Consider the following 72,089-nt stretch of genomic DNA (forward strand, 5'->3'; position numbering starts at 1 on the left):
TAGTTTGAAACAATTGATTATATGATAACACTTTCAATGGTATTATTCTTTTATTATTAATTAGGCAGTAATCCATACAGTATACAATGGCAATATATTAAGACTAGATTTATTTGTTTATAAAATCATTGTCATACAATTTTTAAATTAATGTAGGTTTTGGTACATTTGATAGTTGACAATTTGTTTTGCTTCATTTTACTAGTTGACTATTTTTGGAAATGTAAACTTAGTATTTTTTGTAACATTCTGTAACCAGCTGATAGCATTTGTCGTCTGCTCAGTGTGTTGTAAACTGTGTGTCACATATGTATTTCAATCGAGATACAAGTATCTATTGTAATTACTAGCACAATTTTGATTGTAGTGTTTTTATTTAACTAAACAAACATTTTTTCATAGTAAAATGAATTTTTAAATTGTTTTTTGATAAGAACGATACAGTATAATTAATTTTTTAAACTTTTTTATTTGCCAATTTTGAAAGGGTGATCCCTTTTTAGATGAAACTTGTTTGTTCTTTTTCAGAAAACTAGGCTTAAAAATAATGATATTTCATTCAACATAAACTATTATAAGATCTTGTTCAGGTTTTTATCTGAACCCATTCAAAAGATATGATGGTGGTTCCATATGTTTCAACACATATATGATACATGCGTACATATAAGATTTTCAACAGAATTCACATAGGTAATTCCCTTAACGGGGGTGAAGAGTTGCTGATGGCATCAAAGAGTACCATGTTTATACGTCTAACTTTAACATTGTTCTTATTAGTGAGCGCTGGATGCACGAAATAGAAGCCCCTTTGTGTGTTCCAATAGGTTTTAAATTAGCTACATCTTTTTGCGGAGAGAATGCTTATGGGGGTGCTTCTATTCTTGTAAATAATCATATTCCTTTTGAGGTTGATATATCTCATTTGACCCATTTAGGCTCCCTTGAAGCTGTGTGTCAATATTTATAATGTAATTTTTATGCCATATTTCGTCTGTTATACAGGGTCGGCAAAAAGAACTGATGGTTTTACAATAAAAATAACACAACAACCAAAAGTGATACAAGATGTGTTACTACTTATTATAGTAGGGTGTTCATGGAAATTAATGAAAATAACACCAAACCAATCAAATTGATCAGTTGATCAAGATCTGAAGATAAATTACTTTAAATTATGTCCTTCTTTGACCTTGCACTCTTCCAGTCTTGCACTGAAGCTGTCAAACACCTTCTATAACATTGCAGGAGAAATGTCTTAAATGTTTGCGACTTCCTAGTTTATAGCCACTTTCAATTTGTCCAGGGTGTGGGGTTTGTTTGGGTAAACTTTTCCTTTCAGAACAAAAAAACAATCACAAATACTAAGGACTGGGGAGAGCTGGGCCATGCGATGTACCCAAAAACGCGAGATGATTTGGCCATTAAACTTGCCTCTTGAAACGTCTAAGGAACTGTGCTGAAAGCAGGAATTGCCACTTAAAAAAAAAAACGCATCAATAACAAACGCTCGGTGCTCAGCCGACCACTGCTCCATAGTTAGTAAGATGTCTGCGTGTGGGCTCTAGAATGTGCCTAATCCCACCATCACCTACTTGTTGAACCATTATTTATTAAAATATGGTTACAGACTGTGTATATACAGCTTTAACCCTTCAAGGCGGGAGTATTTAAATGCAAGCCGGACCCTGCTGCGGGACTATTTTTCCAGATCGCGCCATATTTTCGCAAGCTTTTACAAAAACCTTTTTTTCTCGGGCTGTAGACACTTTATCAACACAATTGTTTTATTGAATTACAAAAAGAAAAATTAAATGCAATAACACTCCCGAAAATAACCTCACACTAACCAAACAAAGATATATATATATACCCAACACGTTGCTGCACATTTCACAATAACCTAAATTATAAATGTAAGTTATACACACTCCTACGTGATTCTAAAGTTACAACACTGATTGGGATAACTATAAAATGTAGCTTGCCAATATATTATTCAACAAAATAATATTAAAAACACAAGACAACAATCACAGAACGCATTGCATAGCAACAAGTTGCACCGGCGCGCGAACGAACTAAGTACGCACAATGTCAAGGTCAGATGCTCAGTTTTGTAAACAATACAGCTGTCTCTGTCGCACTCATTTTCGACTGCAAACAGCTGCAAAAGATCGACCAACTCATAGACAACGTATTCCATATAGCCCGAGTCCGATATAGTTCACCAAAATAACGACAGGTTTCACCACATGACGGAATGTCGTCATGACGTTAAATACACGTCAAACCGCAGCTGACTACACTTTTGGGATGACGTTTTATACACGTCAAACCAGCTTGAAGGGTTAACGCTATAAATACCTGTCACTGTGTTATGTGCAGAAGCTCTTAGTAAGTCGACTGGGTTGACTGTCCTGTATTAATTGTAAAATTTCACAGTACTCAATTTATATTCATATATTGGCTTATAATCATTAACTTCAAGTTTAAGGATTTAAGGATCTTGATTAAAGACACAAATACTGTGTTTTGACAAAACACTTTTATTTTATACAAAGAACATTGTAACAAAAACGAAGTTTTAAGTTATTTATAACTATTTTCCAAAATCAGACGGTGGTATTATGCATGGAAACACTCACTTATGAGTGTTACCTGCAGTTAAACCAAGAACGACAAAACTTATATATAACAAGTTGACAATGTAAAGATGGAGGTCTGACTTGGCCCAAAGTTTTCAATACTAGTATTTAAGAGTATAAATATAATAGATACGATAAAATACATTAATGATGAATAATAATATAGTAGTTATGAATTCTTATTCATAAAATGTAGCAATTACATCGCAACACCATTCAATGCTCATGGCTTTTTTCATTGTAGAAACTTGTGATAAAAACTAAAAAAAGTACACATATTACTAAGTTTAACAATAAGCATTGCAATAATTTTTATATTCTTTTTATGCTTTATATATATGCAATACCATGTTTTGCTTACAATATTTAATTCAAATCAAGTTGTGATGTTGTACAAAACAACCAAACATACAAGATCACTAACCACTGTAAGACTGTGGTTATGCAGATTTTTCCAACCAATAGATGATGTAATAAAGGCATGCGAGTAACCTACGTAACGTGTGTGTTTAACTGCTATATTCAGTTAGATACTACATCAATGACATTTTAAAATTATATGTATTATTTGATCAAATAGGTGAAAAAGCTTTTTATAAAACAAGTGACATTCAAATGATGAGGTAGGAAATTTGGACACATTATATTTAATTTTAAACAGTGAAAGAAAACTTCTTGTTCAAATCCTTCTCTTAAAATTTTCTCAATGAGAGAAACCACCCACCTATTGATTCCACCATCTATTCCACCATCTATTGATTGGAACTAATCACTTAATGTAGTACAGACGTTACAATGAACACAAACAAGAATACACTTAATCCATAACACGGTAAAAGATACAAGTAAAACAGGATTAGCAGTCAATATATCAGACAAAAGGTATAGTCTCTTCTTGAGAGATAGCATACATAAGTTATTGCATTTTCCTTCTTCACAGTTGGTGTTTGCAATTGTTCATGGTACATGAACTTAAGTACAAGTTTAAGTTTGGCAATTTTTATATTCAATCAAAGCCATACCTGAAAGGGGTTTCATACAAAGAGTCATACATAACAGAGCCAAGTCAAATTGATTAGGAATTCTTTTCAATAAAAATCATATACTTGTTTTCTAAAAAGCGGTAACAGCATGGAGTTGAATAATATTCAACAGGTATTCCATACACTAGCAAGAATACTAATGGTCGAATTTGGGGTTATGTTGCACAAGCAGAGTCAAATAAATATGACTTTGACTTTTTTTAACTTATACAATACATTTTTAACATATATAGCAGTTAAAAATAGGTTTTTTTTAGTATGTGTATTTATTGTATCTTTCCTTCTTTACAGTTGGTATTTGCTATTTTTATATTTTCAAAACAATGTCTAAAAGATTTATACCAAATAAGAATAATGTGTTTTTTATACAGAGAGTTTTTCGAAAGGTTTTTCCTACAACGATTCATATAAATTTAAAAGAGCCAAGCCAAATGTAATAGGAATATTTTTGACAACTAAATCATGTACAGTTGAACGTCGATAATCTGAACATTTTTAATTCGATATTGTTAATGTTAAAATGAGTTGTTAATTCAAATTTTGATATTTTTTTACCATCACACATATTTATAAACCAAGATTCTTAGAAATAGAAACAGTAGCATTACAATTCATCGTCTTATACTGTAGCTGAGTCCCTGTGTCCGTACCGAGTAGGGATCTGATAAGTCTATGCCTTGCCTTGCCACTGTCGTGACACATCTGTCAAGGTCAATGGATGTGACCTATACAAGTAATGATTTTCTTATTACATAAAATTCAAATTTATTTCTTTGTTACAGTATATTAATACTGGACATCAAATATGTTGTATTAAGAATATTTACTTTTGTTTCTAATATTAAGTTATCATACAAATTTGTTAATTTTTTAAACGCTCTTATGAAAATTTTGTTATATGAGTTTGTCGAGATTCAATGGCACCTCACAGTTCAAAAATCAACGTTCCACTGTAACTGTTTATTGAAAAGATATACCAACATGGAATGGAATGAGTTGCAAATTATATTCTATACATTTGTAAAATACTAGTGGTTGAATTTAGTTTTCTGTTGTACAACACAAGTAAAAAAGTCCAAATAAATATTTGTACAGTTACACTATACAATTTAACATTTATATAGTATGTATACTATATACAAAGTAAAAAGTATTTCTACTATTTACTCATTACCTATAGTTTTATATACAATGTACAAATTTATCTAGGAAATGAGATTCTTAGCCTATATCTATTACTTAGTGGACGGTTGGTTCGATATCTAATGTATGAGCCCTTAACAGCATGTTAAAATCTAACCACTATACCATCCAGTGATATTGAGTAGAAAATTTCAGTTACGGTAGTTATTTTGAAGGATATTAAAACAACACAGACCAAACTAATTATAAGAAACGTCATGTCAAAATGAATCACTTGATAACAGTTAATAAATTTAAATGACTTGATAACAGTTAATAAATTTAAAAGTTTAAAATAGAAACAAATGTAATTTATTGATTAAAAAGAGAGCACAAGGAAATACAAATGCATGTTAAAATTAAAGAATCGGTTTGATACCTCAACTGGCTCAATTTATGTATTGTACTAAATTAATTAAAATTAGCTAGTTTTCTAACTAAATATAAATTACAGTCTTCATTTCGTTCTTGACACCATTGAAGAATAAATCTCCTGAAACAACACATACTTTATAACATATCTGACAGAAAACACAATTAACGTTTTTAAGACAATTAGCGTTTAATGGAAAATTTCACATTGCCACTATCAGTTTGCCAAATTAAATAGTTTTAAAAAATACAAGGGCCATCTGGAAAGTGGTACCCATTTGTGCAATAAAGACACAGGCGTGAATATTAACAAATATAAACATTTTTATTGGAAAGAGCATACTTTACATTACTTCTCCACATAATCTCCAAGCAAATTTAGGTATTTGTCATAACATGTGACGAGTTTTTGTATTTCAGCGTCATTAGTCCTCCGCGGCCAGCTTATTGAGACACGTAATCATGCCTCATTTTAGTTCTTAATTGGTGTCAAATCTTTTTCCGCCATAAAGTCTTTAAGCTTCATAAAGAGATAAAAATCCGAAAGAGACAAGTCCGGGCTATACAGTGGATAGTCAAAGGTTTACCACTTGAATTGCCAAAGTTGTTGTGTTATCACAGCATGAGGCCTGGCATTGTCAAGAATGAGAATGATGCCTGTAGACAATAACCTCATCGTCGATTGTGTATTGTCCGCCGTAATTTCTTTAATGTTTAATAATACGTATTAGCATTAATTGTGTCTCCAAGGACCATAAAATTAATGAGTAGTACATCTCATCGATCCCAGAAATGGCTGCCACGAGTTTCCTGGTAGACGGACCTGTCTTTAATTTTTTTTTATTTGGTTGGTAAGTGAGCATGATGTCACTCCATTGACTGTCGTTTACTCTCAGGTGATGCATAACAAACCCATGTTTCATCCCTAGTAATGAAGCGCTGACTCTTCTTCATCGGAATAACGTCCCAGACCCACCTTGCACAGATTTTTGAATAATGCAGATGGTCTTTGACAATTTCATGAACATGCACTCCTCGTCGTGTGCATTACCACTCCCCCATGTTGAAGTTACGACACCAGTGCCGAACAGATACTCGTCCATCACATTGTTTCCATACACCTCCTTTAATTGGCGATGATTAACACAAGGTTGAACATTTCATGCGTAAGAAACTAAATCACCGCCCTGCCCTCATTTCACAACTGGTGGCGTTCTCAATTTGTTTAAACATTATAAAAAATCACTGACATAAGACAGGCAATGCTAGTGTCACGCAACCTCGCACGAAGCAGGCAAACAAGCCACTGACACGGTCTGACCCTGCCCAGCGGCTACACGTGGTCATCAACGCTTCATGTATTAACGTACGTACTACTTTATGGATGAACCTCGTATTAGAAATTAAGATCAAAATTAAATATTTTTCTTTCTTTAAAATTTTTTCAAATATTAATAAATGTAAACAATTACAATATCTTTAGATTTTCTTCAATCTTTGCTAAAAATTCGTAAAAACATTCAATGAAAATATTCTTAGTTGAATATTAAAATTAAAATTTGAAACTATGGTAACAAAAACAGGCACAACAACGTTAACAAAGGGAACTGCAATTATGTCTAGAATTATGATTGATGAATTAGTGATGACAATCAACCAAAGTTAAAGAATGTCTTATTTAACCAGGCGAAGTTAGGGCAAAGAAGCATTCTCTAACACAACCTGGAGACTTCCAAACCACCACACAACTATTTAAAAAATCACAACTATGTTTCACGGAGCATATGCCATAAAACTGTGGAGGAAAGCTGAATTACCACAAAATTTGTGCAAATTATAACGTATTTAGGTTGGTTCCGAAAATCCTAATAAGACATTTTTTTTTCATAATAATACATGTCCACCCACGGCCTGTACCTGAGAGCTACTGATGCAAGGTGTTGGAAAAACCACCATCCAGCCCAGATTTGGTGGCAAACAATTATCATCTCTTCACAATATGTTGCTAAAGTGCATGTCGGTATAAACAGGTGAAATCGTCTCAGGTAGCACATTTTTACAGAGATTGTATTGAAAACTTGTGCCATGGTTTGATTTATCTTGCTTTGAATGGTGATTATGAAGCAAAATAAGAATTTACAACACAATTCTGTTTTCGATTTTGTCACACTTTGTATCCAGCCCTCGTTCACACACTGAGGAAACAAATAGTTATTCAAAGGCTCATTTCCTGGAATAGGTAGATATCAATCTATATTAGAATTACCACATAATTAAAAATTAAAAAGCCAGCATTTCAGTACAGTGCACAATTTTGACAACTGCTTTAACATTATATGTAATCTACTGTTCTTATTTATAAAGAAACCATATTGTTCATCAGAAATGCAAAGGTTTATTGTCAGAAAATATAAAAGGCTGCACGTTGAATGAACGTATCTTTCTCTATTACAATCTGCAGTATAACCGAGAGTGTCGAGTCGCTTCATCTTTTATAATTGGTGCGACATAATATGCTGTACTACGTATAATGAAAAATAACCAGCAGAAGGACAATTATAGAACTGCAGCAATAATTTTATTTTAATTCCAGCAACAATACTAGTAGACATTAAGCGTTCCTTTTCAATTCTATATTCTGCTACGTTTTACATGAATTTTATCACTTTCATTAAAACTTTATTTTTTAGTTTACGGATATTTTTGAATTTTGTCCTCCACGGATTGCCTGCCATCCCTTAAATCTGCCGACTTGGGTGCCCTTAAAGCCCATTTGTAAATCTAGCCCTGAACATGTCCAGTAAAACAGAACATAAAGAAGACAAATTAATGTTAACGCTAAAATCATAAATAATTATATAAATAAATGACCAAACTTACCCTCAATAGAGCCAACAGCATAGGAACACTCACTGTAAAAAAAAAAAAAATAAAACATTAAAATGTAAAATATAAAGTATTTAACAACAAACAAGCTATCAATTTCTACAAACAATAAAAACTATTGAATTTATCTTTTGTTTCGCTGTAAGTGGGTTTAAACTGTCATCAGTTGGTTCAGTATGATAACAATCATATATTGTAAAACTACTCAAAAAGAAAAAACTGTTGGTTAATTGTTTACTGTTAAGACCGTTCAAAGGCACCATTCTGTATATTTAAGATATATATCATATTTGTTACATGATATTGTAAACAAATAAGAAATATGAAAAATGAAATGTGATATGTATTTATCTGAAAGGAAAGAACAAAAACCTTTTATAATCACACTGTGCACAACTTATTTTCTTTCTCTATCCAAGATGAAAAAGACTATTCCTGTCACTTTTAATTAATGTTTTGAACACATAGCTTATTAAAGAGAGGTTATAAACAAATTTAAATGCACACAATAGTTAAATACTAAATCACATCACTTTTTTGTTACAGATCACTGTTTTGCAAAAGCTGCCTTAAAATGTGTTTAAATTAAGAAAAAAAGTATCTGTGGTGTGTTACCATCTCAGATACCTTTAATAAATAAATATCCTAATACACTCTTTCATAAAAAGTTTCACCACTGGCTTTTAAATAACCCTTATTAAGTAGATGAGTGTTTTAATTCTACTAATCTTATTTTTCGAATGCATTTTAATAGAGAAGTTGTTAAACAGTTTATTGTTGCATTTTAAATTATATTTCTATATTTATTTATTTATTAAGATGTTGATCTGTTAATGTCTAGTACTTTGTAGCTGTATAGACTACCTTCAACTAAGTACATTGGTACAATATCTGTTGTTTGCATAAGAATTCATTAATTTCAGTTTCTGGGTTCTCTTGAATTTACAATAACATTTTGAATTATACAAATTTTCAACTTTAATTTTTAGGTTGTAGTTTGCTAAGTTTTAATAATCTATTAATATATTAAGTTAATTAATCATCACGGACTATATATTGACTTTACATGTTTCTGTACAAACTGCTGTCCATGGACTTTGTCAATGATTGTAATATATTAATATGACAATAAAGATATTATATTAAAACATGATCTGAGGAACTTTTGTTATATTAAATCAATAATGAAAATGAATAAAAAATACTGAAGTGTAAAAAAATGTAAACAGTAGGTGAAATTGAAGAACTTGAAACTTAGCTGTCATAGATTAGTCGCTTTTGTATATAAAAATTGTGTTTTCTTTGGATACTTAGACAATTACTAAATGATAGAATTGAGTATGAAATTTCAATCAAGGACAATAACCTTGTGTTTCAATTGCTCATTCCGTTGTATGTAATCACAAGATGATTTACATCTGCTAGCTTTACCATGAAACTTTATTACTGCAATATTAATATGTTTGTCAAACAAGGAAAAGTGCATTTTATTTTACTCTTCTAATACTTATTTTGAAGAGAATCCTTATTTTGTTATAGCAGTTTGGTTGTTTTTACTTACTACAAACCTCTAAAGGAAAAGTGATGTATTTGCTAGAGATTTAACCTGCAGGAAACTATATTTTATAGGACGATTCACGCTTTTGAGACCTCGCCAATTGAGTACGTTTTCATTGTATTCAATAAAGACATTTTTCATTTCATTTTAATTTTGCTTGTATCCAATGACTTTTTATTGAGGATGTAAGTTGAGACTGATATTTTTGTACTTATTTCTCCAACAGAGTTGTTAACCCCATGCCTGTAGGGTTATCACTAATATATTTACACCTTATTATGGAATGAAGCCATTCGATGTATTGAATACTGTGCACAACTATATGAATAAATATATTTTGACTTGCCTTCTCTAATGGGTTTATTTGTATAATAATGCAAAATCATTACCAATTTTGAGTTGTAATTTTTTACAATTGATAATTTTAATGCAATAAAACCACATGTCTGAGGATTTACGAGTAAAAATAGCACGATAAATTAGGTCTGTATCCAAACTGTCACGTCATTCAAAACAGTTCTTCGGAATAAACAACAATAAGAATGGAATAAGTTACTGACAGGCCTTAGGTTGATTAACAACAGACGCACTTTAGTGCACTCTTTTCTGGAGAATCTTTAATTAAACCTCGTAGATCATACACAAATGACGTACTCTCTTCTCACTGGATGTCTGAATTAGAACAAACGACCAAACCGTTAAAACAAAATAGCCACAAACATCAAAAGATGATGCAGTAAAAGTTTCAAAAGTAAAACATGGTTATGCATTTTTAGGAAAAGTTATAAAATAATATCAGATAAACCACATGAATCAACATTAAACATAGTGTATATGTGTAAATAAAACTAAAGCAATAGGTGAAATCGTGATAATGAAAATAAACCCTATCAATATTTTAAATCAGAATAGGCCCATCTTACTTGAAATCATTGTCATGTGTTTGATCCAAAAAAAAATTCAAAAGAAAATAGTGTTATTTCTTTACTGAGGTCAAATGTGAACTTTATTAATCTTCCAACCCCAACCACACAAGAAAAAGCTATTTTACAAAAAAATCAGAGGAAATCACTGACTTGAAAAAATTGCCATAATTTATTGTTTCAATTCGATGAATGGACAGGACAAATATAATTTTGAAAGAGTAATCGATATACCTTTTATGAAGTTTTGACTGCATTTTCTTCAGGAATAAATAATAGGAATAAAATTTACATTATTCCACCGAATTAACAGAAAGTCTTCCGGTTCACACTGCGTCGCAACATTGCTGAAGAATCAAATTCTTGAAATATTTCGGCCTCCCTGTGGAGAGCCAGTAAACAGATGTTACACCAAAACTGAAAATTGGTTTCTTACAAAGTGTGAACCGAACTTTGACGTTATTTATGACACCGACCATGAAAGTTAAAAAAATAATAGCAAACAATAATTTGTATAATTAATAATAAAAAGCAATTATATAATGGGACTTGTTCATAGGTCAGTTGGAAAGCATGTTAATTATAAATGACAAAACCTTGTTTATCTTTCACTTACCTCATTGCATCTGTAGTCTTTATAGGTCAGTTCCAAGCATGTTAATTATAAATGACAAAAGCTTGTTTATCTTTCACTTACCTCATTGGACCTGTAGTCCCCATTGGTCTTGGATTGCTTTGAATGTTTGCTCGTGTGACTATACTTGTCATCGTCATCCCTGTGAGAACTTCTTTCTCTTTTCTTCGATGAACTACTAGAAGACACTTTAGAAGACGAATGTGAAGATATAGCATCCTTGCTTATTTTTATTTTTAGGCTGCTTGGAGTTTTTACTTCCACATGCGGCTTTAACAATTTATCCCTTGGGATCTTTATTTTCAAACATGCACTGGGTTCTGGTGCAGGTTGAGCATGAGGTTGAAATTTCTCCTGCATAATTTTGTTGATTTTATCTTTAGGTATGGTTATTTTAATAGGTGCAGGATCTCCTCGGTGTTTGTCTTTATCCTTTTCACGGTGTTTATCCTTGTGTTTATCCTTCTTTTTTTCTTTATCCCTTTCCCTATCTTTATCTTTGTGTTCTCGATGTTCCTTATGCTTTTTCTTCTTTTTGTGCTCCCGTTTGCTGGAACTAGCCACTTCAGTCATCTCCAGAGGTTGAGCTTCTGCAGCTACCTTACTGTCCACAGTGCCGAGGGACTGGAAACTGTGGTTGCTATCCGATGACTTCATGTCCTTACTTACAGAAGTTGCTGGTACATCCTTTCGCTTTTCTTTGGGTTGCTGCGCTTGATCATTTACTTTCCCTGGAAGTTTTATTGCTGTTTTCCCTTTGGCAAGGCTCTCGAAACCTAGCATTTCTTCCACCTTAGGCATCACAGGTATGAGCTCAGGTTCAGAGCTGGAACTACAAGTTCGATTGCGACCGGATTTGATTGGCGATAAAAGTAACGGACTCAAAATTGTAGGTTTTATGTCTTTTGGAGGAGATGTAGGAAGAGGTGGAGTCATTTTGTCCGGGCTAAATATAGATGGAGGTTTAGTTGGAGGTAGAGGAATAGCGGGTGGTGGGGGAGGTGGTGGTGGAGGGAGTGGGGGTGGAAGTGGTGGTGGCGGAGGAGGAGGAGGTAAGTGAGGAGACAGTGATTGCTGTCCAATAGATTGGATGGGAATGGGATGTGCCATTTGCATATGGTAACTTGAAGTAGTATTATGTCCATCGGTTTTCATTTCTGTTTTACTGTATCTGGTATCACTGCCTCCACTTCTACTAGGGACGTCAGTTGTACTGCCCCAACTACCACTCATCTGGTTTCCTCTTGAGTTGTCAAATGTTTTCTGAGATTTGTGGCTATTGACCAACATAGACATAGGTTTGTCCATTGGCACTGCATACTTATTTTCAAGTTTTATGGTTTGAGATACACTCGTCTCTGGAGGGTAGTTTGTACCATTTCGAGACAAGTGATGCCCATGAGAGTGAGAGACTTTCGGAGGCTGCTGAATAGAAGATGACATCTCTTGTTTCACCTGTCTAGAAGTCACAGTTGCAGAAGCGGCTTGGTTGCTTCGTTTTGGTGGAGGAAACATGGCCTCTGGTCTGACCATGTGTTTAGCCATTGATGGGCTGGGTAGTCTATTGTTTGTAGCTGTGGAAGTCGGACCCTGCACGGGGAATGAGGGATTCTGCGGAGGGTAAAGGAACTGTGCATTCGTGGACTGGTGATTGTTGCTTGTCTGCGTGGCATTAGGCATCATGTGGAATGCTCCTCCGTATCCAGCCTCTCTGTAATAATACAAACACTTTAAGGACAAAAACGTGTAAATATCTTTAATTAGTACTACAGGTTGGTGGATTAAACCTGATCAGGGTACACTTCACAAAACCAGGTAATGAGATTGATGGGTAACATTACTACAAAGTAAGAGTACATCACACCACATGTCACGTAACAGGCTTTCGCTAAGATCGCATACAAAATTTCAAATTTATGTAGTCAGTTCCATGTTTGTTAATTAATTATCTTAATACACAGATGGAAAGTAACGGATTATTTATAAGTTACTTGTCGTCACAAATCCACTATTTTCTTCTCCAGAAGATGTCTTATCAGTTATGGTAAAAATCCAAATGACATACTCAAAAACCAGGTTGCATCTCTTATCAAACTGATGATAAGATTTATGTCAAACAGATGATAATATTCACCAAATCGCAATCCAAGCTTTTTTTTTAGAGTGAACACTGTACATATTAACCCTATGCAATCTACCTACAAACGTCTATTCAAAATGCTATTTTCACTCAAGAAAAGAGTTGGACAACTTCTTTCAGAGACCTTTTTCGGTGGGTGAATAAAACTTTAACACAGTTTTGTAACGAAGTTTGTATCACGGCCACTACTGCTTTGTTGTTTACAGCTACTGGACATCTTATAGTGGCAGAGGCCCGGGACGATCGGTTGGCTGACTTAAAATTGTCCCATGGATTGTTGTGTTTGAGCCTTGACGCGACACAGCGGTAGAACTAACCAAGATCAATTCCACTATTCTAGTGGAAGCAACTGGCGTAAAATGTGGCTCACGGACATATGTTGATCTTCATTCACAGTGTCACAGACCATATTGCTTAATATATGATGTCTTGAGATTAATTAGATACTGATTCGAGGAGGATTCAATTTCTTGTGTATTTATTTTATCATTTCTTGAGAAACGGAAAAATTATTTTTGAGATTTTCCCGGTTCTCCAAGAGATTTCCGGCTTAGTCCCGGTTTTTCTCCCTGTCTGTTGAATTCTGAGTTTATTCCGGTTGGATAGCCACTCTGTCTCTATTATCCATGAATGGATTATTTGCTTGGGGACCATCCGTGGATCCCAGAGTAAAATATATGGTTTAAAAAAACTTGAAAATATTAAAGCGGTTAACTGAGTTTCTTAAATGACGTAAAATATTAAGTGATATGAATAATAGATGGCCAATATAAATAATTACTATTAGTTTTTGTGCCTACTATTGAAAATTTTAGAATTATCTGCGAAATTCACTGCTGTCACATTATTTATTTTGGGTTAAGCTGAAATAGTATTAAAACGTCATACAACAAAAATTTGAAAAAAGAGTGTTCCTTATAGTTGGAGAATACCATGAACAATACCCCGATATTTTTTAAACACTAAAAGACAATGACCCTGTAAAAGATCGTAACTAAAACTGACAGCTGGATAACTCAAATTAAATTGAGTAAGTGGATAAAGAATACTCATACACTGACATAGCTAAACAATTCTTTCAGATCACATTACAAATATTACTGAGGTATAATTGATTTGTGTACTTTAAAAAAAATTAATTAATGACCTGTTTCTAAAGGAGAAAATTTCAAGTTTAAATACAGATTTGATTTAATATCATATACTATCAAATTTAAAAGGCTTTAAATGACATTCGATTGATAATTCCATTAGATGCATTTATTTGCTGTTAGTTTCACACATAAAGATAAGTTTTGTAAAAAATATATGGAAATAAACTGTATCATAAAGAAGAGGTGTGTAACTTCCTTTTTGTCTTCACCATCACTTAAATCAAGAAATATAAAATAAAGAGATCAGAGAAATATTAAATAAAATTTCAATCTTACCTGGAACCCGTATGAACAGCAGGCTGCTTCTTGTAATCAGGGACAGGCATAGGGCGGAAGTTTGGTGCCAGCAAGCTGTTGTCCGCCACTTTCTTCCTGTTGTCTTCAGCTAGACATGAAATATATACATACATGAAATATGAAGCACAAACGTTACAACTAACACATTATATTTGAGTACAGGGTAGTGGTAGGTTGAAGGAAAACTAGGGGGGGAGGGGTTGGTTAGTAAAATAAAATTTATTAAAAACCATATTGGCCATTGTAATTCTTAAAAATATTTTGGGGAATATCAATATTGTTTAATCTAAAATAATCTAAATTGCAGTTGATAATATGTTGTAATTTTAAACATGAAATATAACTGATCTGTGGCTATGTGTATCAAGTGCCATACTTAACACAGTGATACATGCTGTGAAAAAGAATACAGGCAAACAAGAAGCTTTTTACTCCTTCAAACTGTTACTACCTCAAGTTATGTGAAAGTTATATGGAGTGAAACAGAAAACAAAAAAAATTACAAAACAAATTTTTCAATTTATGTACAAATAAAAAAACAATACTCTAGTAATTGCATATTTGTATTACTTTACATTTTCCCTGGTTTATAACAAAAAAGATATATATATATATATATATATATATATATATATATATATATATAAAACACTTATTATTTAGTATTTAGCACATATTATTTTTTAAATACCCGAAAAATATACTGCCCAAAGACAAAAACCAGTACATTATTCTGGGAGTTTCTTATTATTAGTCGGAGGGTTAACACTGTCCAGACTCCTGGTCTTCTGCAGCACTGATGATCTGTGGCTATGCGTAGCAAGTGCCACGCTTAACAGTGATACATGCTGTGAAAAAGAATACAGGTTAACAAGAAGCTTTATACTCCTTCAAACTGTTTAACAACACCCACACTTCTGGTCTTTTGCAGAACTTGACGATTAATTTTGTCCTTCTTTACAATGCACTCTTCCTTGCACTGAAACTGTAAAACAAATTCTCTAACATTGCAGGAGAAATTTTTGCGACTTCTTGCCACATGGCCACTTTCAATTCGTCTAGTGTTCGGGCTTTGTTTATGTAATCCCTTGTTTTAAGGAATCTACACAAGAAAAAAATTTAAAATGCTGAGATCTGGAGAGCAAGGTGGTCATATGCGATATCCACAAAACGCAAGATGATTTGGCCATTAAACTTGTTGCACAGCACCACAAAGAAATCTTGGAATTATACAGAAGACGTTCATGAATTTGTTCAGGATTTTAAAATTTTCATCAGACATTACAAGATCAATCATTTGGTCTGCAAAAGCTTCCCGCATTGCATAATCAATAGGCTTTAGCTGCTGGACAATAGCCCTTTTTATATTGAAGGAGATGATAAGATCAAAACACATTATTCCTCTCAACAAGTGGTCAGACATGCACAAAGCAGTAGATTGTTGACAGGCCAGCCGCCGATGACTGGCTTCCACAGCTCCTCTTACTTGTTCAACATTCTTTGGTGTCTGGGCTGATCTTGGACGACCTGTCTACATCTGTTTCAAAGTTGAACCAGTACACCTGAAGTTACACACCCAGAGTATAATGGGTGTTATGAGTAGGAACTCGGCCACACAAAACCTCTATGGAACTGCAGCTGAACAGCAATGCAGGACTCACGACTTTAAAAAAAGCCCTTGACAAAAAATGCACTGTGCTCAGCAACTGCTCCACGACTTCTATAAATGCCAGTGTGTACGCTCTAGAACACACCTACTCACCAGGCAGTACGGTAGTGAAAACCATCAGATCATTTTGCCGCTCCCTGTACATATAAGGTATTTTCATTAAACAGTGTAGAAATAGAAAATGTACCTGCGTTGCGGTTGCATGCAACTGGTTGCTGGAAACTAGCGTGCTGTGGGTCTGCTCCTGGACCTGGCAAAGCTCTCTTCTGGGCCAGCTCATTCTGCAGTATATCAATCAAATTATGTAGAATACAGTTTTTACATACTTCAGTACATGTAAATAACAGTAACCTACACACAAAACATAACATTGTTTATACTGTAATGTGACAAATTCTTATCTTAAATTAAGTGATGTAATTTTAAAGAAATATTCTACTACCAGATAAATCACACATTCGTTTTACTATATACTATATGTAAAAAACTGTTAACATTCATTCCCACCCTGTACATCTTAGATAACTGTTTCTACTTCCCCAGGAGGGTTCACTTCTGGCTGGTTTATACCTTTTAAGCTTAATCTCCTGTGATGACTGTTCAATGGTTTTTATTTTATCTGACAACGATAACACTATGTTTACTTTTAGAGTTCATTGTGGCACAGTACTTAATTCAAAGAATTCACACACTCAAAGAATGACAGCTAAAACCAATCAGTCAACACAGATGCAAGATGAAAATGCATTGACTGATTAGTGACAATATCAGACAATAATGTGATTATGAGTCATCACGAATACTATAGCTATATCTGTTTTGCAGTTGGGCCAATTGCTACACGTAACAACTAAATTACTTTACAAGATAGTTGTGCCATTTAAAGAACCAAGTTTTCAAAGTGATCCAGATAATTGGCAATGTAGATAATTCTATTGTTCAGATAATTGTACTTCTACCATACATTAGTTTCATAAATTATGTGTTCAGAACCATGCAGAAACATACGAGGCCCGTTGTTTTTTTTTTCAATCTCCGATGATCTCATGCCATAATGGCTAGACACGTGTCAGGTCTGTAGTAATCGATCACGCATCTTCCCAAACTGACTAATTGAACTCGGCAGCAACAAATGTTGTAGAGAGAGACAAAGTAAATGCAAAAGTTTTAAGCTTCTATCTGGGTGAAAAGTGGGTACTAACCAATAAGACATTTATTTATAGTATTTAAAATTCATTCCATAAGACAAAATTTGAAATAAAACATAATAGAGCTTTGAGGTTTAACACAGTTCTTGTGAGGCTAAGAATGAAGATAGGTGCCAGTGGCATTAGCTCTTGATCATTTTTAACGAGAGATTACAATTTTTAAGCATTTATTTAATTATTTGCACACCTTCACAGTGGCTTTATACTAAGGGATCCTGAACAGTGCAACGAGCATGTCGCATTAATGTGACTGCCGCAGTCATCACGTTAACCGTCTTGTTATAATACAAGTAATCAACACCTATAGAATGCACCTATTGACGGTTCGAGGACTATGTTTCAAGGTGGGTTCACTCACCACTCCAATGTGGTATCCAGTCATGTTCTGGTTGGCTGAGATTTTTCGCTTCAAACGAGAAGGACACTTGTCGAAAATGCGAAGAAACTCGTCAGTAAGCTGTTCTAGAAGTTCTTGAGTAACGCTTCTGTCCACATACCAGAACCAGCTCTTGCTTTCATTGCTCAGTGGAATCTAAAATAATAAATGGCAGAACTTTTATTATTGACAATTTACAACACTTTGAATCATGAGTACTTTTCACAAGCATCTGATTTTTAGTTCAAATTTTGAATAATTATATTAGTTAACTTTGAAATTGAGAAGAATATAATTCGTGTTTTAAAACAGAATTTTATTTTATATGATTTTAATGACAAAGATAAGTAAAATTATTTAAATCTGTAAAAAAATTTAATATTTTCTACTGGTAATGATTTTTTGCACTGTAAATGAACATTAACATTTATTTGCTCTCCAAACAAAATGATCATAATGAATTGTAACTATTTAAATGAACTATTGACATTAATTAATGATGCAAGTGATAAAATACAACATGACATGTGTCATAAAAACAAACTCAAAACCATGCAATAGTGGAAAAGTCATACAGAATTAGAAGAAATAGATTACAATTGGCAACACAATAGTTGGATTACAATAAATTTTTTGATTACACATTTGTTGTGCAAAAGTTACGATGTTACTTTCCATAACACACAAGATAGGGACAAATGAACACTGAAGTTTGTTTACACATAACATCTGCAGGACTTGGGTCCCAAATATAAGAAATTGATATATCTACTGAAAGTCCACTTCGGAATGAAAAGGGCTTTTAAGATATAGAAAGAAAAAATTCAGAGTTAGCAATTTTATATGCAAAACTTCAGAAATAAATAACACCAAACATATCAGGTATGCCAACTTTGTAAACAGACAAGACTTGTTGTGACATAACAAAAGTGTCAAATTTTGAAACAAAATGTTTTGAATATTAGATTAATATGCCTAATTTACATATATTTGGATTTATGTTTTTAATACTGTGTTTAAAACGGTGGGAAATAAGGGTCAATCGGCAAAGACAAACTAAAAAAGGTCCACTAACATTACGGTCTAGTTTGCATTGTTTAATTTTTTTTTATTTTCCTAAAAAGGTTCTTCATTCAGAAACAGTAAAAAGTAACAGTGTTGCAATTTAGCATGTTTGTATGTCTTATTCGGATGGCTAAATAGTGTTGTGATTTTTTAACAGATACACTGCAATAAATCACCAAAATTTATGAGTGATGTTTTGAAAATATTGCTGGAATCGAAAGAATTTACTGAATTTGTCCAGCAGCTTCTCACTTCTCATTGTACGATAAAATGGAGTGTAAATGGTAATTATCACAAAGTTTTTCCAATTCAACGACAAGCTTTGAAAATCCACGCAACATGAGAGCTGCAATCGTTGTACTAAGCAGGACTGTTTTATAAGCATGACCTTGATAGTTTGTTAAGGATTATTATTTACTCATAATGCAACCAAAACCAAATTTCATTGCTTTGCTTTCCTATTTGGCAGTAAACAAATTTTCAAATTTAATTGTATTGTAAATATTTTTTTATGTTTTGTATATTTTAGGTACATCACAAAATATTAGCTTTTCATAAAACTTACTCGACTGAAACGATATATATTACAGAATATGAACTTTTAGGTTGGCTCATATCAAGATTCAATCAATCATTAGTAAGAATTGAATGAAAAAAGTGTTCTCCATGGAAAGTTAGTAACTAAGTTTGTTAATACTACCAAACATCTTACAAATTAAAAAGCTGATCAAACTTCGTAACTACTACTACCACACATACACACACACACTCATATATATGAGGAGGTGTTAGACAAAGAGGTGCTATATCAAAGAGATGTTAATGAAACAGGCATTATTTCTGTATGTGCGCAAAGTTAGAAATTATATTGGAGGACAAACATAGGTTTCTACACATGTAGGTAGAAAAGAAACGGACTGAATCTGCTAAAAGTTCTTTATCTATTTTTATGCTCATACTATATCAATTTTCAAATGAGTAATGATGTGACGAAAGTAAATTTTGCTCAAGAATTTTAATTGTTTTTGTTTTCAGTACTTGTACTAACTCAACTATGTCGACACAGTCGAACACTGCACAAATGTCACAGAAAATTCATGATGAATAACATTCCTTGGATGTTTTGTCAGTACCCATCCATTCTAAGTTCTCAGAATTAAAATTGGTAATTTTTGTTTAGTGTTTCTAAACTGTAGTTTTCTGATTCAGCGTTATTTCATAAATTTTATACTATAAATATAAATTATTTTTATTTGACAAGCTGTAGTTTCCATTTCCGCAGTTAATCTTTCAAATTGTGATAACTGAATTGCCAAAGACATTGATGTCTTCACAACCATCTGAATCGTACACTCCCATACACGCGATAACAATTTTTAACTATAATATTGTCACAATATTACACAGTAAACAATATCACCATAATACAGTAACAATACACAAGATTTCCGTAACGAATCTTTCAACAGGAATTGCATAGTGGCACACCACTCTTTTTGAAATATCTATTATCAGATGACAAACCATGAACCACTTTTGACTGGGAATAAAACATTTAAGTAGAATGTGGTGGAGAGCAATACGAGCTGGCCACTCCACACTCATCCCTGCTTATGACCAATAACAAACAGTTTGGTTCTTTTCTAGCCACACCTCAGAAATACTACTAATCGAGTGAAACTTGCTATTGGAACCTTGGTACATTTTCACTCAAGATGTTTAACTAAAAACTTGGCAACACACTTGTGACTTTTTATGTCACAATACCGTATAAATAAACGTAATTTTTTGTGTTTATTTTTTCAAAATATGTTGTATATTCTGTGATTTTTTAACATATCACTATACAGAGGAAAAAAAATCATTAGATGAAATAAAAATAGTTTATGTAGTTAACGAATTTCTATGTATTGATTTTAAAAAGTGGAATACTTAACCCTGCAACTGGCTTTAAGCGATTATTAACAAACTAACTAAATTTTCAAATGGCACTAAGCTATTTTCGACGCATAAACAATGTTGTAATATGATCTCTCATAGCAAAAGTCTATTTTTACTTTGTTCTAAATAAAAAAAAAAAACATAAAAACAGAAAATTTAAAGAAAAGATTCAAGGTTTCATATTATACCATAAAACATTCTATAGTCACATTAATTTTTTTATTAGTACATTTTAAACATGGATGTTGGCATTTCAGATTGCGATTTGTTCACGTAATTTCCGAAAACACAAAATTACTGTAAGTTTGTCCAAATTCCCCATTATTTCAATAGCCTGTAAACAAATAAATGTTTATACAATATTTTTTGAAAAGGTAATGTTTTGAAAAATGTAAATGTGCCTAATCCGTCAAAAATAGCTTTATTAAACTATATTTCTTTTTACTTTATCGTTGACTGGAAGTAGTGAAAATCATAAAACAAAGAAGAATTTCTCTAAGCAACACTGTTCTCACTGAATATGTTCACTCAGCTAGTAGATAAGAATTACGCATCGCCTGGTTGCCATAGTAATTTCTCGGTTGTTATTACCCATTTGTCAGTACTAATGTATTGTTTGTTATTTATTTGCATCTTTTACATTTTCCATTGTTTAGTGTGTGTAAATAAACGTTCAAGTAGTATTTTATAAATTAGTGAAGTGAATAATGTAGAAGATTGTTTAAGGTTTTAATGAATTAATTGAATTTTTGTGGAACTGCTGGGCGGCATATGTTTATATAGGTTTAATATTTTATTGTTAAGTAAATAATTTAATGTACATTTTGCAATGAGTGTTAATTTGCAAAGTAGTGACATTGGAAATATACTGGGTAGTGAATCAGAAGACAATGTTAATTTGTTAGATAAGAATGATTTTTTCTTTCTTGGATGGACCATTGCCTAGTGAATTAATTGTGCCTTATTCTACAAACTTCCGGAATAATAAAGATAAATAATACATTGTTGTACGTACTTAAGATTATGTGTAATATTCCACCAACAAGGATACCTTCCGAATTATTCAACACAACTCAGATTTTTAATCAAATTGACAACTATAATAAAAGAAGTCACAAATGCTAACAAATCATGTAGCAGAATTTGTTATTCATGTTTATTGTGATAAATAATTCCAGAAATAAAAATGTTGAAGAATTGAACTTTTTAATTAAAAAAAAAGAATGTCTATTAGGTATGTAACAATTTAAACTCCAAATTATTTTAGTTTGAACCAAAATTTAATAAATTAGTTTATTATTTTTTTCCTACAAATTCATTAATTATATTAATGCCACTCATTTAAGTTTAGTTTAGTTATCTTTATTAACTTGTATTACCATTTGAACAATATTTTACATTGACTATATATGCAATCTTATACAATTATTTGAACATTATTTTACATTGACCGTATATGCAATCTTATACAATTATAAGATTATAACCTTCACTATGTTAGTTTATTTTCTTTGGTTTTTGTTATACCATTTATGTTTATTTGGAAATGTGTGAATTTAAAACGATGTAATGTAATTAATCAATTACAAAGTAGGAGAAATTAATTTTTTTCTTGGTTGGTGGTAAGATGACTATTAAAACATTATAGTTCAACATTTTTACATGGTCTTTATCTGATACCCACATTGCGTACATTTCTCATTGTTAGTGTGGCGTATTTATGTTATTAAGCAACTCATTCAGCACACTTTGCAACAACCAAATAGTGTACCAATAACAAGTTTCATGTTCGATTCAATGGAGAATAGATGCGTCATCATAAAAGTGATATAAAATACACAAAAATGTATTTACCTCCCAGTTGGACCATTTGCATGCTAAATGTATACAGAAGCAGGCCACAACTGTAGGCTTGTACTGGAGACACATTGTAGTTAAATGTAAGCTGAAAAAAAGCAATATGATGCAATAGAGTTTTAAAATCAAAATCACACATCTCATATAAAACAAACACATCTCAGAACTTAACCATTAAAGCACTATATACGCGGAAGGGTCGATTAGGGGCTAAACTGTCACTGTGTGTATGCAAAGAACTAATTTCCTGTAATTATTTGATGTGCTACATTATCGAATAACAACCTGTGTAGGTACAAACAGGTTTTGTTTGTGTTAAAGGCAGCACTCAATGCCACAGGCGAATAAAAAACTCCCAGCCGCCTGGGCAGTTCAAATCTGATGTAGGAATTGCGTGTTTGTTTGGTTAAGGAACTTTTGTATGTATGATTGTGTATGAATGAGAAGATAGGCTAATGACTGTTGCTATACAATATTGTATACTGTTCAAAAGCAATAAAGGCGGATTTGATTAGATGTTACAAGTGCGTATAAGTTTTACATTAATAGTGTGGTCAATATGTGTTCTGCAATGTAATGTTTGTGAAATATGTGTGATATATTTAGTTAGTTTACTACAATTCTCAGTATTAATTTATAACCTTACTACTAATTCATACAAACAAAATTATAAAACTCATTGGTAGGCTAAAAACTCTTGAAAAAGCAATGTATTTTTATATATGACATATGTCATGTCTAAAAAAATACACATTGTATAAACATTTTCTAAGTACATGCAGATTTTGTGTTCTAATAATTTGATATATTATCAAGCTAACTGTAACATTTTATTATTTAAATAAATACGTGAAATCTATTACTTCATTAAATCACTATTTAGAACATATTATGGCCAAATAAAATATATACATGCATGCAAGTTTTTATCCTTTTGTTACACAGAAAATGGAACAAAATTAGCAATGAGAAAATACAGTTCTAATTTTCTTATATTTTAGTGCTAGACCCTAGTCCCAAGTTAAGCAGCAAGTATTTGGTGCTTTAAGGGTTAATCTGATAACTGAATATTAGTAATAATAGCACTACACTGTAAAACACTACACATGAACATATATAGAGAAGACACAGTCAGTAATGCCACACCGGCTTCCAGATAGTTACAAATATTGCCTGAATGTCGCAGATATTTAGATAAAGTTATTAACCTTTCTTTAATTGTTATCAGAATATACTTGAATGCTTAATTTATGTGCAATTCACATGTTTCAAATGAGCCAATACAGGAATAATGTTCATGTGTCGTATGTTGATGAATCATTGAATGCTAATTGTTTTCTGCTATATTAGTGTCCGCTGCAGACAGAATATTTGTCACAAGCAGGAATGTATTCCCCACAAATGTTATATAAATGATGCTGAATGTACTTGTTGCTTTTCATGACAAAGAGAATTGTAACTTATAAGAAAGTATGGAGTGAACCCAGGAGAGTGATGCAGCAACTGTGACAGTTGCTGCTCACGCTCCACAACACACTATAAACTAATTCAGTTAAACAAATGTTTTAATAACTACTAAATGCTTTTTCTACCAGTACATATATATATATATATATATATATATATATATATTGCACTCATTTATTTGTTTGGCCGATAAAATTGTAAGAAATACTTACAGTTGTAACAATTACATGAAATTTTCAGGATGGAACCAAGTTCCTTATTATGTAGTCATGCAAGTTTCATCAGCATAAAAGTTTGGGATAGTAGATTGAAATTTATTTTTTTATTTATAAAATGTTTCTGTATGCCGTAAGGTTTGACTCACAGGACAAGCTCAGAATATAAAGAATTCCTCAAATTGGAACCACAACGAGCTTCGCTGGCAAGCAGCAGTTGTTAGCATTTCTATACCGTGGCTACTTAGGGCTTGTATTGAATTTAGGAGTAAATTAAATTATTGTTAGTTACTAATTTTAATAGAAAAGTACCATGTAAAAGCAGTGGCGTAACAAATCATGGGTTAAAAAAAATAATACTCATAGGAATTTCATCTTTGGTGTTTTCTTATTACCGACATGTCAACATTCAAATTCCTTATTATTGTCATGATCTCTTTAATTTCTTGATACACTAATTGTACAATGATCAAAATGTGGGAAAAATTCCACAAATTGACAAAAAAAAATGTTAGTAAATTAACACTCACGAGTCTCTTGGTGTTAGAAACATTGGATGGATTTTTTATATGTTGTCTCTAAAACCACTGATATCTCGTCTTTGTGGGAATAAAATTAAATACCGGCTATGGATTACAGAAATGTTGTTGTAATAATAGACTTTATTACCATTGAAAATGTTTTGAGTAATAGCTATGTCTATAAAACAACAAATAGCAATATTTTAAAATAACTTATTGAGTTATAATATTTAAAGGTAAGTCTACACATACTGAGAAGATTTAATACTGAGAATAATAATTTATGATTTAATATATTTAACCTATTTATTGTTTTAGATCAATTCAAATAAATCAATAAACCCCAATTTTTAACCTAGGTTTTTGGATGCAGTAAATGTATTCTATTTTTAACAGTTTGACTGGTAAGGTAAATAAAAGGTTATTTATTATACATTTTACTGGTTTTATTTAAAGTGAGTTAAATTACTTATACATTACTAATACTAGAAGTATTAACACATTTATTGGACTGGTTTACTGAACCATTTGATATAAAAGATGGTTCCTTCCTTATTGTTAAAAAATTATAAAAACAAGGACAGTATTTAAAAAAGTATAAAATAATTACAAGTATATTCAGCACCACAATTAGTAACAAAAAATTGTAATTAAAACATCGTAACATACTGATCTTAGTCAAATTATTTAAAAACATTAGGAATGCTAAATTATAAATAATGCAATGAGAAAATGTATGCTAAATCCATTCATGCATAATCATAATTACTAAAATGTTGAACTTGAACTGAATATAGATAACATTACACGTATAAGAATTGTCTATATAAAGGCACAAAATTCATAGTAGTCAAAGCATTCAAAGTTTCTGTAATGATAACAAACAGCAAACATAAAATTAACAAAGAAAAACATTCTTTTTGACGGAGTTTACTAAATAAAATAGGACTCTGACCAGCTGACTCAACTTTGCACTAATATAAAATTGTTTTATTTTATCATACTAAGAAAAATAAATAACTTAATGCAAAGAGTTACAAGACAATGTTAAGTATCTTAAGACATTGTCCTGGTATTAATACAATATACCAGATATATTATAATGTAGTGTTTATAAGTAAAACTGTAAGCACTGTCTTCTATTGTCTGATATCATAAAACAAATTCTGAATGATGAAAGCTTGAAAACCATAATGCCAAATTAAAACTCATTAATTGACCATCCGACCTACAAATACAGCAGTTGATTTCCAGTCATGCTAATAAAAATTTATTGAAAGATTGAATAATGCCAATGTATTTTAAGTTCACCAACCTGATATCATCAGCTTTGATATTCAATAGGCAGCAATTTTGGCAATTCAAATTTATTTCACTATTTGGTTTGCGATTTACAACTACAACCTAGTTAACAAAAATGTTTTATGCATGAAAATAAAATGTCACTTGCCACTTTTAGAGTTTATAAATATTAATTTACTTCTTTCATAAACTTAAAAGGTAAAGCCCAAAGTAAAAGACAAATAAAAATCCTATTACAGAATCAATTAAAAATATAATTTGTAGCTGAAATATAACTTTAAATGATAAGTTAGTTGATGGGAGGAGGGCAGATGTGACATCTTTTTTGTTTTATCTCGTATCAAATTATGTATATCTCAATTCCTGTGTTCCTTAATTGATTCTCATATTATTTCAGTTTTTATATACTCAAACAGAAAATAATCCAACTCTACAAATATAAACTGGGAATAAAAGTTCATAAGCTATCCATCATTCTGCATTTATTACTTATTGTTATAAGTAATGTTTATGTGTTTGTCCTTATAAAACTAATTAAACACCTAGATAACATAATAAAACACCTTACCTGTTGGAGGCCATGAAGTAAGAAGTTTGTGCAAGATCTTTACTGGCTGCAATCAAAAAAGAATACGTCAGACTTAAGTAGGATTTATTTTATGTTAGATTGGATGATTAGCAAGTCAAAAATAAGCTGTTCAACATTTCTCCTTGGTGGGATATTGTAAACCATCCCGGACAGGAAATTCAGTCCCAGCAGATCCGCTGAGTGGATGGGAGTTTTTATGGAGAAACGTAGATTGGAGGAAATCAGCATTGCGACTGACTCACAAAAAATATAACATGCACAAAGTCTGCTAAATGACCAATTAATCATTCAGTTACTTGGGCCTACAACATCAAGAGCTTTTAAATTACAAACAAAACTGGTTTTGCCACAATTTTTAGTAAAAACTAAGGAATTGTACAAAAAATAATAAACCAACCTTTAACCAGATGGCAACAGCGTACAACATGGGTGTGTGGGTGGTCGATGGCCACATCAAAGCCCAAGGTCTGCAGCAGGACATTCTCATTGATCACTAAGTCCTGCGCCTGCTCCATGTAGTGCTGAAATTATCAGTTCTTTAACACACTGATAAACAACATTACTTTTCTGTTTGTAATGTATGGATGATAATAGAAGAATAAGGCATTGTAATCTTTATTTTTTTACATGTGTACAGTATAGCATAAAAAACCAAAAGCCCTTTTATACACAAATTAACAGGTTAGAATGGCCATTAATTATTAAAATAATAATCATTGAATTACAGAAGACTGTCAATAATTTGAATATCCGGACTGTCGATAATCTGGATTCAAGTCCAGTGAAAACATGGCATTTAGTACATACTGAATTAGTTTAGTTTAAGCGCTGATACAGTAGAACGAAGAAGCAGTGATGACAGAAACATTATTGTTTGTTCACTTAGACGTACTGTTTCACTTAAAGGAGACACACAAAAAGTAGAATTGGAGAATAAAAGTGACTTTTAAGAAGCAAAGCCTACGCGCGTTATGAAGCATTGGTGACAGCATAGACGCTGATGTTGTAGCTTCAAAATTAGTGTCAAGAACAAGCCTAGAGATATAGCACTCACAAAAGGTACACAAATAACCTAAAATATATCATCCGATCTTTGTTTTGTTTTCAAGCCATTATTTTTTTAAATCTTGACTGTTATAACGTTATTGGCTATAGCTACGTAAATATTTCAGATTATTTCTCAAAACTAACTGACTGATAAATGGATCTGAAAGATATAGGTTTGTTACCATTCAACTACCTATATTGTTTTGAAAAATTATTGAATGTTGGAAAACATTGAATTCTCAAAAAAAAAAAAATTTGACGACAAATAAGAAATAAAAACCTTATAATTATTCCTCAGACTTTTTTTAAAAAAACATGTACATTTTGTCAGCTATTTACCCTAAGATAGTTGCAGTGCTGTCTCAATTGCACCATATTTCAAACTCCACTCAAAACGGATAGAGCTGAAAAGTTCAATTTTACTGGGAGAAGAAAGTCTGTTTAAACTCAATGAAATGATGCTGTTAACATGTTTTATTGGTCAAAATTACAACAACAAAATTGTGACCTTTGTGCTCGATGCAATATAACAGTCAAAAAAAGAGTCTATGATATTTTATGCTCCTGACACTAATTCTAGGATCTACTTCCATTTCTTCAAGCACAGAATCGACAATATATCAGGGTCATGCATTTCTAAAGGAAGGCCAGCTCCGTCTCCAGGCACCCTTCTTTCCAGGTAAGCATTATGAACTGTTAAAATCATACAGGGATCTGAGGAATGTATCAGGTTGAGGATCTTCACAACGGACAACATGCTGCCCATATAATCTAGCGGCTTCAGAAGCATTATCTCTTGCATATCCGTAAAAGTAGTGCATTTCTACATAATCTATGGGTAAAAAAGGAATACAGTATAGTTACTTTCTCACAAATTAACATCCACTCAGTCCCAAAAATGGCAAAATTATCTTATCCCGGCACAAACTTATATGCCAACAGTTTATTTTTCAGAGTCCACAAATTAATTAAAAGTCACCACAATAATGCACAAGTCAAAAGAAAATGGTTGTAGTATGATGGAAAAAGACAAATAACTGGAAAGGAACATAAAAACATGTGGCTTATCTCCCTTATCTTTTCCAGATAACTTTTATCTTTCTTACAAAACCAGTTTCTTCTAGTGGTTTTCTCACTATAGAACCAGTTTGATAATATTGTAAATAGTCAGCCTATCAGACAAAGCCCACTGCTAAAACTCTAGAGTTTTACTATTGTATGATTATTTCTATTACAACTGTTCACAGTTTTTATTGAATCACCAGGATTTTTTTAAAGTTATAGCTCATGGTATTGTTTAAACAAAAACTGTATTTGTATGTTTTCTATTATTTCACAAAAGAAAACTCACAATTATTGGATAATTGTGAGTTTTCTTTTGTGAAATAATAGAAAATTTATATTCCAATAAGAAGAGCTCCTCCTCCTTCATTGTATTTGTATGGTTTAATCCATTTACTCATTTATGTACTGTGTCATTACACAGAACACTAATACTTGTATTTGACTAATAAAATATGAATAAAAAAGATAGGAATCATGATTGATTATATTTTAACTGATTTTCTACTCTTTCAATAAAACTGACATTTTTGGTTCTATGCGTTTTAAGTGGAATTCGAGGTATGATTTGATTAAGATTGCACAGGCTTATTTTTAGAGTAAATAGCTGACAACATGAATATGTTTTTAAAGTTATGTCTGAGAAAAAAAATAAAGATTTTTATTTTTCAATTGCCACCAAAAATTGTTGAGGATTTCACATTTTCCAAGATTCAATGATTTTTAACCCTTTGAGTGCCAACGTCCGATTTTACCGGACGACAAAAGTTGGCCGAAAAGTGCCAACGTCCCGATTTTACCGGACGACAAAAGTTGGGCGAAAAGTGCTGACGTCCGATTTTACCGGACGTTTGAAAAAAGTCACTAAAAATTATAACTTTTAATATTTTTAAATAATATCATATTGAAATGTTTGTGAAGAATCGTTCTTTTCAAAATAAATTGCTATAGTACACTTCCGATCAAACTTATGAAACTCACATATAAACATTTTTGGTTTCCATAGCTACCGGAAACAATGTGACAATAGCTTCTTAAAAGTTGTATAGCTCACTCATTATTGAAGATAATAAGATTTACAGACAATTGCATACACTTTCCAGTGATATGGACTAAGAAAAGGTTATGCATTTTTTTGGTCATAATAATTTGGTTGAAACATGAAATTTAAAAAAAGTTTGAATTTTTTTGGAAAGTCCATTTTTGGTATTCCTAAATTTACTGTTATGGCAACTTTGTTATTTTATGTTAATTAAACAGAGTTTTCAGAGAAAAATAAAAAAAGAATCGTGTTGATAGCTTATTAAATAATCGAACTGTGAATTTTTTACTAAAACCTTGCAAAATGCCTGCAAAAGGGCTGGCACTTTTAGGTACATCCACTAGAAAAATACCTGGCAGTTTTCAGTACACCCACTCAATAAATACTTGGCACTCAAAGGGTTAAAAACACCATGGATGAATGTATGGTAACAACTTCACATCCATTAGATACATTTTCAGGTCAGGTAGTTTTGAGGGGAAAATTCATGATTTTGGCTATTTACGTAGCTATAGTCAAGAGTTTAGTAAAATAACATAAAAAATTTAATAACTCGAAAACTAAAAAAATCGGATAACACATTTTAGATTATTTAACACGTTCAATGCGGTTGCGGTAGATCTACTGCACGGCTGCCTCGCGCCAGGCGCGCATGACGTAGATCTACTGCACAGCGCCATTGTTTAGAAACCCAGTCAGTGTGCTCTCAGCACTCGTCGTGTATGGTTGTCCGTTTTGCAGCAGCGAACGTGTTAAGTACCTTTAGAGGTGCTCTATATCTGGGCCTTTGCTAGACACTAATTTTTGGGACAATAAATTTAGTATAACAAATTCAGAGATGTAATTCAAAATTTTCTTTCTGATAACTTTTTCATAGTTTCTTGTTTATATAAACTTTTTAAACATACCTAATAAGGTAGTGCAAGTACATTAAAACACTTTTAAGCAGTTAAAATAATTTGAAAATTAATTGTTTCCCAAAAATATATTGTTATTCCTTTAAGGTCTACAGAAATAATTATTACATTTGACATGCGAATTATAATAATCATACATTACAGGTATGTTTTTTTGTATTAAATTTAAAAACCAATAACCTACTTTATACGCTCCAAAGAGTCTTATAAATATATCTAGGACCATTGTTGATTTTATGCTTTGACAATGGGATTTCTTTATTTACTTAAATGAATGAAAAACTATAGTCGACACAGTATGTAGTTACCCTAGTTATATCATGTAAAGAACTATATTATACTTTTTCTGAACTAGAAAGATCTGTAATACTGATTTATACTGAGATATTAATCTAAAATTATCCGTTCATCAATTTTAATGATATTGAAATTTCTGCACTTTGCAACTTTACTTATCTTACTCAGGAGTATTAATTAGCACAGCTAAATTTGTTCTTAGACCCAAAATAAAACATTAAATTTCCTATTTATAATAGAATAATAAGTGTTTAAAAAAAACATTACATTATGAATATGCTGCTTTAGAAAACGTTGATGAACTACAATTCCTCGGACTACTGGTTTGAGACAAAAATTAAAATAATTAAAATCAAGTATTTGCAATAAAATATCAACAGGGCTCTTTGCACTGAGAAAGTTATAATTATTAAATGACCTACAATAGTTACAATATGTATATTTTGCAGTTATACATTCCCTCATTTCACATAGAATATCTTTGTACGGTAGTACTATTAATGGTAATTTAAAAAAACTTATGATATTACAGAAATATTGTGAAAGGATTACTTAGTTATTTGGGGCTAAAATAGTTTGAATCTGTTAAGCAACTTTTAACCAAAACCTGACGAAGTCCGAGAGATTTATTTGTATATACATATACTGTACGTATAAAAAGTTTATTTGCGTTTTATGAAAACTATAACACATAATAAGTCACATGTTAATTAATTTAGTGTTGTTAATCAGTTTTAAGAAAATCAAAAGGCTAAAAAGCATGTGCTAGTACACAAGCTAAAGGTGCAAGTTTAAGGATTAACCTTACTACTACTTATTATTTAAACGTTAATTTTAAATAAAATTGAACTGACCTCTGATTTAGTGTCAAGTGGGGGCAGCTCCCGGTGCAGACAAATCTGTGCCACCCTGATCACATGCTCCAACTTCCGTGGCTGCTCCTCCACCTTGGCTGCTAGAAACAGCGCAGCAGCAGCCATTGCATTACGATGAAAATGAGTGAACGAGTGGAACACGTAGAAGCGATGCATGTATACGATCGCAGTGTTGATGCACAATTGGGTACTGAGGTTGGTGTTAAGGAAAATGGAGTGAAATATTCTAAATACATTAATAAGACAAAGTTTTCTGAACATTTTTTCAAATATTAACAAAAACTTGATAATATAAAATCTACTATACACGTAAAATAAAATCCCGAAAGTTATCACTTAAAAATTGTAAAAATGTACTATTATATTTGTTATTATTTCTTATGGGTAAGCCATAGCCTTACAGTAATGACCCGGCATATTCCCAGATTCTTTTCTAATCCACTATAAAATGCTATTGCTATTGTTGGACAATGTTCCAGGCCACCCTAATGAAACTGAAATGACAGTTCACTACAAGAAACTATCAGTGTAAGGAAAAGCAAATACACAGTACAGTAAGGAAGAGAAGTACAGTAAAGACAAGGGCAACTCACACCTTTCGTGAGAAGATTGTGCAGTGTCACAATCACTGATCATATGTCAGTCTGTTTATAAAGAACTAAACAAACAACTAGTGTGTTATACATGCCATTAAACAGCATGCATTTGAGTTTAAAGTGCATGACAAGTTGCAGCTCTATAGCGTTATTCTGGTAGCTAGCAAAACGTTTTTTGACAACAACTAGAGTTCTACAACATGACCAGATGTGAAACAGCCTAAAATGTACAACTGACTCAAATGCGTGTTATATTGAGAGTCCTGGTATGAATTCAATAATACTACTATATTATAGAACACATGTCTGACATTTTCTGTGATGTAATGACTTGAAGTAACTTATGCACCTCTTTTCTAGTGCAAAATGTTAAATTAATGCCTAGGAATTTTCAAAATGTAGAGTTTCTTGATATACTAATTTGAATCAGTGGACTGGCTATTGTATTATAAAATTCAAATACAAATTACAAAGGAGAGATGGCAGATGTTAACCAATTTTGCTTTGTTGTCGTGAAGATGTGATGGGATTTTATTGTTGGAAAAAAAAATCAAGATTAGTGTGCAATCGATGTTAGGAAGAATGCCGTTATGTTTGCTTTGTAAAACGTGTATGGTAATAATTTAAACTAAAGGAGTAAAACATTTTATAACTTTTTGGGTGTTACAGAAAATTAGTTGGAATTGAATAAATGTCTAAAATTAAAAATTGGATACTAACAACTTCATTATCTTATATTCTGTAACTGCTATGACCATCGCCATGGCCGTCCTGTACTGTAATGTACAAATGTGGCTCACGGACACAACAGTTTTCTCAATGTTCAGAATTACCATTGGTTGGTTATAAGGGACCTGTGTTCAATACTCCCAATAAAAAATATAAGATGAAGCAATACTGAGAATATTCCATAAAGGGCCAGGATAATAAAAAACAAAGAAAAAATGCAAACATAAAAAAAAGTCTAATTAACCTAGGCAATTTCAGTTTCGGGCATGTTTAAAAAATATAGAACAATAGTTTAAAAACCTGAAAATTTAATAAAAATACATAATTATTAATAAATAATAGTATATTATATAGATATTTCCATTTCCATAAAAAAACAACTTAGTGCACGAGGACTGTCCAAAAAGAAACACCTAGGCCATAATATAAACACTGACACAAATTACTGTACTTAGTCCTGTAGTTAAAGTTAGTCTTAGTAATTTAATTTATCTACTATTTTTTTAGATATTAACAATATTATAAATGTATGATTTCAGAATATTAATCTGATTTAATTTGGAAATTCAAAAACATTCCTGCAGACTGATTGCTGCAGAGGGATAAGAGGGTATCTCATTATTTTGTCACAGTCAAACTTTTTGAGCAAAACCGCCATTTTATACCGAACAAACAAAAATCACTTGTCATCTCAACCTTATTTTGGGTGTTGGAAAACTCCACTTCAAATTATGAAATAAATTTTGTACCTAGTAGAATGTGGAAGTGTTATTGAGAAAAAACTTGACAAGTGGTCAATTAACCGCAGTGGTTATTTTGGATGGCCCATCTGATGTTGCTCCAAGGATAAGAAAGAATGAATAATTTCTTTAATTGTACATGATTATATAGGTGAATTAATTAGGACCACATGGCCCTTAAGTTTTTTCCTGAGTAAGACTCAGAATTGATAAATTATCATTAATGGGCTCTATTGATTTGTTGGAGACATCACACCATTAGGATTAATATACCACAAAGTCAATATAGATTTTTTAGTAGGTCTCTTCTTACTATAACGCAAAAGAAAGACAAGAGTTCATTCAATTTATCTGTTTAATTTATTTTTTGTCTTAAAATTGTTGGCAATCACTGAACACTAAACTTGTGGTAGTCAGGGAACACAACTCTAGAATGTTGTGGTCCAACATGTTGAAAAACACAGTTTCGTAACTTTTTTGTCAATTTTCTGACCAATTCATCACTTATTATTGATGACCTGTCACTTTCCATTCCTACTCAAGCAACACCAAAAAGTTTCTTTCCGGACAGTCTTCGTATATACAAGAAATATAAAAAAACATATAATAAAGGATACTATTTCAATTCTTCACCCATATCCTGAATAAATAAAGCTGCTAACTGTCTTTCTCTTAAATTCTCATCTGGGGTCAGAATTCCTCTACTTATGTCATACCATTGACATTCGGGTATAATCCATCTATTCTGATTCTCTAATAATTTCATCCGTCTATTCAATATCGCTTCTTCCACTTTTCTGTCCTTTACATCTTCTATATCTTCTTCTACATCTAAAATGCCATCTTTTAAATCTTCTACATCTTCTTGTACATCTAAAATGCCGTCTTTTAAGTCTTCTACATCTTCTTCTACATCTAAAATGCCGTCTTTTAAATCTTCTATATCTTCTTCTACATCTAAAATGCCAATCAACAAATTTTGTAAAATCTGCATGCAAAATTGGGCAAAATAAGAAAGTAAAAATACATAATAGGAGGCATCACATAATTTATTTTAAGCTATCGGCAATAAACGAACATGTTCCTTGAGAATAATTAAACTTAGTATAGTGTTATCGGCAGGTCTTTTGTGTTGCAATGAAACGAGTTTTAATTAAAGAATTAATATTATAATTTTTGTTTTTCTTTATTATACAATAATAAGTGTTACACAGTTTATACATGTTCATGTGAATAAATACTTGTTAATTTTTAGTGTTAAGTGCAGAGAAGCATTATACAATTTTGTGTTATTTTATAACAATAATAATTCGATTTTTAAGTTAACAATTAATAATAACTTCTTTATACTGACTTTCATAAAGGATAATTGTTTATAATTGCTATCATAATTATAATTAAGAAAACTATAGAGAAATGTTTAAGGTGTACGGTGTGTGTAATACAAAAAACTGGTTCATTTTTATTATACGAGGTATAGCTAAAACATAACCAAACAGGCTGAAAACAAATTTTACTTACAGATATCTACAATTTGATGGTATTCCCTTCAATGTACTCCCCTCCTCGATCTATACACCGCTCAATTCTGTAGATAAATTCCCCTCCCTGTTCATGATGTCTGTGGTTTTAATTTACTACTTTAACAGTCTCAAATCTCATTCCTTTCAGACCCAACTTACTTTATGGAACAAAACAAGTGGATGATCTAAACGTCTTCACTGGCTAAGCTTTTTGAGTTAGAGCATTGTCCTAGAGGATTATCCATGACTTGTTAATCCCCGTGGGATAGTCAGGATGTTAATGTAGTAATTCTGATTCACTGTCTGCCCCTCGGGTACCCAATAAATGTTAAGATCTTTTCAATGTTAACATCAGTTTTTGATGACGATGGTCTGCCAATGAATGTGACATCACTTGTGTCTTTACGGCCATCTTTAAATCGTTTAAAACACTCAATCAATTATGCTTGTTATAAACATCTGCCAACGTACACTTGTAACATTTAAAATGTTTCACTTACAGATTCTCAGAGTTTGAAAACAAATTTGATGTTCACATGTTTTTCTTTCTGGATACTCAACATTTTTCTGACGCAGAGTCGAAAGGTTACCTGTGCTACGGGCACAATAAGTAAGGGAGCCAAACGAAAATCGAGGAGTGGTGGGAGGGGGAGTCGCATGACCGGCCGTACGACATGCAATCTTATTGAGTTTGTTTTGTGATCCCACTAATACCAATCCGGTTATTTTCCAGCCACACCTTGTTTACTGTACATTTGTGTATAGTTATATATGGTTGTGAGTAATGTAGTTTATAGTTTACTGGAGTGTTGGTGTAATATCTCTTCACAGTTCAAGATCGCTAAAAGGTTCTTTGTCATACATAATAAACAAACATTCAACTATACTACACAGCTAAAATTACTTCTCTAGTGATCTACAATGTAAATTTAATTAAGCAGTGTTTCAGCTCCAATAGTTAACTATTTGAGTGCCTGTGAGATCCTGAATTCTAGGGAATGAATCTGAATACCTACTACAGAGCTAACTCATTAGTTCTTAAAGATAATGCAAGAATTGTCACACAGATTTAGTCAGATTAATCAGTTTTACAATATTAATATACTTTATTTAGAGAGTAATATTTATAGTTATTTTTTATTTTATTTTTTAATGTTTTAGTTGTTACTTCACCACTTCCTACAAAGTGGTTAAGTGAAAACTTAAATATTAGTAGAGAACCATACAAAGATATAAATTCACTTTTACAATGTAATTTTACTTCTCGGCTATTCTTATGTTACAAGCTGGCTGTGCTGGTGGCCATTTTTGGTTTAGTAAAACATCCAATCGTGTACCTTAGTTATTTCACTTGGGTTTTGTAAGTAAAAAGAATTAGGTGTCATTGACTTTGAGAAAATAATTTTTTGTGAGATATCAAATATTTAATGTTATGATTATTTTAGTATGACCGGTTGTTCTATGTATGATAGTTTTTTTGTCCATGGAAGATTTAAAAAATGCCATTTTCTGATTTCTGAATTTTACACTAATTTTTTTATCCTTTAATTTAAAACAAAGCATTAATATACTAGCAATATGAGTTTTTACTATAAAAAGACTCAAAAATAAAAAAAAAAATAGTTTTTGGAGAACATTACTTGTGAAGGCAATCGTAATAAATGTTGAATTTCTTGGATGCAGATGGAATTGAAAAATGTAACTAAAGAATTTCTTTTTTCAGAGTTTCTTGTAAGTAATACCTCTACTTTGTTGCTTTAGGCTTTCTTTTGTAACATCTAACCATTTTAAAAGTCGCTGAAACACTGTTGTTTAAGAAAACACAATATCTACACAACAAAACAAATATTTTACACATAAACTATGTACACAGTTGCACACTTAACAATAAGCTTAACATACTTCCCTAGTGTTATTGAATTGTGCAAGTGACAGCCTTAAATAAGCTTAAGCATGCAAGTTACTTCAAGCAAAAGCATGAAAAACAAGACAATAAAACCACCATTATCAAAGTAATAGCTCCATTTAATACGACATAAGGACCATTCTTTTACAAGTCCATGCCATTTTGAATTTGTAACAAATATTAATTTTCAATTTTCCAGATATAAGATCATTACCATTAAGTATGTAAAAAAAATATAAAAAAAATCGTGGTTATAGCCGTATCTAGTTTAGAACCTATTGAATATGGTTATATGGTTAGATGACCAGAAAAAGATAGGTCAGAGGGTAAATCAAATATTAAACAACTTTTCTTTTCCTTCTCTATGGGTGAAATGAGTGGCACGACATCTTCATCTATGTCGCTTGGAGATGTCAAGAGGAGCAGAGACTCACCAGACATGTGGCCTATTAAGTTGCATGATGTATGAGCAAGAAGAGCACACTTCTGTTAGGCAACGCATAAAACCTGCTGAAACTTTGTGTCGACTAACTACACAGTTCGCTGAATAAACCCCTTTCACAGACTCAAGTCTACGACATACAAAAGTTGTACAATGGCAATTAGTGAAAAACAAGTGACTGACCTTAGAACCAAAACCAGTCTTCCTAGGGGAAAAGTTCTTGCTACGTTTGGGGGAAACAATTAATCGGTAAACATTGGAATATGTGCCCAGCTATCGAGCTACGAGCTATTTATTGACCATTTGCCTTCACCATATTTGGGCCAGTAAAAAACTATATCACCAATTTGACGACAATGACAAGGTAGAAATCTTCATACACAATTACTTACAGAGGCAAGCAGCTTCTATTTTGATGACAGAATAATAAAACTACGGATTTGGTGGGAAAAATATATAAATAGGAGAAAATTATATAGAAAAATTAGATGTTTTCAAAGTTGTGTTTCTCTGCAAAAAATGTTTTAAAAGACAAAGCCAATTGATATTTGTTTCACCCTCAAATTCTGACCAACTACTGGGTCAACTAAAATTTCTCCATATTTTAGAACAGTGTTGGAAAACCATTGTCAATGATGCGAAGCGGATAATATATTCATAGTTTGTAGACAATGGCTTAAAGTACAATATGGGCAAGTGCACTGTCTTTCACACTGTTCCACACTATCTGATATACGCATTAACTAATAGGTGTTGGAATCACTTGTGGCAGCAAGTGACCAAGTCAAAATTCTCGGGATTTTGCTTGGTAGCTAACATTCTCCTATCATGTAACTCAAACTATTGAGGGTGTCCTCGGCAGGCTGCGAGGCTTGTACAGATATAAGACTGCATCCAGAATACATTAAACTTCGGCTCAATCAGTTGGTTTATTTTTCTTTCTTTAACTGTTGCTATCCATGGGTTTATGACTCAACTTAAAGTGGCTTCACACGGGCCACAAAATGCCAACAGAACGCTGTTGGTTGTGCCAGATAAATTATGGAAGTCTTTCAGATGACCACGTAAGTTTTAATGCTCTACTGCGATTTAAGTTCCCCTTCCCCACCTCATTCAGCAGCAGTCTCTTGATGTAACAAGATGACTGACGAATAATTTTAATTTTGTATAATACTTTGCTTTTCCTTGCTTTAAGGCAGAAGACTGGTACGCAGAAGAGTGCTAAGACAGTATTGAGTTTATCCCATCTTGAGTTCCAGGTTTCTATGAAATCAATTTTATCTAAGCCTCCTGCTACTACACTTTTATCTTAGGGAAATATATTAACTATATGACGATAGATCATTAAACGAACATTTCCATCTTGGTTCCACAATACAGGCATACAGTCTACTTCTGTTATAAAACCGTTCAGTGTTAACAACACAAATTTTTAACAGTAAACAATTTTAACAGAGTTAGAACTGAAATGAAACAGACCTGTATTAAAACTGAGTTGAAACACGATAATCAGCAGCAGGCGATAAAAGTGCAGGGTCCTGGGCCTGGGCTTATAGTACGCTTTTGGTGCTATCACTGTAATCTACTATGCCATATGAAAGCAACCATATTCACCCATCCCACTGTTTGCAACTCCAAAAGGCCAAAAGTCTGCGATTTGTGAACGATAGAGCAAGAAAAGCTGAGTTTGGAGTTTCATCCAAGTTTTGTGGGCTGTGTGAAACCGGCCTTAGCAGTGTATTCAATCACATTATGAAACAGTTCCTTCGAACGAGTGCAAGCTGGCCGATCACAGTGTTCAGGTGCAATAATACATTTTTTTACACCAAACTCAATAAGATTGTTTCACGCGAAATTAGTAACAATATTTAAGTATACATACTCCCTTTATTAAAGATTTAGTAATATAAAGATATATGAAATAAAATATTAACACCAGTGTACAAAAAGTAATGTTTATACGTTATTGAGGTATCAACATATCCATGAACTCCTCTCCAGTATCCACCGACATCCATATTTTGAGAAAGATTGGCAAACCCACGAGGTTTGACGGTCAACTGTGACGACTGGTTGTTTGTGATCACCGTGCCTGCATACTGCAGTGGGCTCGCTGGTGTAAAATGTTAATTTGATCAGGTACATTACCGCAATTAGGCTTGCTTGATTACTGCTCATTGGGTGGGGACCCCGAGAATATTATCATGCTGTAAGGTCCTGTCACACAAGCACCCCAGCACCTGGGTAAGAGATTGTTGTTTTGGGAGGGTGTCTCACAACAAACTACTCTTAGCCATGGTAAAACCATTTACAGGGTTCACACTAAATCAACAGCTACTTTAAGGTTTTTCTAATAGAAGACATTATTTCAAGGTGTACATGTTTTTATAAAAATTACTGATACAAAACAAATACAAAATGGGGCTTGTGGGAAGGGATAAAAAATGAGGCTCAGGCGTGACTCAGGCGCGGTGGAGTGGTGATGATAATAAAATAATTTAAACTTTTTCATTATTTTACCAACAATGACACTAGTTTCATTAAAGAGTAAACCACTTTATACCCCCTTTTATATTTTAACGCTTAATTTTAGCAGGATTTTGTGTATTTACCGCAGCCGGAACTTGCTCGTTTGAACGTGCAAACAGTCAAACTGCCCATGGCAATGTTACCTTGGATTTATTGTCGCATATTAAAAATTCAAAAGGAACTCAGGTTCTTCAGGTTCTGCGAAAGCTGTAAAAACCGTCACAGGGGTTGGAAAATGTTAACGCGTTCCAAACTTGGAGAAAAATACTTGGAGTAAAGGAACAAATATGAATAAAAAAATGTAGATCATGATAGTTTGAATACAACAAAATTAAATAAATTTTTTAAATTAAGTTCCAGTAATTTAACAATTTCTCTATCATACCGGTTCCTTACATTTTTAAACAATTTATTCGCCCAAGGCCCTAAATTAATTTCAATTTTTTTCGCTACCACAAATTAATGATTTGTATAATTATTGAGATGTTAACAATCCTTACGCAAGAGAAGACACAAACCCTACGGAACAGCATTTTACAAATAATATTAAAATAGTCCTACCACTACATTACCAATTTTTTCACAGTTTTATTGAAAATCAAAATTCTAATAAATGAGGACACATAGCTACAGACCGGACCTGGTAATTGAAAAAACGTCATATGATTTAGGCCTGAAACATAATCTTTAACCAGGCCTACATTTTCCTCACGGAAATCTATTAAATCTTGCAGATCATAGTACCGTCGATCTTTGCAGTCTGCTTGCGTACCCTACATTGCGTATTGCTTTGTACGATGCAAAAGCGATTTCCCACTGTTTACTATGACAGTCTTGACGACGACGTAGTGGCACCGGTATATGAGGTTTGATTCATTTACAAGTTTTTCAGATTTTTGTGGTTTAAGACATGACATTCATAGCTTTCCCGGTCAGGTGAGGACTCTGATCAAAGATGTGAATATACATTTATTCTTACTGAGAACATATTTAATCTGTTTAACTAAAACATTACGTATCCAAGGTAAAAAGCTTTAGTGTTCATCTGATTTTTTCCATCAAGCAGTGGACGTCCGTGGGTAGAAATGGGAGATGCGTGACAATACGTGAATTTAAACATAGAAATCAGGAATTGAAGTTATTTACAAAACTACAATTTAACTAGCCTATCTATGCCTTTTCATACACAAAGTAAGATCAAAACACAGTTTGGCAATCAATAATTTGTAGGCCTAATGGCAATTATAATAGTGTTGTCTACAGCTGACTGATATAGAGTTAACACATTGACTGAGGCAAAAATATTTTATGAATAAGAGAATAGCTAAACCACAATAAACCCTTAAACAATGGTGTACGGTTGCCGGCGATGTGGTAGAAGACTCCCAGTATTAAGATTCAGAATCGAAGAATCCCTGATATTCACGAGTCGTAAACAAAGTCAATGCAACGCCACTCAAAAGGCTAAATATTATCAAAATACAAACAGTAAAAAATAGTCATTGGAACGGTGATGAAGCAGTACCTTAAACTCTCAGCCCCATGTGAAGATTCATGCAAATCATATTTACACATACAGTAGAATAAGATAGACACCTGGAGCTGAAAGTAGTAAAAACAAGAGATAGACATGCATTATCAGGCCTCAAAGACATGATCAGAAGGTACAGCTGTCACCATGTTGTGCCTACAGATTTGACTAGAATATCAAAGTATAGTTTAGGCTATATAATAGGCTACTGGTTCCATCAAAGCCAGTCCACAGCATTCTTCAATAAAGATCTTAACGCTGACTTCTCCACATGATCTAGCCAAACGAAAAGCATACAAACATGCAACTTAATTTTTCTTGCTAACTTGCCTGTATAAATAAGTAATGTTCAATGGTTTAAATACAAACCATCTAGCTATACACAATATTTAGCCCATGTTCTAATAGCCAAAATTAGCCCAGCCTATGCATGCTTAATTTCAAATCAAGACCCTACATTTATCCACTGATAAATAAGAAAACCCACTAAATAGTTTATACAGAATTCCTCATACTATTAATTAACAGGTTCTTATACAAACTTTTACTATTCAATTAAGAACATGAATTGAGTTACTGTTTCTTATACTTTTCTTTAAACCATGATTCTCCAAAACTTTAAACTTCAGTTATTAATTTTGTTTACTATTGTAAGGTTGGTTTTGTTTAGATTAAGGTTGTGAAATATTGTAACGTATTATGAGCAAGGGCTGTTGTGAGAGGATTTAAATAATAGGTTCGATTGGCAATACAACACCCTCAAATGAACCAACACAATTTATTTGTAATAGCATCGTATTATATTAATTACAATTTTAAATAACAATGGATATCATCAACCGACATATTGAACACAAACTTTGATACCAATTTGTTTTCAATATAACCTGGCATGGTCCTATTGTCAATAAATAAAGGTCCTATGATCATGTTAAATCCAAAATCTAGGTTTATACAAAATGGCTTGGCTCATATTTCAGCTTTATTTAAAGTTAAATTATTATTAATACATATCCTATTTAGCAAAGAATTCATTGAAATGTTTATGAAACATTACAATTACAATCAAACCTAATTATAATAATCACTTACCCATTTTATTATTTTAAAGTTTTATGTTTGATTAAAACTAATCCTCTTCTTTCTAAAATTCACCCACTATAATGGCTTCCTTTCCACTTCCACTTCTTGTTCATTAGCAATTACAGGAAATGAGAGGTGGGGAAGGATATAGATATTAATAAGTTTTGGCCAAAACTGGCTTCTGGAATTCAGTTACAAACCAATCCATAACGTATTATAAAATAACCTCAATTCTTTATTTTAAATGTCTGTTACATTTAGCAAAGACATTAGGAGAGGGGGAAGAGATAGGCTACAGGTATAAAAAAAAATTACCTGTAGTTATATATGTTTCCAGTATTGACCACCAAAACCATTCCTTCCGTTTTATTTCAATTCTACAAGTTCTTATTTTGCAAATATTTCTATATTAATAGTAAAGACATTGTAGTGGGGGAAGAATAGGTCTGCAAAAAACATTAATTGTATTAATATCTGTTTCCAGTATTGACCGCCAAAACCATTCCTTATGTTTATTTCAACTCTACGAGTTCTTATTTTGCAAATATTTCTATATTAATAGTAAAGCCATTGTAGTGGGGGAAGAATATATGGGTAGGTAGTAAAAATCTACAGGACTGTATTTATATCTTATTCCAATATTTGCCACGAAGCAAAACCCAATGTATTATTTAAATAGTCTATTTCTATTTTTATATATCTAATTGTTAATAAATACCTGTAATATGCGCATAAAATAGTAGAAAAGGATACACATGTAGACGTTGACCCATGTCCTGAATAAAATTTGCAGCTTGTTGCCTACACGACAATTCTCTGTCAGCGTCGTAGCCGAATTTTCTACTTGGAGTGTTAGCCAGTTGTTCTTTGGAGAAATACCATTTTTCGTCAGCCTCCATCTCACAAAATTAGAAAAACACAGCACATAACACTACTCACACGAGTTGACCTGCACAGCACCACTCGAGAACACAACTGAACTGAACAACTCGTCCTCCATGGAACAGTGAACGAGTTCCTAGGTCACCTAGGTGGGGTGATCACAAAGCGCGGAGAGAAAGAGTGGGGGCAGAGCCGAGCAGTACAGATAATCCCAAACATGCGGCTGATCAAAGCCGAGCAGTCCCGACAAACTCCGAACGTATACTACATTGTTTATCGAAACTGAACTTTCTTTATAATTCCAAACACTTGAAAAATGTGAGATGGCGCACTACGAATAAAGTGTCACAATTTCATCATATTTTGCATATAGGCTTAAAACGGCTGTAATGTTTTTGTTTTATTGGAAAGCTATTAAAATTAATAGAGCAAAAGCAACACATTATAATATAGAGTCCTTAATTGGTAGCAAATAAATTAATAATCACGCTACAAAAGCTGTAATAAAGTGTTATTACAGTAGATGTGTTCAGAACTAGAAACTAAGTGGATTAAAAAAGAAACTTGTGATCAAATGTTCAACAAAAACATAATTATAGAAATATGACAAAATCAATCTCACCTATTTGACTTACCAAATATAATTTTACAATGTTATTGGTTTACATTTTAAAATACAAAAGATTAAATTAAAAAACTCAATTTAATGGTTGTCTTTGTATTTTAGAGCCCCTGAATATCATTATTTAACTACTATGCTAAGCAAAGCCGCAGTTACATATTTTTCCAGGGGGTGGCAAGCCCAAAATTTGCCGCCCTTTTCCACCACTCCAATTTTTTGCTGCTTCTAAATTAGCATGTAAATAATCCAGAAGTACTTAATAATTATTATATTTGTTAATATCAGTTACCCGCGGTTTCGCACGCAATTTTCAAGATCTAAGCAGGAGCGGCGTTAGGGTACGGCGCGGTTGGGCGACCGCCCAGGGGCGCCGGACGAAAAGGGGCACCGGACGAAAAGCCTTTTAGCCTTTTTTCGTATGTAATTGAATTGCAGTTAGGGGGCGCCCAAGAAATCTCGCCCAGGGCGCTAATAGTGCTAAAACCGGCACTGGATCTAAGAGTGTCCTCAGTGAAATCATTTCTAATGTAATATGATGGAATATCACGACAATTTTTCACTCAAATGTAGTCATTTTGGTAACTATTATTTTAATGCCCATGGCTGACAGATTTAAAAGTTAAATAAAATGTGTAATGTCTTATTTCAGGTTTTGCATGTGTCGGAGTACATATTTTTTGTTTAATTCAATTATCACACATTAACATTTCTGATGCCACAGTTAAGTCCCTTTCCTAACATCCCAATCAAGGAAATACATACAAGGTCTCAGAAACCAGCTTTGGTCAAAAACATATACTTCCGGTCCTATTAATTTACATCCGTTGAAAGACAACTCCAGTGTTTAAGTAGATTTTGTCTTATTATCCCATTACGAAATATACGTATATATATATATATATATATATATATATATATATATATATATATATATATATATATATATATATTTACGTAAGACTTAAAAGTTACTGCGGTTAAATAAATCTATTCCAGCCGTTTAAATTCACTTCTTGTCTAATTTATTTACGGTTTTTCAGTTCAGTTTGCGTTGTTGCACCGATCAAGAAAATATGTACACATGTAGGTTTCGGAAGATAACTTGCATGAAAAGCGTCTATTTCCGGTCTACAATATTTCTGGTAGTATATTTGGTTTTGATTTTTTACCCCGAGCAAGAAAATATATGCATACAAAAGACTCATTTTGTCGCTTATGTTCTTCTTCCGGTATAAGGGATATAATATACAATTGTTTCAACTATGTTTATAATAAGCTTTGCGAGAAGTCTAGAAAAGAATGAATCGTTGAGGCATTTTTTAATCCATTCCCCTGCTTTTCCTGAAATCACAGTAAAAATATCATGTACTAAGTCAAAGGAACCAACCAGGTGCGAGTACTTTATGTGCAAGTATTCACAGCTTTGTTCATTAATGCGGTATTTATAATAACGTTTAAATAGTATTTCCTATATATTAGGAATTTTAATTGTGGTCATAGGAGGAATCTGTAATAAAAATTAGATAGTAACTTTGCCTTTCCAATCTGCATAATACTACTGATCGAGCACTGTGTAGTTAGTATTTTCTAAAATTTAAGTGTAAACAAATGTTTTTGTCTGTTTATTAAGCCTCAGGTGTTTACTGTTAGTTAATTGTGTATTGTTTTTAGTAAATTTTATAATTATTATTCCTAATTCTGAAGTATTCCAGAAATCTTTTCCGACTTTCTCTCCGTTAAACCCTTTATCGGACTCCAACGAATATTGTAAAAAAAGAATTAGCCGAATTAGCGCAGTCGTTTTCGAGATTAGCGCTTAGAAACTCATTTAAAGATTCATTATTATTTATAAGATTAGAAAGATGAAAACAAACGAAAAGTGTTCAAACGGCCTGTTGAGTTTTTATTGTAAAATGTGTTTTTTTTTTTTAATTGAATTTCTTTCGTTATCCCGATATCCTCCGCTATGACACTGTTTGAGAACCACTCAAATATAAAACTTACATCTTTCAATGCATTAAAACTGGTGTTAATATCGCTAAAAACTGTATAATTACAAGGTAAGAGTACGTCACCCCACGCTTCACAAGACATGCTTCGCTAACGCCGCATACATGATTTTAAATCTGTATAGCTCATTATGTCTTTATATGACCTATGGACTGATAGACATAAAGTCATACAGTAAATTTGTTCATCCTCCCTTCAGAGAAAAGAGAAACTGTGTCAGGCTACTGAGTGATAGGCTTCAATGACGCTCAGCCAAATCCCATGGTTGGACATGCACTATCATAGAATCCATACTTGCCTATGTAGAAATGAAGTGTAATTTAAAATTTTAAAGTCTAGAGATAAAATCTTGCTCAAGATATCTTTCCACATGATGGATTCACAATTTTGACTAGTAGGCCTGCGATAGATTTTACAGCAGTGTTCAAATAATAAAAGTTTGGGGGAACTAGTGAGGGTACTAAAACGTAAGAGTGCGTTGTAGTGAAACTCTATTACCGATTTTTGTTATTACAGTCTATTATATTTTTGTTTTATCTACGAATACAAATGCCATTTACTAAAATATCAAATTAATGTACACAGTCGTTTTTCAAATGTATTTATTCTGATATTTTCTTGTTGCCGTCATTGTTACCCATACACCAATGTAAAATTAATGCTAACGCTCAGCCACATCTCATGGAGTGACAGACACCATAATCGAACTCAGTGTTGGTAATATTAAAATGAATTTTCATGTAAAATTTCAAGAGTGCAGGTCAGTTACTTTTCAAGACATCGTGCGGAGAGATATGCAGAAGAATAAAGAGAAATACATATTTTCCAGCCCCTCGAGTGAGGCTTCACTAACGCTGAGCCATCAAATCACGAGGGTTCACTTCTGGTTGGTCTATACATTTCGATTTAACCCACACTGGGCACAGTAAAACATACCACTTAAATAAGGACAGTTCTGTAAATGTCCAGGAGCAGCACATGATTAACCGTAAATGTCTGGATATTGGGGTGCAAGGGTAGATCGATAGGTCTAGTCTACTGCGGTAGATGACTGTTAAATACAGTCATAAGCTGAACTAGACATAAGGGAGTGTTAGCTCTGCTCGCTTTGGCTGCAAAGTCTGATACCTCCGTTTACATATCCCGAATGTCCTGTCACTGCGTAGGCAAGCGTTAACTTCCTGTTACGACTAATTATAATGAGAGGTTTCTCAGCATATTGTGAAGAAAAAAGATTTGAATGTTAAGTCAAATTTAAAACGTATATTTAAGGATAAAAAGTTCAAGGAAACAAAGAGTTAAATCCGAATTAATATTTTGTTAGATTTTATTCTATAACTCTAAATGTGTACAAAATATTTAAAGTTCCTTCAAACAATAACATTTTTATTTTATATTTACATTTACTAGCAACAATTTGTATGAATTTGAAGACATGAGTATAACTTTTGAAACTTATCTTGACAGGATAGAGGATCAGTGAACTTTAAAAGGGATTTTTGTTGTCCAATGTTTATTGTCAAGGGCGGTGTTGCTGCGGTAGTCTGGCGGTGTTACTGCGGTAGTCTGGCGGTGTTGCTGCGGTAGTCTGGCGGTGTTGCTGCGGTAGTCTGGCGGTTTGTACCTTAAAAGTGAACAGACGCCGGCCGCGGTAAATTAACAAAACCTTGAACTCTGTGCTAAAAACGTTTGAAATAGCGCTTTACAAAATTACAAGCCCATGATAACAACTCAGAGCTCCATTTAACGTGATCAAAGTAGACTCTTTTGGAACCGCTCGGTCAAGAGTAAAAGTTAAAATCGTAATTTAATAACAAACGTTTTAATATACGTGTAAAATTACATAGTAAAACAGTAATTTGTACCTATCTTGTATGTTTTCGAGTTATGAAATTTTAAATTTTGTAATTTGATTGGTAACTACAAAACATCGTATCTGACATAACTGGAATTTATTATTCTTAGATAATTGGTGATATATGTATAAATGCAAAAATAAACAATATAAATTTAAATTAATTCCCGAAATTGTAGTTCTGCTAGTTATTAATACTAAAACACGAGAATCTGTATTTTTTACCCGACAGTAAAGCGATTCGCGCGTAGACTAACTAAATGCGTAAACTTATGTGTAATCAGTAGTTGCAATGCTACGACTCGACCTTCTATAATTTTGCGGCCCCTACAATTTTGCCGCCCGGGGCAAACGACCCCCCCCCCTTTCCCCTCTTAGCTGCGGCTCTGATGCTAAGAACACAAGTCTCGAATATTTTGAAAAGTTTAAATGTTTGCATGTATGAATAATTACAATCAAATTTGAGTGAATAAGCAAATTAAAAAAGTACAATTAACTTGAGAATTCACTTGTGAACAAACAAATTTCTAAATTTTGCGAGTAGGGCTCTTTTAAACCTCCCGGATGTTTAATCCACCCTCGATTTTTTTCTAGCTACGCCACTGTATGTAAAGAGGTTATTTTGTTACATTAGACTTCCTTACGTCTTGTTGGGACTTTCGATACTCCGTTGTATTGGTTTATTCGTATGTAGACAAGATTAATTGCCTGTAATTAATTACGTTGTAAAATAAATGTTTAATGAAATCAATTTAATTGTGCTGTATCCTGCAACATTCCGCTTGAAAGAGTAATTTAAATATATGTATGCTGTAACAAACTACTGTAAGGGGTTTAACTCAGAGTATAAGCTGAAAATACAGTGATACATTTGAATAAGTTTGCCAGGTAACTGAACTAAATTAAATTCAGAGGAGTACGGGGCGAGAACGCGCGGACTGGCCATTCCAATACACTGGCTATCTGTAATTGGCAGGAGGGGCCCCTCCATCCCCTCTCTTGCTCTCCGCCGGGCTTGATCACCCCATCCAGGTGACGCATGAGGACCTCGTTCCATGGATCAGTGATTCCGCTAAGAATGAAATTCCCGCATCCCCTCCCTTTCTCATTCCCCCTGCCGTTGATCGTAAAACCAATACTCTATAGTAAACCTAATTTTCACTTCTCGGCCTTAAATTATTCAACCATGTAATTTAAACAAGATTTTGTAAAATAAAAATACATTTTGGGTAAAAATTACCTTGTGTTTGTTTTAACAAAATGTAGTTTGGAGAGATATACTATCTTGCGTTCAACCCACGTTAAATCGGTCTCAAACGAAAATTTCCCACAACCTAGAGTTTGCACCTCCAACCCAAAGAGTTAAAAGAAAAAACCACAACCATATTAACACCTATCCATTTCTTAGTATGACCAGATTCATTAAATAAACTGTATATAATAAGTTTTACAATAGGTTCTAGTGTTGTAAATTCCATTTTAGTGAATACAGAGTAACAAAAGTTGAGTGGTTTTGCACATTACTAATTTGTTTATAATAAAAAATTATATACAGATCATTCAACAAGGATCACTGCAAATTATTAATTTTTAAAGAAAAAAATTTAAGTAATTCTTTTTCATTTATTTTGTTTCCATACATCATTGACAGTGGATGGTATGAAAGGATAATAAAAACAGAAGACATAATTTCTTTATTTATACAGTTATCACAGAAGTACACACAACGGTAATACATTTTAAAAACACATCGAATGAACAAAATATTATAAACAATATAAAAATAGAGGGTTGATATGACATTATTTCCAAAATGTTTATGTCATTTTTCAGTCCTTATCTTCTAGCAATGAGTTAAACATCTTACTCCATTATGTAAATGTAATTTGAAAAAGCCAATTCTATACAATGGACTGTAATGGCTTTGGTTTTGGGAGGCTACACTAACAAACATTTGTTTATTAGAAACTAAACTAAATTATGTAGTGAAATGAATTATTTACGAAAATGTCAGTGGATACATTTTATAAATAAAAATAAATGTCAGCACAGGAATGCTACAAACGAATGCCATGATTAAATCAAATAAAATAAATTGAAAGATGACTGTCGAGAATTGGGATATTCTATTTTTTTCAAGTCATAAAACCTAAAACATAAGACAAAACATTTATAAATATTTAACAAATCAAGAAACAGTTCTGAACAACAAACTAAAGCAAGTCTTTGTATTCGATCAATTTAAGTCTTAGAATTTTGATAAATCAACAAAAGCGCAATATTACAATTCTATAACATTAATTTTATCCGTATTTACATTTTTTTACTTGTATCTAGCAGTTAACTAGCGTTAATCTCAAACCTTTCTAAACCTGTACAGAATTAATAGAAAGTGAAAGAAGATTATTTCAATACACATTCACTGCTGACGACGCCTTTAGGCGTCACGCCGGTCTTATGGTGTGCGCGGCTGACGCCTTTTGGCGTCAAAGACCGGTTATGGCGCGCGCTTATTTCCCGCCATATTCTGGTGCAGCCTGTCAGTCAGCGGTTACCAGTGATACTGTAAAATTGCATTTGGAGGTTATATTACATGGTGTTATCGATAATTTTTTATTACATGTCATACATCGTTTAAATACAATCAAAACACACCACACGCAATAATATCAAATGTATATATGACAAATGTGGTATAAAAGACTATTATTTGTGAATTTTAATATTGGAAGACATTATACAGGTGTGTATTTTATTATAATAAACATTTGTACAATATAAAATCGTTATATTATGTCCTGTATCAAAAATACATCAAACGCTCATAGGCGTCATCAGCACACACTACAAGAATGTTGTGTTATGTGCTGACGACGCCCATGGGCGTCATTATTATTTTTTATCAATTTTGACTAAAAATTATTATCAATATGCCTTTTTAATACTAATAAACAATTAAAATTACTACATTTAATTTTTTTTATATATTTTCAGCACACGGTGTAGGTGTAGATGATATGGTCAGCAGTGAATGTGTTTTTATTATATAACAATCGATGTGTTACTTCAATATGTTTTAATAAGTAAACATTTTAAACCTAGTTTGTTCCAAAATCATAGCAGTGACTCACAGTAATCATTTACTATACAGTTATACGTTCAATGGCTTTCTGAATGGTAATTACACGCCCTCGTCAGGTTTGTAACAACTAAAAATATAATAAAAAAATGCATGCTCATATGAAATAAAGTATCTTGAATTGAACAATGTCGATTGTAATTTACTACCCTGCAGTGGTAAATTTGTTAGGTATAGTCGAATTCATTAATATGTGTGGCGGTATATGTTGTAACTAGAGAGCAATAGCAATTCGAAACGTGACAAAAATAGAAAACTTAAATAATGTCCTAACAACATACACTTACATCTTTTTAAATCGTTCTATCTTATCGGTAAAATAGCGGACTTTACCATATTAAATTCGGGTAATTTGCATTCGGGTAGCGAATATTTAACTATACATTTCTCTTTACTGAGCAATGCGGAATAATTAAGGAACAAGAAGATTAATATTTATTTCAACAGGCAATATACCAACAGGTGAAAGTATAAAACGGTAGACATTAAAACGCCGTCTGGTATCCCGTAAGGAATAGCAAGCTTGATTTCCCATTTACAATGAATTATCGATTAATTATATTTTATGCAGTGGAGTGGCTTTAAGGGCGAATAGGGTTGTCACATACTATAGGCGTAGACTAATGAAGTTAATAATGTATTAACAATTGATTTATCTAACTATTGTGTTATAGGCGTAGACTAATGAAGTTAACAATGTATTAACAATTGATTTATCTAACTATTGTGTTATAGGCGTAGACTAATGAAGTTAATAATGTATTAACAATTGATTTATCTAACTATTGTGTTATAGGCGTAGACTAATGAAGTTAATAATGTATTAACAATTGATTTATCTAACTATTGTGCTATAGGCGTAGACTAATGAAGTTAATAATGTATAACAATTGATTTATCTAACTATTGTGTTATAGGCGTAGACTAATGAAGTTAATAATGGATTAACAATTGATTTATATAACTATTATGTTATAGGCGTAGACTAATCAAGTTAATAATGGATCGACAATTGTTTTATCTAACTATTGTGTTATAGGTGTTAATAGGTGGCTCTAGTAAAACGACCTTGAGTTTTACCCCATAAGAACAATGTTAAATCTCAATTCATTCATAAGTTCATCAAATATAAATTAATTATTTCATTCAATACCAGCCTTTCTGCATGTCTGGAAACAAGCATATCTAATATACATAAGACGAACGTACGTTTAATTTAAATTTGGTTTATGGTTACTATACCTCCTATAACACAAATTTCGTTATTTTAGAAATGAGGCATTTGGGTGTGTCACTTGATGAAAGTTCCCATAGCAAATATTAGGGGTAAGAACAATACTCGAGCTAGTAGTAGGGCCAAGAGCCATGAGCCAGCCTGTCTGTATTAGTCACTCACGGTTTCTGATGTGATTGGGCCACGTTTATCGCTGACGTGTCAGAAGGCAAGTTCCAAAGTCCGAAACTGACCCTGATAAAAGGTAAATACCACACTTCACTTTAAAGTGAGACGGAAATCTGCAAATATTTGTGAACGGCATATCTATTGAATCCCGCACTATTTTTAAAATCTATATATTTGTAATGGACAGGTAGAATCATCTATAAGCAGCCAATGAAGGTATATATATATATATATATATATATATATATATATATATATATATATATATATATATATATATATAGGTAGTAAGTAATGAGTAGCCTTATTTGTGAGGACACATTCCCTTCTTTTGCCGAATTCAATATTATGTTGTATATGTGCAGAAAAAGATCAACTGTGAGTATTTTGTACAAGAAAAGCGTTGGATAATACATTTATGTTTTATTTCCCACCCAACAGTTAATAAGAATGTGGTGGTTTCTATAAAGGCCGGGACACACATACACGCACCGCGCCCGACACGTCAGTCGGCCGCGTGTTGGCCGTCATACGGTGAAAGAATTGCAGCGCAGTTTTCAACCTGCAACCAGACAGCGAATTTGCATTGAATAACACAAGACCTGGCGTTTGTTAAAATCGATAGTTAATTTCCGAAAGGATATTGATATGAAATAACAATTTTTTAGCTTGATACACACAAAACCAACCATGATAGAAGATAATTAAACTGTAGCCGAGCTTTAAAGGGAAATTACTTGATCAATTTCACACAAAACCAGATGAAGATATTCTGTAAATACACCAACAAGACGGCGGTACGGCGGTTATCGCAAGATAACCAGATCAAGCAACGTCGAGCGTGGCTGCTGCTTGGATGGGTGACCGCTGAGCGATCCTGTCCTTGCAAGCAGCCCGCTTGCCCGGCCATTGGTGGTGGTTCGGTAGTCACCCTTAAGCCGTTGGTCCCCAGGTTAAGTGTTAGAGAGGGCTTCTTAGCCCTAACTTCGCCTGGTAAAATAAGACATTCTTTAATTTTTTTTACAAGAATTCTGAACATCCATAATTCAGCAATACGACATGTGCCCGTTTTATTACTGTTAGATAACGTGTCTTCCTATGGACAGTATGCAGTATACTTTTCATAACTGAGACAGTATGCGGGGTACATTCTATTAAACGTTCTTGAGTCCGAGGAACTGCAGCAGTTACGCGAGAGGGTACGTTTTCCGCACGAAGTCGTCCAGTGTAATATCAACCACAATAAACAGATTCAGTTCCTCAGAGTCTGAAGATAGGCAGGAGGGCAGTTTTTGTTAATACTAGAGAGAGCTGCATTTTATTTTATCAGTGAAACATATAACATTTAATTGTTCTATAAGCCATAAATAAATGACTGAGAAACGCTCGCAATAAAAGCTTAATTTTTTATTTAAGAAACCAATGCACTCTATTATGCACTCTTAATGTATGACTGAAATATACAAAACTGTATACTATTTTACATTTCTTTATTAATGGCTACAGTAAGTTTATAATCACAAGAATTGGCGAGGGCCTCAGTTAGAGGCAAAAGCATCTGGGACGACCGCCGGAAAGTCCACGTCCGAATATTTCTACGTCACAAGGGCCTGTCTTTCTCTTCTTCGACAGCGGTATTGACCGGGGTTTGGCGGGTTTATGGTTGCCTAGGATTAGTGTCGCCCGCCGACTGCCGCGTCTAAGGACAGTTCTTGGTACTCCGCCTTTGTTCACGTTCCTGTCCTGTCCTAAGGATGTTTCGGGGCTACTTTTGAAAATTTGCACGTTTGTTTGGACGCAGAAGAGATGCAGCCAGCTGTAAAATTACAATAGCTATTGTCTCTCGCCGTTATTGGGCTAGGGAAGGACGGGCTCGTTGTTAGAGGTCTCGTCAGGTAGTCGACCCGCGTGTTCCCATGTTCGATTGCCAAAATTTAACTAACATTAAATAAACATAGTTTTGCAATCATTATCAAATAAGAGTATAACACAATGAGCACGATGACTGTAGATTGTTCCTTTTCACTGTTTCAGAAGCGAAATAAAAGTAATATATAGGTATGTTTTCAAAAGTGAAACAATAAATTATAAACGGTAATAAGGAATTGCCTACCCATTTTTCTTGTAACATAAATTTACCATACATTGGTAAAGAGTTTGAGACTCAATTATTTGTTATTGTGCAGACCAAAATAATGTTTTCATTATAATTAAATTATTTGTATTTTCAGTTATTTTCTTTGCATATCTGAACTCGGAAAGCTCTGTGAATTCTGAAAATGCGCATTTAACTAACCAATTTCTTAACTACTGTTAATGTGTAACCATTACATTAGTAAATATGCTATTAACGAAGCCTGATGGAAACTTAATTGCTTTATGATCGTACACTACACAACATAAATGGGGGACCTTCTCAGAATCTCATTTAGTTACACGGGAAGACATAATCAGAGCGTCACTTTATCAGCCAGTCTATTTATGTAGTCTACTGATACTGATAATTTACAGATTGTTGATACTTCAAACAATGTTCCAAGCAATGAAATGTTTTAAATACACACGCAAAATAAGCGGACGTTTTGAATACATGGTAATTTTATGAATTTATAAATTGTTTAACAATACCATCGTTCTTTTAGTAGTGAAAAACGCGATTTTCGTTTTTTTTGGTACCGTTATTATTAGTCAGCACGCTATTGATCTAAAAATATTACAGTTTGTAAGAGTTACGTATATCGTAACCATGGGTCTTAGTGACCCGGTGACTTAGTTTATACTTACATAGTGTCTTAATTGTGTTAGAAGGAACTAAAACACAAATTTCTATTAATTATTACATTTTAAGATTTTTTTTAAAGTATTAAAAACCACCTGAAATTTCAGACTCATGGTTACGGGTGAAAGATTGATTTTACACGTTCGGTTAGTTGTGTGACACAATTGTTATGATCTAATCACAAAAAATATAATTTGATCTAGGTAGTGCTATAGTCTTGGTCATAGTAACTATGTAATGTGTGTTATAAACATTGCCAAGCAATACAAGTATGACCAGTAAAAGACTGTATAATTGGTAATGTAACTCTATCGTTTACCTAATAATTCGGTTACACAAAACTTAGTGTTACTTGCGATTTATTCGTTTTTAGGTGCTTTAATGGAAATCTAGGTTTTACTCTTGTACATAGTATACAGTACCAAATACTCCAAAAACCTATTCCTTATAAATGTTCAATGTACCGGTAATTTTTACATTTAATGAGCATACGCCTGGCTACTATTCGTCTACATACACATCTATATGTTTTGTTATTTCTTTAGAGTACGTTATAAACAATGAATGATTTGGGAACGATAACATGAGGAGACCTTTGCCCAGAAATCTGAAACGACGTTTCTGGAACTGGTATCTGCGCTCCTCTTCTGATGTCAAGCCTTAACCCGCAAGAAAAATCACGCGTAAAAGTTTCCAACTCAAAATCATGGCACTAAACTCACTAAAGTCAAACGTGTGTATATGAAATATATAATACAAGTGTTCTGTAATTACCTTTGACCGTGGAATTTTCAGCGTAATTTGACTAGAATTGATAACTTCAATTTCTGAATAACCTATTTTCTATAGACTACACATACACTACATGGTCTACTATACTAAAATATATAGTATATATATATAATATAATATATAATAATAATATAAAATATATAGTATTGGTTTTTGTCAGCACTTGGCCTGAAAAATCGGCGTGGCTCCGAAAATAGGCGCGGCCTAAGAATGATGCTTATATTTTAGTACAGTAGAGCATGTAATAAATGTGTATAGAAAGTTTTATCAAAATCGGCTCGTACGTTTTTGAAGTAAGGCCATCCATAGATTGGTTTTTGTCAGCACTTGGCCTGTAAAATCGGCGTGGTTCCGAAAATAGGCGCGGCCTATGAATGAGGCATGTATTGTAGTACAGTAGACCAAGTACTGAATGTATTTAGAAAGTTTTATCAAAATTAGCTCGTACGTTTTTGAGATACGGCTATCCATAGATTTTGTTTTTCAGTGTTTGATACGTAAAATCGTAAAATCTCCGAAAATAGGCGAGGCCTAAGAATGAGGGTAGTGATATTATTTAGTAGATTCTATAGATTGTTTGGTATTTGTTATTTTTGTTTTTAAATTATAAAATTTATTTAGTTTTATCACTTGAACTGGTTCAGGAACTAGGGAACTAGGTCAGGAATAGTTCGTGAACCAGGTTAGGATTCATATCAGATGATTAGTTCTTTTTACGGATGGAATCTATGCGCAGTTTCACACTGCTTGTTATTTGCCAATAAGTTCACTGGTAAAAGGTAAATACCAAAAATATGGAGCTTTAGTAACTACGCCATATAGAAAGTGGAAAGATGTAATAGGCAAATTCAACATAACATAACAACATAAACAATGTATAATTATATAATTATCGGAAAAAAATCACTTTCGGTCGGAAAATACACCTTTCGATAATTATATACTCGTCTACAGTTTAATGACACCTAAAATCAACGTCGTAACCTAATTCTAAGCATTTATTTTAAGTCCTCAAGACTAATTTGAACGAAGTCGTCGCTACTTTAAACTGTTCGCCGTATTACGTTTCAGGTTACTTTGTGACGTCACGTGACCGCGCCCTAACAAATACCGTGATTACACTACACTATCTGAAAGGCCGAGCCCAAAAGTATCGTTTGATACTTTATGATTTAAACGAAAGGACAATTATATTTTTAACAACGGTCACTATAATCAATTTAATAAGATTAATTAAATAAAATAAATGCCTAGGAACATGATTCTTACTTTAAATCGGGATTACACATAATGTAGAAGAAACTTTAGATTAATGTAATCCATGTAACCATTTCACGGCTTTTTGGTAGTTGGAAGTTGTCTGAAGATGTATTTATACTTCATATTGTGTAAAGAGGAGTTCAACTATGAAATGTGAGATGATAGGAATGCATTCCTCCCTCAAAACCAAATCATGCACAAGGCAATGTTAGTATTTGTAGTTTGTAGAAAAATATTCTCGGTCACTGTCTTGGCTCACTCTGAGGGATGAAAATAAGGAAAACTCCAGGAAGTGTACGAAAGGTTGGATTGGGCCTCAGGAAGATGAGTCCGGTAGGTCTACAGCTTTCTCCTCAGTGAATGGTGTGTTTATGACAGGTTTATTTCCGTCCGCTAAGGCTGTCTGATGAGCTCAGGCATTTCTCTGAACTTCCTGGAAGGCTGTTTTTGTTCGGTATTCACCCCGTCGTTTCACCGAAGTGGCGAATGTCAAGGGCCTTGAGGTAAAATTATTTACTACCTGCCTTCCAAAAGCGAGTCTGCACGGTCCAAGGTCTACGTTGTGGGACGGCGCCATGTTTTGGCGGAAATTAGCCGTTCGCTATATTTGGGTGATTGAAAATCATTCCGACACAGGGACGCGACGCGAGTTTTATGATCGAGTTTTATTACACGACTTAAAACTTAAACATGCATGAGAACGTACATTCTATTCTCAGGATACCAATCTGTATAATAATTGTGAGGACTGCAATATTCCAAATTACCTTTTGATAAGATTACTTTGTTCTGTTACTTAGAGGTTAACAGTTTCTGTTTCTCACTTTATGTTCTCAATTCTTTTTAGAATCCTTTCTTGTCAATGAAAATGTAACTAACGAGACTCAAACGTTTATAAGGAAATACTTTTAAACCCCATCTGTAACTTTTACTGCCTTCTTCGGTGTTCGAATCCGTTATATTTTTAAATTAGAAAGTGACAACCCCTAGGCTACGAGCAGCGGCGTATCAAGCATTTGGAATTTGGGGGAGGACCATCACCGTATATCTGATCGTGGTAGGGAGGGGTTAGGCCGACCTTTTCTTGGTTTATATTATACTCGTATGTTCTTCAGGTTCACACATGAGCATGCATAAATAAATTACGATTTTGGGATAGTTATTGACATATTTTATAATTATTATTTTATATGACATCATTTATTACCGGCGTGCATGCTGAACCTAATGTTTTAGATTTCAACACTTGAAGAAGGAAACAGATACCACTTCCCGAAAAATTGTGTTCTGAACGTATCCTTTCAAATCATCCATCGCCTATAACAAACTTTAAATAGTGAATCAGCTAATTATATAATGAGATATCAAATAACACTCAGTCCAAGTTTATAAAATAAGAATAATAATTTATTTGGAATATTTATCTTTCATCACACAATGGTTTTAAATGTTATAAAAATCGCCTATACGACCCTAAAAATTGATAATTTCGAGATTTAATTTGTAAAATGTCCGGGAAACAGTCACCTCGGACCCGTATGTCACTTGATAGATATCTTTGTACCTCCTCCACCAATATGTGATGTTCTCAAACAGATGAGCTAAAACAGACCCCTGTTAAACAATAACTACTATTCTATACTGTATTTGGGTGACTCACTCTTAAGAGTAGTATTTGCGAGAACTCTGTTTATCTCGGGCTCAACCAAACATAAGATAAGAGCTGAGATATTGTGATTATCAGTGTGTGACCATGTGTAACGCACAAACAGTGATAATAACCGGACCTCGAGTGCGAACATGACTAAACTACAATCTCTCGTCCTCATGTTGTAAAAACGCTCATATTAGATATACCAACTTTACTGAGTTGATTAGATTGTCGTTTATCACACTAAGATAAATGAAATTCGTATAATGGAATGAAACGAGATTGGTGTAAATGTTGCAGATTGGTCCCAGTGCGCTTTAAGAAATATGTTTGAGACGTTTTTAGTTTTCAAATATATGAATCAAAAACATTAGAGGGCCCCTCAGTAACTTAAAGTTTGTTTTTAGGTTCTTTTTTACTGTGTCCCTTTCCCTAAAATGAGGTGATAGAAAACAATCCTAAATATCCAAGTTGTAATTCGCGTATTAAATGAAAGAACATCAAACACGAAATAAAACTTCTTTTACAACAAACTATGATCTTTTCGCTCAACAAAATTGTGGTAGTTTCCAGATTCTGATTTTCACATGTTGGTTTATATAATAAGTGACCCTCGTCCAAACTATAATTATTCGTATAAATATTTTTGTTATATTTTGTACATCATTTAGTTGAATGTAAAAATACTCAGAATAATAGGCGCTCCCTTTCTCAAATTCAGCATGGCTTATGTTTTAAACTTTTGATACAGAGTATAAGTGATTTAATAACTCGTTATTTTGTATTTGGACATTATAGAATCTCGAGATGAGCGGGACTTGGATTAATTTGTAACATTTTAACACCTGACGGCCACAATCTGGGATTTACTGTATTGCACAATATCTAATTCACCAAACTTCCAACCCACATTTTGGAAATAGGAACAAATACTACTTAAAACCATAGAGGCCAAGTCAAGTTATCAAGTAGTGTAATGAACGCCCCTTAATTTAACACCACATAATTTAATTTAAATTTCATAAATATGTAAATTAAGGGAATACTTATTTGTAGTATTGTTATTTTACATATCTCATTATATATATAGCACTCGAATAGAGTTTTAGGCAGCAAACTATTTTCTGAAACTTTCTTAGTGATTTTGACCTAACATTGATGTATAAAAAAAATCTTGATTAGACCAAAATAGATTAACTTCAAAAGCTGCAGAGGCTTGCTGTATCAGGCAATATCTTATTCTCTTCGCGTAATCAGTGAATTAAACAGGGTTAAGTAAGTGTTGGGATACCAACGTCAATCCTATCATTATTTTTCCACAATGTTTACTGATTACCCTTATTCAATTTAATTTCTATTTATATCGCTAACAATGTGAAAAAGCCACGATATTCTTTGAAACCATGATATAATTAGAAATCGTTCAGTTGATTATAATAAGTAACTGGAATATAGATTACACCAAAAACCTAGAAGCTCATTATAAAATATTGTTTAAATCTCTTTCAAAAACCACAAATAATCTAGAAAGCTCTTTATGAACATTTAAATTACACTAACGAATGCTTGACAATTATTATAGGTAGTAAATAAGTGTCAATTTCACCACATCCAGTGCATAGTATATACCCAAGGTGTTTTCTACAAAAATGCCAACGCTGGAAAAGGAAAACAACCGGGGTAAAATGGTGGATTTTAGTTCTGCATGCGGTTGTAACGGTTGTTGGGAGGGGAATACTCTCTGTTGTGAAAACATTAGGCGAATCACCACTGGCGAAATCAGTTATTTCGCACAATGCTAGATTTCACATTTTCCAAATGGTGGTACGGTGGAAGTGAATGATTCACTTTTCTCAAAATTTAGTTGTTACTTATAATTTCTTTAAATTTATGACAACCCCTAACTTGTAATTAATGTTTTATATTGACAAGATTACCAGGTAAAAAATCGCTAAATCGAAAAAGGACATGCGTGAAATCGCCAGCAAAGTAAATAATTGTGATAATATAAAGATGGATTGTATTTTATGACTTACCAGTGGCCTGTGAGTTTTATTTAGATTTACAGTCTAAATCTATTGAAACTATAAAAATTTTTAATAGTGATATGTGTTGCAATAACAGAAACACGACTTACTCGTGACTGGTATCTGCCCTTTTCTTAAGGTGTTAAATCTTAAACTGTAACATTCAATATGCGAAAACGTAAGCAATTGAAACACGTGGCAATGAACTCTAGTGGCGTAGCCAGCTAAAATATTGAGGGGGGGATGAAATAGCCAAGTGTGAAAGGACTAACCCACGTAAACATTAGAGAATTGAAATTTTAGATTAATTTTCTTTAATAACATTATCCAGCTAGAATAGATCACAATACGGACAAAGATTGGAAGGGGAAACGACCAACTTGTCAATATTTTTAAGATTTGTGTTCTTATTAGTTAAAAATGTTGTTTGCGAATATTAAAATAGCTAAAAAGAACTCAAGCAAAATCAATGTTTAAAGGAAATATTTTGTGTTTTCTAATTTAAAGTAATACAATTGGCCTTAATTTAAATGAATAAGACTGTGCTGTTTATTGCTTTTAGCATTAGTATCGATCAAATGAGGAAGTTAGAATCAAAGTGCACATGTTTCAGAAAATTCGAAATTTAGATAGCAGTGTATCTTTTTCGCCTCGTTGCCCTGCACATTGCTATGCTTTAGGTTTGTTATGTAAAAAATATGTAAAAAATCATGTTCCTATGTAATTTAATGTTGAAAAAGTTAGGTTGGCAACACAACTCACATGTTCCACTGGAACTTGTGAGTTTTGACAGACTATGAAATCAGCCAAGTCACGTGACTCCTATCGACCAATAAAAACAGAGTTGTGAAGCAAAATAAGAGGTTGCCAACTGTATAAGATATTTAATAATTTGTAGGATATTAGAATGTATTTAATAGTTGTTATATACTACAGAAATAGTCGATATAAAGACACAATTAATCAATGCAAGCCAATTCTTGGGACTTTATGACCAGTTAGCATGAGTATATAGCTTATGGCAATGTGGAAGGCCAAGTTTTTCTATTAAACACACATAATTAGCTACCACACCAAAAACACAATGTTTACCTGTATCTTTTTACTTTAATGAGTTTATCTTTGAACACCCTAGAACCAAAGTCAAGATTATTTACTGGGAATTCGTTTCCATTAAAAAGTAAAAATAGTTCTAGCTATTTTGTGTTACTGGTTATGGTAAAATAAATATCTGGCTCCTCAAACTTTAAACGATTACCGTAGCATTTTGATATTTTTAAATCATGTTCCATTTTCAAATGAATATTATTAAGTTGATCTCTTTTTAATACAAAACCCTGCAGAGTCTGATATCCTGCGTGTAATGCGTAACACTTAGTCTCTTAGTGTCATGATGATTTCTTATGTAGTTCAATCGCTCACTTTTGATTTTATATATCAAACACACAATGTATGTGTGCTGAAGAAGTTTTTTGACGTATGAATGAGTGAGAAAACCTCTGAACTATCGCTAATCTATAGCACGTAAATTGTAACATTGTATAGTTGTACAATGTATCTGTACAGTGTATCTATAGTCTTGAAGAATTGTCAAGCAACATTAAATACAAATCTGTATATTTTAAATCTTGTACTTATCCTTGTATGTGTTGCATTCTAGGCATTTTGATAATCATTCTGTTCTTAATGATCACGAATAAAGACTTTAGTCAGACGTTTACTGATAGCGAATGAATTGTATATCAACTATAAAACCAATAAGAGTTGTCCGAGTTAACCGGTGAATGGCTCCAATTTGTAACACTCTACATGTGTGTATATATACAAATATTTCTTGGCTCTCACCTAGTTCTAATTTTATTCGAACCTCCTTTTATCCTTAATACAGCGAGTAAAACTTCTATTATACATAGCCATTTGAAATATATTCTAATATTCTTCAACATTTACTTATGACGACGGTGTCGTAGGACACATGAAAGCAATATCGATGACGAACTAAGTGTAATAAAATAATAACATATCTTCACCTAAATTATCATGTCGATTTCTGATTAACAATATAAGAGTGTAGTAGTGAATAGTTGAGGTACAACATTTTAATACATATAGATTGTATGAACAGTAATTTTTCAATTCGATCCAACCACATCACCACACGTCAGTGTTGGAAAAACCAGCTGTGGTATAACGTCTCTTGTACAAACTTAACATAAACAATCGGGAAACGTCAATCAGGTTCTAAGGCAGGCGATATCTTGAGTAGCTATATATTTAATGAGATAATATAAAATGAGATTAGTCTCAAGTAAACGCCACGTAAGTTGATCTTTTTTGTGCAGTGAAATTTTAACTAAAACAAAGTTCTTTCTTTATTTATTGTGAAAGCTGCCGCGTGTCACAATATGCATAGGTTAATTTGTTTTGTGTTAGTTTTCTCTTTTCCATTTGAAACAGTAGTTAGCAAAAGATTTGATCTCAAACAGATGAAATGTTTGGGTAAGTAAAGAAATGAATGGAGTCAACACTAGAAGTGGCGATGCTAAGCATTATATGACTTTCACATATAACACTTGGAAGCTGTTTTGGTTTTACAGGCATTGGCAATAAATAGTATTTATACATGCCCACATTTCTTTAATAGCCTATACATATTTATAACGAGTAAATTTTGATGTTGAGACAAAAACATTAAGGTTATATCCAATTTTGGTTTAACTTTAAATATAAATTTTGGTGCCAAATAAGTGAAATTTTAAAATTAACCTAAACATTACTAACCCACTGAGATAAATATAAAGAGTTGTACATCCAAAAATTAATTATATATTTGAAAGTTAACCTAAAATTATAATTTATAAGTGTGTAGGCCTAGTGCTGAAAAAACAGGCAATTTGAAGAAATAAAAGAAAAATGCCAGAAGTAAGTTTGAAAAAAGCTATTAAAAATTATGAAAGCTACCGAAACGCTGTATAGTTTGCCATTAATATATTGTGTTGAAAGAAAGATAACTATACGATTTCATGTTATTTGCTCCAGTAATTTCTGATTTTGTATCAAATATAGATCTAATGAAGTTTAATAGAATCAAATTATGAATAAACAAACAAAAGTGTAAGAACATTGAACAGTTTATTACAAGTAATTAAAAAGCTAGGCGAAGTAAAATATCAGTTGGGTATGAACCTTGAAAATGGTTGAAAATAGGCTAGGGAGACTATATGATAACTGACCAACTGTATGGCCACATTGGACACTATCTGATGGTGGTAGCTTGATTATTAAAGAAATCTATTTTTTATATGTATTTTGTACGCACAAAGTAAACAATAATAACAAGATTGTTTTAAAAATAATGTATGCTATTGTTCACCTACATTTTTTAAGATGCTTGGAACTTTATTTATTCTTGATATATTTCTTAATCCTTAAAATGCAGATATTTTAAACAAAAACAATTCTGTAATTCATGATTTGGATCATCTTTATATATAAAAATCATGATCATGTTTGCTTTTAAAAGTATTTAGTAAATAAAATCTGACCATTTAACAAAAAATTGACATTAGAAGTTTTTCCCGTATGAAGGGAAAATATTTTTAAACGCTACATTTTATCATCAATTTTTATACCTCTTTAGAGTTTGTATAAAAAGTGAAACCTGTGACCTTTCCCATTCCATTAAATATTACAATTTTAAAATGTTCAAAAACGTGTCAGTTTTGAACCTAATATTTATCAAGGGGGATCTCAAAACTGAACATTTCTGTACACCAAGTTATCTTTGGCATCTTAAAAAAATTCAAGTAAAGATCAATGTCAATAAACAGTTACCAAGAACAAAGAAACTTAGGCCTAATAAAATATTATTTTTGTGTTGTATATAAAAAACAAACAATAGGTTTATTAAATGATGTATTATAGCCTTCTATTAAAATGATTCTTCAAAAGACGTTTCAAAATTTAAGTGTCATTTACTTACCATAGGTGTAGTATGGAGTTTTAGTATATTAAGAATCAGCTGTTGAGTATGTTGTAGTTTGTAGAACATTGTTCTGTATGTTCTTTTCAAATTTTGAATATTTAACTTAGGCTTAATAAGATAGTAACTAAAATAAGATACGAACTAACTCAACTCATTAATTCATATATGTTGCATTCTAACTATATTTTACTACGTAACTAATTTGTATTGGTGCTACAATCTAAATATGTTCCGGATACGGTAAGATTTATGAATCAGTGAGAGTCAAATTTTTATATAAACTTGCTATGACAGTTTCGGTTTGGCACAAAACATCTTCAGGCTTGAGAATCTTAAGCACGGTTAAAATAGTAAATGTAATAGTAGTACAGCTGTACGGGTTGTGTTTTTTGCCAAACCGAAACTGTTATAGCAAGTTTATATAAAAATTCGACTCTCACTGAAATAAAAAACCCAGATAAATATTTACTATAACACACCTTAGCATAGGGTTCCCTTATAATTGGGCTTTATGCCTGTAAGGGCTACCTTTTGCGGGAATTTACATATTTATAGTATATATTTTAGTAGTAATTATTGTTAGTTGTAAGTAATTATTGTTTATTTATGAACTGTTTTAATCATGTGTTATTTGTTTCATTTCATTTGAAATTGAGTTTGTATATTCCTGCAATAAAGAGAGTTTTCTATTCTATTCTATAACATAAATCTTAACATACTATTACATAAATTAATAAAAATTGAATTTAAAAGAAAACTATTCCATATTTATTGACTTTATTTATGTTATTTTTTAGAATCAAATTTTCTACAAATTTTATTGAAAATTTTTCTTTGTTATAGGCAATGTAATGGAGTTATTGTAGTCCAAACGCAAAAAATTGTGTTTTTGACCCAAACTTTTTTTGCTTTACCCTGATTTTCTGCTCAACTATTAGGAGTTCTGGGACAAGTGTTATACAATTTGTCAGCGTATTTTACATAAATGTTATGTAATTAACACCCTAAAAACTTCTGTATGAGTTTCACTGAAGAAGCTGAATTTCAGGTGAAGTCTTTGACGTTGTATAACCTGCCAACGTTAAACAAGTAATGCCTATCAAAAGACAAATGACTGCTAGTCCAGACTTAATCCTGGAACAAAACATGAGTAAATTGTATAAGACTTTTAAAACTAATTACACCATATCATTCTGTGTAAATGTGTGTGAAAGTGTCTAATGAGTGTGTAAAAATTATACATTAAACATCTGAGTTCTACATTCCATGAAAATTGTACTTTAATGATATCAATTAATTTATGTCACTGTAGGTCAAATTAGGTATGACAGCCAAGTGTATCTATCCATGTGATTTTAAACTAAAAAGAGTTGTCTGCGACCTGCAGAGACATTTTTGGGTTTAAGTAAAATTACCCATCGGGGTGCGCAAAAGGCCCTTGAGGCTTAAGTGCATGGCAGTAGGCCGCCCCAAGGAAAAAAAAAAAAAAAAATTACCCAGATTTTTCTGAAATGTAATTTTTCGTGTAGTTGAACCGAGACTAGATTATACAGGATACTGTGCAAAGTGACACATTGCCCTAAGATTTTTTCTTTAGCTAAGTTTAAAAGGATAATATTGTTAGGGACATACATAGTAACATGGGTTAACTAAACACATTATTTTTTACAGTTTGTCAAAGAGTGGTTGAAGAAATTGAAAAAGAAATAGACAAAATTGATCCAAGTAGAAAAGTTGATGTCGGCAGTTACAGACTTGATAATCAGGGCGAGGTAAAAAAATCGGTGGTAAGTATATTGTAATGTATGGTATCTAATTTGTAAAGTATAATATTTATAATTTTATCAAAGGCCAGTTTTTAAAACACGCATTGAAACCCAAAAGAATATGGTGAACCAAAATGTATCAATTTCTGATAAGAAATTAGTCATGTCAGAAAGTTCAAGCACCACTTGGCTTGGCGTACTGTGTCCATTACAAAAGGGTCCAAAAACGCTCTTCCGAGATAAATTTCTCCATGGTAAGAAACGATAAACACTTTTTAAACAATAAAGTCACTGTTTTAACACCTAACAATTTTATCTTAAAATCTTAGGAAGGGCCCATCCTTATGGGCACGTGGAACGCATCCCATTCGGAGAGGGGTGTAGGGGGCCTCCAGTAGAAAATCTTTGAATCTTAAAAATCAATAACTGAATTTAAAAAAAGTTAAAAAAAACAAACATCTTTAGAAGTTTAAACTTGTAATCTAGCAGTTGAGTACAGATATAGAACATTTCCTAAGAGATGGATCTCTGAAAAACTTAAATATTAAAAACTTATTTAAGTAGTATTTACCATGTAATTACCTGAAAATCAGTCTAAACAGTTTTATTACAATGCTGATGGTCTTGTCTAGTGGGCACACCATTATCGCAAGATAACCTTGGCAAGCAACAACTATCATGGATGCTCTTTGGATAGATGACTCCTGAAAGATGATGCCCTTGCAAACAACTCACCTACCTGATTTAGTGGTTCAGAAGTCATTGTAAGCTTTTGGTTCTTCTAAATCAACCAAACAAAATGGATATAGCTCTGGGGCGTGAATAACTGTCCATTTATTGGTGGCCTCTCACCAATAAAAGCCATAGATACTATTTTCTTAAAGTATTAGTTTTATTTCAATATATTTGAATGAAGAATGTAAAAACCCTTATCATGATGAGTTCTTTCTTGATACATAAAGCATCACTTAGAGCAGGTGAACTCTGTTATCGATCAATAATATTCTAAATCATTACTCTCAATTGAAGCCGAGGCTGACACAAGCTGTATTTCTGGAATACACATTAAACAACTACTTGAAAAGTACAGGGAGCGGCAAAATGATCTGACGGTTTTATAATGTAAACAACTCAAACGTTTAAAGTGGTACAAAGTGTTTTATTGCAGATTTCAGATTGGTATTTATGAACATTTATAAAAATAACCAAAAAAGGGCGAGTTGATCCGTTTAAGATTTGAATATAACGTCTTTCAAATGATGTCCGTCTTTGGCGATGCATTCTTCCAATCTTGCACTGAAATTGTCAAACACTTTCCCTAACATTTCAGGAGAGAGGTTGGCTATTTCTTGGCGTATGGTTTCCGTCAGTTCATCCAATGTGCGGGGTTTCTTTGTGTATACTGTAGATTTCAGCAGTCCCCACAAGAAGAAGTCACAGATGCTGAGATCCGGGGAGCGAGTTGGCCACGCAATGTCCCCGAAACGCGAGATGACTCGGCCACGAAACTTGCTTCTTAAGAAGTTTATTACCACATTGGCTGTGTGGGCAGTTGCCCCATCCTGCTGGAACCAAATTCTGTGGCGGTTGAAGCGATTTATGCCGATATATTTCGGGGATCAGGAAGTTTTTCAACATAGTCAGGTATCGTTGTGAATTGACGGTTACAGTTAGACCGTTCTCTTAAAAAAAGTATGGGCCTATAACACATTTTCTTGTTACGCCACACCACACAGTGACCTTGGGACTGTGAAGAGGTCGTTCATGCAGTTCTTCTGGATTGTTTTCTGACCAATATCGGAAATTCTGTTTATTAACATAACCATTCAAATGAAAATGAATGGTTCGTCGCTCATAATGAGAATTTTTTCATCTGTAAGCAAATCAATCATTTGCTCTGAAAATTCAATGCGTTTTGCATAATCACTGGGCTTCAACTGTTTGCACGATAGCCATTTTGTACGGATGAAAGTGCAGGTCGTACCTTAATATTCTTCTTACCGAGCGGTCAGACATCTGCAGAGCTGCTGCTTGTTTACGTGCAGGCCGCCGAGGACTGGCTTCCACAGCTCCTCTCACTCTCTCGACGTTCTCTGGCGTCCGGGCTGACCTTGGACGGCCTGTTGATTTTCGTTTTAAAGCTGAACCGGTAGCTCTAAAGTTACCCACCACAGCAAAATGGTGTTTCGAGTTGGCATTTTCCCTCTTGGAGCCACATTAAAAACGTCTGCGGAACTGCCGCGGAACAGCAACAACACTATCGCCACTTTTAAAAAATGCTTCCACAACGAACGCACGGTGCTCAGCCGTCCACCGCTCCATGGCTACTAAAAATATCCGCATGTAGGCTCTGCCACGCAACTATCCCCACCGCCCCCCCACCACACACTCGCTTGACAGCGCGGCATCGAAAACCGTCAGATCATTTTGCCGCTCCCTGTATATTAGTTTTACTTATGTAATTATTGTGCTTTATGATAAACACCACCTTATCACAAATCGGTTTAAACAGAATTGTATCACAAATTAAATTATTTGATTAAATGGATTTTATTGAAAATTTTAATATTTATATTTGGCATTATTATATAAACTAATGTAGCTTTTCCATGTTAAATTGATAAGACATTGTATGGCAAAACAGAGTACTATAGATTCACACAGAAGTATAGGTTCCGATCCTAAAAACATTGTGTTTATACCTTTTGTAACATATAATGATGGCAAATGTTCGAATGCCTGTTATCCTCTCAAACATTCCATTGTCAGTAACAAATTTTAAACAAGAGTACTATAATTTGGGATGAAACCAAGAATACTGCGTTTTAAAGCCTGTTTTAATACTTAAAACAGTATGACATAGCCAAAATGAAATATGAGAGCAAATATTTGATTTTTTTCAAAGAGTTTTTTAGCTGCATTACAGCATTTTTTAATTCGTATTCTATTTTACCCCGTCGCTGGGACAGACTGGAGTTTTGCCAGAATGAAGAAATTATATATTTTTTAAGAGACAGCTTGATTTAAGTCGAAACTATATTATTATTATGTGGTTAAATATATAAAGAATATTAGTTTACAAAATATTACTTGTTTTTAGAATAGTAGGAAGTCAAAGATGAGGTAGCTTGGCCTAGTTCTATAAATAGCTGTGGCACATGTACTTATATGTGTATAAACTGTCATTTGTTACAACTACTATTTTAATATTTAAGATGAATTCACCTCAGCAAATAGTTATTCCAAATATACCATCGTTTTCTTGAAACACTGGACATTCTTTTTAAACCAGAAGAAACTGGTGCTGTTCTTAAGAGTTTGGAGAAGGAAATTAATAAACATTTTCAAATAAATTATTCTAGAAGCTATTTTACTTCTTAATTGTCTACATTTAGAAGACTGATTCTTTACTGTGGTTTCTATTGCATATGTCCTTGACTATGTTGTGTTTGTCGTTACAGGTAGAACTGAGGAGGTCAGAAGTGTTTCTTACAGATGTGATAGAAAAGACGTGTGAAAAAATGGACGACTATGTCCGAGCCACCTACAAGTCCAACGGTCAGCTCACTGTTATCAAGCTGGTATCCGATGATGGAAAGATGAATCCAGATTTGGGAGAAGTTGACATTGTTACTGATGGTGATATTGAATCACTGAAATTTTATGTAAGTTTTTAAAACTGCAATGAATATTGTGGAAGCTAGCACAATAACATAACTATAAAACTGTTGTTTTAGGGTAATTTAAATCAGTGACAATGTGTGTATAGTTCCTCAAAAGTCCAGTACTTAATTATCTTAATTTGCTAGTTATATAACGAATTAGGTATATCCACATGTGTACTTTTATTTGCTGTATGCATATTTTACCACAAAAAATGCATCCCTCAAAGTTTGCTCTAAATTAGTTCAAATAACAATCACTATAGTGCATGGCACAGCAGTAAAAATTCACCAATCTTTGAACGTTATGGGATTTCTGCTTACAATTTATTTATTTTGTATATTTACAGTAGTGGTATACATTATTGGAAATTGTATACACAGAGGTCGGCTGAAGTCCAAAACATCAGAAATCAGAAACTCTTTATTACAAAATTTCTTAGAGAAATGTATAGCGTCAGTTTACAGTGGATACAATTCAAATTGTATACAAAAATAATGTAAATCTTGAATGTCTTTCCAGTGCACATATTCATCTAGGGTGTAGAAGGGTCTTGATGTCAGCCAGTCATTCAGCGATGCCTTCAGCTTCATTCCTTTAAGAGCTTTTAGTTCTTGTGGTAATATGTTGTACAGCTTCTTGCCAGCATATGACGGTTTTCTTTCATACAGTGTAAGATGGTGGGCTGGTAGTGGGTAGTTTGCAGGATGTCGGGTGTAGTAGTCGTGGTGGTCAGCAGCTCCACCTCTACAAACTGCCAGTCACCTAAAAAGAAATGAATTTTCAGCCAAAAATACCTGGATAATGTATTGGGATGTGTTTGGTAGCATGATTAAGTTCCTGATTCCCAATCCAACAGAAATAGTAGGTGGTGTGCAACTCCCTCGTAG

At 32.8% G+C, this 72,089-nt stretch overlaps 2 protein-coding genes across 5 annotated transcripts in view; one reads left to right on the plus strand and one right to left on the minus strand.

The window, feature by feature from the left end:
• Window positions 1-2,529: 2,529 nt before the first annotated feature.
• On the minus strand, window positions 2,530-44,400 carry LOC124368796 (cyclin-T1). 4 transcript variants are annotated; one of them, XM_046826177.1, is made up of 12 exons: window positions 43,376-43,421; window positions 42,493-42,559; window positions 32,267-32,477; window positions 27,445-27,568; window positions 27,027-27,072; window positions 22,951-23,041; window positions 18,073-18,246; window positions 16,694-16,787; window positions 14,817-14,925; window positions 11,310-12,957; window positions 8,126-8,157; window positions 2,530-5,366 (listed from the first exon to the last, which is right to left on the minus strand). In XM_046826177.1, exons 3-11 carry the CDS (start codon window positions 32,441-32,443, stop codon window positions 8,155-8,157), a joined length of 2,466 nt encoding a protein of 821 aa, XP_046682133.1. In that variant the 5' UTR covers window positions 32,444-32,477; window positions 42,493-42,559; window positions 43,376-43,421; the 3' UTR covers window positions 2,530-5,366; window positions 8,126-8,154. The 4 variants fall into 4 exon arrangements, with proteins under 4 accessions (XP_046682133.1, XP_046682131.1, XP_046682132.1 ...); XM_046826175.1 differs by lacking the exon at window positions 42,493-42,559 and adding an exon at window positions 34,970-35,309 and having other exon boundaries at window positions 43,376-43,394; XM_046826176.1 differs by lacking the exons at window positions 42,493-42,559; window positions 43,376-43,421 and adding an exon at window positions 44,120-44,400.
• A 19,565-nt stretch (window positions 44,401-63,965) lies between these two features.
• Window positions 63,966-72,089, plus strand: part of LOC124368798 (protein seele) — a 15,914-nt gene continuing 7,790 nt past the window's right edge. The window contains exons 1-3 of the mRNA XM_046826179.1: window positions 63,966-64,284; window positions 67,442-67,557; window positions 70,998-71,201. Coding sequence (XP_046682135.1) covers window positions 64,191-64,284; window positions 67,442-67,557; window positions 70,998-71,201 — 414 coding nt within the window. The 5' untranslated portion in view covers window positions 63,966-64,190. The remainder of the gene's footprint in view (window positions 64,285-67,441; window positions 67,558-70,997; window positions 71,202-72,089) is intronic.

The sequence above is a fragment of the Homalodisca vitripennis genome, chromosome X (assembly GCF_021130785.1).
Source record: "Homalodisca vitripennis isolate AUS2020 chromosome X, UT_GWSS_2.1, whole genome shotgun sequence".
Lineage (NCBI taxonomy): Eukaryota > Metazoa > Arthropoda > Insecta > Hemiptera > Cicadellidae > Homalodisca > Homalodisca vitripennis.

Bases quoted from the DNA above. Each gene is read 5' to 3' on its own strand.
- LOC124368796 (XM_046826175.1), bottom strand. The intron at 16,788-18,072 runs GTGAGTGAACCC...GATATACTGCAG, and splicing joins CTGGATACCACATTGGAGTG to AATGAGCTGGCCCAGAAGAG. The intron at 12,958-14,816 runs GTAAGATTGAAA...GTATTATTACAG, and splicing joins GCTGTTCATACGGGTTCCAG to AGAGGCTGGATACGGAGGAG.